The sequence below is a fragment of the Pseudophryne corroboree genome, chromosome 10, assembly GCF_028390025.1.
Source record: "Pseudophryne corroboree isolate aPseCor3 chromosome 10, aPseCor3.hap2, whole genome shotgun sequence".
Lineage (NCBI taxonomy): Eukaryota > Metazoa > Chordata > Amphibia > Anura > Myobatrachidae > Pseudophryne > Pseudophryne corroboree.
In genome coordinates, this window is record NC_086453.1 from 179,768,079 (window position 1) to 179,840,167 (window position 72,089).

The following is a 72,089-nucleotide window of genomic DNA, read 5'->3' on the forward strand; positions in this document are numbered from 1 at the left end:
TCTCAGTCCTTGTGTTAGACAGTGTCCCAAGTATTTTACCTTAGCTTGGCATAATTGCAACTTGTCTTTGGAGACCTTGTGACCTGTGTCTGAAAGATGAAACAGGAGCTGTTTCGTATCCTTCAGGGATGCCTCCAATGAATCAGAACACAGTAGTAGATCATCCACGTACTGTATCAACACTGATCCACTTTCCGGTTGGAAAGACTGTAAACAATCATGCAAAGCCTGAGAAAATATACTTGGACTATCTATGAAACCTTGGGGTAACCGAGTCCACGTGTATTGGACTCCTCTGTATGTGAATGCAAACAAATATTGGCTGTCAGGGTGCAGAGGTACCGAAAAGAAAGCGGAGCAGAGGTCAATAACAGTGAAAAATTTGGCAGTGGGAGGAATTTGCATTAGGATGACAGCTGGATTAGGCACTACGGGGAACTGACTCTCAACTATTTTGTTAATCCCCCTTAGATCCTGCACTAGCCTGTAACCCCTCCCCCCACTCTTTTTAACAGGGAAGATGGGACTATTTGCTGTGCTGGACGTTCTTACTAGAATGCCCTGTTGTAGCAAGCGCTCTATTACGGGAAAAACTCCTAACTCCACCTCTGGCTTCAGAGGATACTGTGGGATTTTTGGAGCTATCCTACCATCTTTTACTTGCACAACTACTGGAGCTACATTTGCCATTAATCCAGTGTCCTGTCCATCTTTTGTCCAAAGCGACTCTGGTATCTGAGATGTCATCTCTTCTACTTGGGATGGATTCCTATTTGTCATAATGGAGTGTGACATTAATTTTGATGGGGAGTCTAACATGTCTCGTACTTCCTGAGCGTGATTCTCAGGAATGTCCAAGAATACACCTTCAGGAGTACAATAAATGACGCAACCCATTTTACATAGTAAGTCTCTACCCAGGAGATTAGTTGGTGCCGATGCAGCCAGCAAAAAGGAATGCTTGGTATGCAAAGGCCCTATTGTAATCTCGGCTGGTTTGCTAACAGGGTAGTGCTGGACTACTCCTGTTACTCCCATGGCTGGAATTGTCCTACCAGTGGTTCTCATGCCCACTGTCGAATTTATCACTGACTTGGCCGCCCCTGTGTCTACAAGAAAGTTTAAAGTTTTACCAGCTACATTGATTGCAATCTCTGGTTCGCTTCCAAGACTGGCAATCAACTTAACTGGGTGTAGATTACAGGTATGGCCACACCCCTATTGGGTATGCTGACCTCCCTGAATCCCGTTGGCAGCAACTACTTGTGGGGGAGTTAGCTGGGAACTACCAGAGGCATGCCAATCTCTGTTCGGGGGGTATCTTTTTGTTTCCCCTGTATGTGGCTCAAAACTCCGCCTCTGTGGACCCTGCTCCCAATATCGTGTGTTGTGTTGTTGTCTAGGGGGTTGAACAGATCTTTGTACATTCTTTGTTCTACATTCTCGTGCAAAGTGTCCCGGTCTGTTACAAGAAAAACATGTTATTACACTTGCCTTACCCACAGGATTCGGTGGTACATACGCAGGCTGCCTTGTGGTCAGCGCCTGTATACTTACGGACATCAACTTATCACTTTGCGACTCCCTGTGCCTAGTGATATTTCTGTCGTGATCAATAGCAGCCTCTCTCAATGTGGACACTGACAGACCTCGCCAACATGGCTGCGTGGTCTGAACCCTAGCTTTTAATGTTTCTTTCAAACCATCCATCAGTACAGATACTGCTACTTCTCGATGGTTTGGGTTGGTCTTAATGTCTTCTATACCAGTGTACTTTGCCATTTCTAATAGTGCCCGGTGAAAATATTCTGTTGCCGTTTCGGACTCCTTTTGCTTAATGGAAAATATTTTATTCCATTTAACAACGGCTGGGAAATACTCTTTTAGCTGTAAATTTATCCTTTTTACATTATCCTCGTTGTACACGTCTGTAAGCGGTACATCTTTATCCAATGCACAATCAGCTAAAAACTGAGTTGCATCAACATTGGAAGGTAAACAAGCTCTTAGCAGTATCTGCCAATCCTTGTTGTTGGGTTCTACAGTGTTACCTAGATCCCTGATGTATTTTTGGCTAGCAACTAAATCCTTCCTGGGGTCAGGAAATTCGGACACTATTGTTCTTAATTCCATTCGGGAAAATGGAGTGTACATGGCAATGTTCCTTATGGGAGTGGCTCCAGACACATCTGTTTTTCCATTGGGAACTGCTATTACCCTTACAGGAGCAATTCTAACAGCCTCTTCCTGTGTAGATTCTACTGCTTGTTGTGGTACAATTGTTTCAGTGTAGTGCATGGTGCCGTACTTACCCGTTGACACGACCTCACCTATCCCTCCGCTAGGGGCTTTCACTAATCTCGTGGGTGTTGCTGTGCCTACTGTGGTCTCTGCTATGGTGGCCGCAAGAGAGAGAGCTGAAATTGTTGCTGAATCGTCTTCTTGATCACACTCCTGAGGAAGGTTCACAACAGGGTACAACTTGCACGGGTTAATACTTGCATGAGTTATTTGGTTAACATCATTAACATTTACAGTGTTACTAAGAGTTTGTGTTTTACAACCCAGTGCGTTTCTCTCCGCAGTCAACTTCTCTCCTGCAATGTATGGTGGGGGAGGAGCTGTGGCAATCAACTTCCTGACTGCCCCAGATCCTGCCGCCAGAGCCAACCCTCTCTGTATCTCACCTTCCTGGTGCCATAACTGTAAACAATCATGATGCTGAATTCGTCTCTTTGTTGATTTTACGAGACATATCCTCCTCCTTAAATTTTGTAACACTTCTGGACTGAAGCTACCTATTCTTGGGAATTTGTCCCTGTCTTGTACAGTCATTCTCTCCCATTCATCACATAAAACCTCTGTGTGACTACCGTATTTTTCACACATTACATATCGTGCCGACCCAACTGGTCGGTTCACAGAATCAACTTGAACCAGGGTTGATCGCCCCCTACCTGAGCAACTGGCCCCCATAGTCTGCAGGTGTTGCTTAGTCCTCCTTGGATCTCTGTATCAAGGTTTTCAGCAAGCCTTTTCAGACAACCAAATTACTCCACAGTAGGCCGGCGGTGGCGGTTTACCGAGTACCCCACTCACTCGCCCACCTCGACCAATACGACCTGATCACACCGACGTGGTGCTGGCGTACTCGATACAGGGCCCCTATGGAACCTTCAGTTTACTGGAACATATGAGGGTTACCCGCAGGACACTTACTCTTTCCAGTAAAGGTGGGGTTGTTAGATAGTTCCTGAGTGACCAGCGAACTTCTCTTCCAAAAATAAAAAATTACACAAATCACGTCAGAATGTACAAATAGCGTTTGTGACCACTTTACTCTAATGGTATTAGGTCAGATTACTAACTACTGCACACAATTACGTGCGGTCCAATCGTTCAGTACACGAGCACTACTTGTCATGTACTGAAAGACCAATGGAATCGATGTTTCCGGCCGCGATTCCTTCAGCAAGAGCTTATGGCCTATATGGGTTCTGCACCAACACCCCAGGCGTTGTGCCACTGGACTTTTATAGCGGACCTTTTACCTTACGACCTCCTGGTCTTGTTCCTTATGACCTCCTGGTCTTGTTACCTTATGACCTCCTGGTCTTGTTCCTTATGGTCCGCTATACTCTAATGCTCAAATATTATTTAACCAGGGATGCCTCCCTAGCCACCGTATATGTCACTTACACGTATGTCCCTTGACGAGTACCCGGCTTTCCTTTTGGTTCCACCTTAAAGTTATATAAACTTTTGTATACAAAACACACTCACTCAACACATGTACACTTTTGTTTCTATATCTATTTCTGCGCAGAAATTGTCTTTAGGCCAAAAGTGTTACCAATTAGGAGCAGGATCTGTTAAACTAAATTTCAGATTTTTCCAAAAATAGATTTGTGTTATTTACCGCTGTGCGTTAATTATCGCCTTTGCGTTACTTCACTTTGCGCTAATTCAACTTTTCGTGACGAGCTACGTGGGCGTAACCAGACGCTACGTTGCGTAATGAACGCTGCGTGCGTCTGCCTTAGGATTGCGTACGCAAGTCTTTGTTAGTGACACGTGTACGCAATGCAAAGATCCACCGTAACACAATATATTTTTATCAATGTAAATGATCCCTGATCATCTACCGCAATCCACACTGACTGCCTTGTATCTCAGACAAACCGTGTGTTTTTCTATACTTTAACTATTACCTTTACTATGAAATAACAGCAAATCTCTTTTTAGCACTTTCTATCAACTATAAAAATTGGCAAACAGGAATAGTGATATACGAAATTGAAAAAGAAATGCAGATATATGCGTGCGTACGCAAGACAAAAGAAAAATAAACACAGCTTTAAAAGACACAAGCGTTTTGTTCTTACTTCCGGTTACCGGGTTCCTTCAGCACTCTTTATCTAAGCGAAGCAGACGCTTATCCCGTCAGCACTATGAGACAATCTCCCACCCTTTGCTGGGGGATAATGTCTGCTGATCTACCTAGTGTAGATGTGAGAAGTATAGGATGAGCCCCCAATTGACAATGCTAGATTCCTTGTCGTATAAACAACCCTTTATGAAGCTAAGAACACTGTACGCTGTTTACTTAAGAAGTACCGTAATGGTACGCTATTGGCGTAGCGATCGCTCAGCCGTAGGCGAGACGCTCAAGCGTCACGTTCGCTCACGGCCCAGTGATCACAGGACACGTTATTGGCTATGTCTAGGGGAATGATTCGCTGTAGCGTAGCGTACGCTCGAGACCACGAGGAGGTCACCAGCGATGCAGACGCTCACAACACTATACCTTTATGTTAAAACCTTATACCAATGAAATACACTGAATACCTTGATGTGAGTACAGGGTGTAAGTGCAACCTTGTGTAACCTGACTAACTACAAAGCTGCTTGAGCGTCACCGACGCTCAAGTGAACACTTAACACTATAGAAAATGCACAGATACTGGATTAGGTTCCAAAGCCTATTAACTGTATTATATCTAATATACTTGTAAAAGGGGATAACAGTACAAATGATACACTACAATATAACAGAGACTTCCTAACCACAGAACTAAACAATAAATACAAAAAGACAATACTACACTGACCTAAATGCAATACAGTACAATACTATAATAGTATGAGAGATATAAGAGAAAAGAGGAGAGAGAGAGAGAGAGAGAGAGAGAGAGAGATGGAGAGAAATTGGCTCACAGAAAGACAATGATTACGGAGAGAAACTTACGCACAAAGGGTATGATCGCCTGCGCCTCGATATCCAGCTCCCGGCTATCAGCAGATAACCGTTGATGAGAGAGTGAGAGCTGGATGTGGTCGGCCTGCCTATTTATGCCCCACACACAATGCAATCTCCTGGTCCTACAATCCCATTGTCCATTGGCCGAAGGAATTCGGCCCTGCATCATAACAAAAGGTCATAGGGTGATTCATACAGGTGGGCTGTGACGATTTCCAACAGCTCAGGTGGGTGGGAAACTGGGTTTCCCGCCGCATACCTGAGTATGGGTAAATAATAGAAATGGACATAAACTTCTTATGTCCATAACTATTCGCACGAGCGATTAATACGCTCCAAACCAACACCGGAATATTGCTAATTAAATACTCTTCCGATGGGTACCAAACACTGCTGTATGATTCCTGTTAGACCCTTCGTACGATATAAAGAGGGATTCCTCAGCTCTGGGACATTGTATTTTAACCAAACTTTCAGAATCTATCAAAGGGACCATGATCTATAAACTACATTAATTGTGAAAATATGTAACGAATGAGTCGCACGCTACGACCACATAAACTCTACCGTAAATACGCATACCGCGCCTGCGTGTGCACGCTATTGCGGGTATGCGCTTCCACGGGAGAGCGTACGCACGCGCAGCGCGGACCAGTGTGCGGTGCAAATATGGCAACGTGCATTGAGACATTTTTCTGACTTTGACAATTGTAAGCTCCACTGGGGCAGGGACTGATGTCAATGGGCAAATATTCTCTGTACAGCGCTGCGGAATATGTGTGCGCTATATAAATAACTGGTAATAAATAAATAATAGTATGTGTATCTGGCACTGTGGGGGCATATGTGTATCTGACACTATTGGGGTCATATGTGTATATCTGGCCCCCCATATGTGTATCACGCCACCATTTTCATTGGCCGCACCCCATGTGGCATTTGGTCACACCCATTTTTGGCGCATTCACACGGTACCACTAAGACATTTTTTCTACCCCAAGTTTGCAGAAGAAACCAAAGACGGACTCTCCAGTCGTATCACCCCTTCAGGGCTTGCAGGCCAGAGGCAGGCATCTCCATTGCCTCTGGGAGTTCTGCCCCTACTTAACCTGCAGATCCTTAGTGTTGGATGACTACTGTTTTTGCTACTCATAATCTGGTATGAAATACCAGGGCCGTAACTACGTGTGTGCCAGGTGTGCCTGGCACACAGCGCAGTCTCCCTGAGGGTGCAACTGACCGCATCACCGTTCCAAGGGGACATTAGTCAGTGGCATTGTAATGAGTTAAACTGACTCATTACAAGCCGTCTGAGCGAGGAGAGGAGCAGCAGCTCGGGGACAGTGGAGAAGGAGGAGGAGTGAGGGGGACTCGGGAACTGCAACAGTGCAGTGTAATTGGTGGTGGCGCTACTGCAGCTGTCCCTCTCCTTCAACGTAGGCTGGCTGCCGCCGCTGTGAATGCTGGGATGAGGGAAGTGAATCCCAGCATTCACAGCGGCGGCGGCCAGTCTATGTGGAAGGAAAGGGATAGCTGCAGCAGCGCCGCCACCAATTACAGTGCGCTGCTGCGGCTCTCGAGTCCCCCTCCCTCCTCCTCCTCCTCCCCTGCCCGGGATCTGCCTGACTGCCTGCACAAGGAGCCTGACTGTCTGCCATAATGTATAAAAAGGGGCACAGTCTGCCATAATGTGTAAAAAGGGGGACTGTCTGCCGTAATGTGTAAAAAGGGGGATTGTTGCCATAATGCGTAAAAAGGGGGATGCTGTCTGTCGTAATGTGTAAAAAGGGGGACTGTCTGCCATAATGTGTAAAAAGGGGGACTGCCTGCCGTAATGTGTAAAAAGGGGGACTGTCTGCCATAATGTGTAAAAAGGGGGACTGTCTGCCATAATGTGTAAAAAGGGGGACTGTCTGCCGTAATGTGTAAAAAGGGGGACTGTCTGCCGTAATGTGTAAAAAGGGGACTCTGTCTGCTGTAATGTATAAAAAGGGGGACTCTGTCTGCTTTAATGTGTAAAAAGGGGGACTCTGCTGTAATGTGTAAAAAGGGGACGCTATCACTAGCGCACGCAGGGGGTGTTTCTGAGTACCTAGAAACCCTCCCTGCCGCTTCATCGCCGTAGGAGACTGTTTTTTTATTTTAGGGGAGACGAAGCAGCGGAATGGGGGTAGAGCTTGACAGTAGATGGGTGTGATATCTCTGCTGCTCTCCTCCTAGAGATCTGTGGAGCTCGGGCGAGGGGAGAGCAGCCGGCAGGTAGGCAGAACTCACGATCAGAGAGAGCAAGGAATGAGCCGCTGCTTCAGTTCTCAGTGATCCCAGTAGTGACAGGTAACGCTGCAGCTGCCTCCTCCAGCTGCAGCGGTAGCACACAGCTCCTCCCGGGGACTGTCGTTCCTATGGGGCTGGATAACTAGAAAGAGTGACACTGTGTTCCTGTTCTGAGTCCTGACCATCCCGCCAGCAGGAGGTAAAGACTGCATTATGCTACAGTGTGTGTGCGGCATGTGGAGGAGGGGGGCACTGAGGAAGGGGAGCAGAAAGTTGTTAGATAATCCAGTTCCTTGGATAGCTGTCTGAGCATAGGGACTCACAACACAATGGCACTCTGTCACAACAATGGGGAGCCAGGGACAATGAGAGTAATCCTGCAACATAATCACCTACAATATATACAGTAACACATAACACGTCAAAAGTGCAGCACTAAACATAATAAAGACATAACACAGGTAGATTCTGTCAACGTGTCAGTGTTGCCATTATCGTCAGGGATGATAGTGGCAACACTGAAACGTTGACAAAAACTACCTGTGTACTGTCTTTATTATGATGGGTTTTGCACCTTTGACGTGTTATATTTTTGGACTTTGCGGGCACTGGCCATAGCTGTACTCATTATCTGAGTGCCGGACTGTGGTGGGAATATATATTAGAGATGTGCACCGGACATTTTTCGGGTTTTGTGTTTTGGTTTTGGATTCGGTTCCGCGGCCGTGTTTTGGATTCGGACGCGTTTTGGCAAAACCTCCCTGAAATTTTTTTGTCGGATTCGGGTGTTTTTTTTCAAAACCCCCTCAAAAACAGCTTAAATCATAGAATTTTGGGGGTAATTTTGATCCTATAGTATTATTAACCTCAATAACCACAATTTCCACTCATTTCCAGTCTATTCTGAAAACCTCACACCTCACAATACAGTTTTTTAGTCCTAAAATTTGCACCGAGGTCGCTGGATGACTAAGCAAAGCGACCCAAGAGGGCGGAACAAACACCTGGCCCATCTAGGAGTGGCACTGCAGTGTCAGACAGGTTGGCACTTCAAAAAATAGTCCCCAAACAGCACATGATGCAAAGAAAAGAGAAAAATAGGTGCACTGTGGTCGCTGGACGGCTAAGCTAAGCGACACAAACACCTCAATATCACAGGAATTATTCATTCTAATCAATGGTATTATTGGTCCAAATCACTGGAAGAAAATGACAAAATCACTGGAATTATTCGTTCTAATCAATGGTATTATTGGTCCAAATCACTGGAAGAAAATGACAAAATCACTGGAATTATTTGTTCTAATCAATGGTATTATTAGTCCAAATCACTGGAAGAAAATGACAAAATCACTGTAATTATTTGTTCTAATCAATGGTATTATTGGTCCAAATCACTGGAAGAAAATGGAATGGATGGATACTTGCAGTGACACAGAGCTGCCAGATACAGCAATGGCCTACTGTACAACGATATACTGTTAGTCACCAAAATGCTGCACTGTAATACTAGAAGCTATAGAAAAGTATATATATTATTGTATATATCAGTACAGACAGCGGTGTAACTGTGACTCATGTGTCCTGACAAGCAGTATAGAAGCTATAGAAAAGTATATATAATATTACTGTATATCAATACAGAGCGGTGTAACTGTGACACATGTGTGTCCTGACAAGCAGTATAGAAGCTATAGAAAATAACAAAAGTATATATATTATTGTATATATTAGTACAGACAGAGCGGTGTAACTGTGACCCATGTGTCCTGACAAGCAGTATAGAAGCTATAGAAAAGTATATATAATATTACTGTATATCAGTACAGAGCGGTGTAACTGTGACACGTGTTCTGACAAGCAGTATAGAAGCTATAGAAAAGTATATATATTATTGTATATATCAGTACAGAGTGGTGTAACTGTGACCCATGTGTCCTGACAAGCAGTATAGAAACTATAGAAAATAACAAAAGTATATATATTATTGTATATATCAGTAGAGACAGAGCGGTGTAACTGTGACCCATGTGTCCTGACAAGCAGTATAAAAGCTATAGAAAAGTATATATATTATTGTATATATCAGTACAGAGCAGTGTAACTGTGACCCATGTGTCCTGACAAGCAGTATAGAAGCTATAGAAAATAAGAAAAGTATATATATTATTGTATATATCAGTGCAGACAGAGCGTTGTAACTGTGACCCATGTGTCCTGACAAGCAGTATAGAAGCTATAGAAAATATATATAATATTACTGTATATCAGTACAGAGCAGTGTAACTGTGACCCATGTGTCCTGACAAGCAGTATAGAAGCTATAGAAAAGTATATATAATATTACTGTATATCAATACAGAGCGGTGTAACTGTGACACATGTGTCCTGACAAGCAGTATAGAAGCTATAGAAAATAAGAAAAGTATATATATTATTGTATATATTAGTACAGACAGAGCGGTTTAACTGTGACCCATGTGTCCTGACAAGCATTATAGAAGCTATAGAAAAGTATATATAATATTACTGTATATCAGTACAGAGCGGTGTAACTGTGACCCATGTGTCCTGACAAGCAGTATAGAAGCTATAGAAAAGTATATATATTACTGTATATCAGTAGTAGTACAGAGCGGTGTAACTGTGACACATGTGTGTCCTGACAAGCAGTATAGAAGCTATAGAAAAGTATATATAATATTACTGTATATCAGTACAGAGCGGTGTAACTGTGACACGTGTTCTGACAAGCAGTATAGAAGCTATAGAAAAGTATATATATTATTGTATATATCAGTACAGAGTGGTGTAACTGTGACCCATGTGTCCTGACAAGCAGCATAGAAGCTATAGAAAATAACAAAAGTATATATATTATTGTATATATCAGTAGAGACAGAGCGGTGTAACTGTGACCCATGTGTCCTGACAAGCAGTATAAAAGCTATAGAAAAGTATATATATTATTGTATATATCAGTACAGAGCAGTGTAACTGTGACCCATGTGTCCTGACAAGCAGTATAAAAGCTATAGAAAAGTATTTATATTATTGTATATATCAGTACAGACAGAGCGGTGTAACTGTGACCCATGTGTCCTGACAAGCAGTATAGAAGCTATAGAAAATAAGAAAAGTATATATATTATTGTATATATCAGTACAGACAGAGCGGTGTAACTGTGACCCATGAGTCCTGACAAGCAGTATTGAAGCTATAGAAAAGTATATATAATATTACTGTATATCAGTACAGAGCGGTGTAACTGTGACACATGTGTCCTGACAAGCAGTATAGAAGCTATAGAAAAGTATATATATTATTGTATATATCAGTACAGAGCGGTGTAACTGTGACCCATGTGTCCTGACAAGCAGTATAGAAGCTATAGAAAAGTATATATAATATTACTGTATATCAGTACAGAGCGGTGTAACTGTGACACGTGTCCTGACAAGCAGTATAGAAGCTATAGAAAAGTATATATATTATTGTATATATCAGTACAGAGCGGTGTAACTGTGGTCCATGTGTCCTGACAAGCAGTATAAAAGTTATAGAAAAGTATATATAATATACTGGTGGTCCCCAATCCCCACAATGCAGCACACTGATCAGATATTTGCAGCACACTGAGCACAGATATGGAGCGTTTTCAGGCAGAGAACGTAGATATTTTCAGCACACTGAGCACAGATAATTTGCAGCACACTGAGCACAGATATTTTCAGCACACTGAACACAGAGTACGGAGCTTTTCAGGGAGAGAACGCTGCCACATCCTCTCCGTCCAATCTCCAAAGCACGAGTGAAAATGGCGGCGACGCGCAGCTCCTCATATAGAATACAAATCTCGCGAGAATCCGACAGCGGGATGATGACGTTCAGGCGCGTTCTGGTTAACCGAGCAAGGCGGGAAGAACCGAGGCTGCCTCGGAACCATGTAAAATGGGTGAAGTTCGGGGGGGTTCGGATCCCGAGGAACCAAACCCGCTCATCTCTAATATATATATATACATACACACACACACACACACAGTATAGAAATGGTGACTCTCACAGACTCTTCGTCACCCAGAAATGAAGGCCCACAGATGCCCGCAGGCTACTACAATATTTTCCTTTATAATAACGTTTCTCAGGGATACCCTGACGAAGGTGATTGTAAAACAAACCATTGGTCTAGCCTGCTAGTGCCTGTGGGTCTTCATTTCTGGGTGACGAAGAGTCTGTGAGTGCCAACATTTCTATACAGCATATTGCATTACTGTTGGAAGGCACGGCAGCAGGATACAGAGCTCATACTACCTCAGTCTCCGACCCTTTATGCTTGGCCCCACCCCCTTTGGAAACACCCCTTCACAAATCCTGCGTTTGCCCCTGGCTGTTTGTCGTAATGTGTAAAAAGGGGACGCTGTCTGCCATAATGTGTAAAAAGTAGAGATGAGCGGGTTCGGTTTGTCGAGATCCGAACCCCCCCCCCCGAACTTCATGTGGTTTATACGGGTCCGAGGCAGCCTCGGTTCTTCCCGCCTAACACGCAAAACCTGAACGGGGGAAAGCGTCATCATCCCGCTTTCAGATTCTCGCGAGATTCAGATTCCATATAAAGAGCTGCGCGTCGCCGCCATTTTCACTCGATTGAGCAGAGAGGACGTGGCTACGTTCTCTGCCTGAAAAGCTCAATATCTGTGCTCAGTGTGCTGCGTTGTAGGGACCAGTATATAGTAGTACAGTGCTGCTTTGTGGTGACCACCAGTATATAGTAGTACAGTACAGTAGGCCATAGCGTTATCTTGCAGCTCCGTGTCAGACTCAGTTCTATTCTCCGGGATCAGTGCTCAATATCTGTGCTGCATTGTGGGGACCAGTATATAGTAGTACAGTACTGCATTGTGGTGACCACCAGTATATAGTAGTACAGTACAGCTGTCCATTGCTGTATCTTGCAGCTCCGTGTCAGACTCAGTTCTTTTCTCCGGATCAGTGCTCAATATCTGTGCTGCATTGTGGGGACCATTATATAGTAGTACAGTGCTGCATTGTGGTGACAACCAGTATATAGTAGTACAGTACAGTAGGCCATAGCGTTATCTTGCAGCTCTGTGTCAGACTCCGTTTTATTCTCCGGATCAGTGCTCAAAATCTGTGCTGTATTGTGGGGACCAGTATATAGTAGTACAGTGTTGCATTGTGGTGACCACCAGTATATAGTAGTACAGTACAGTTGTCCATTGCTGTATCTTGCAGCTCTGTGTCAGACTCAGTTCTATTCTCTGGATCAGTGTTCAATATCTATGCTGCATTGTGGGGACCAGTATATAGTAGTACAGTGCTGCATTGTGGTGACCACCAGTATATAGTAGTACAGTACAGTAGGCCATAGCATTATCTTGTAGCTCCGTGTCAGACTCAGTTTTATTCTCCGTATCAGCGCTTAATATTTGTGCTGCATTGTGGGGACCATTATATAGTAGTACAGTGCTGCATTGTGGTGACAACCAGTATATAGTAGTACAGTACAGTAGGCCATAGCGTTATCTTGCAGCTCCGTGTCAGACTCAGTTCTATTCTCCGGATCAGTGCTCAATATCTGTGCTGTATTGTGGGGACCAGTATATAGTAGTACAGTGTTGCATTGTGGTGACCACCAGTATATAGTAGTACAGTACAGTTGTCCATTGCTGTATCTTGCAGCTCTGTATCAGACTCAGTTCTATTCTCTGGATCAGTGTTCAATATCTGTGCTGCATTGTGGGGACCAGTATATAGTAGTACAGTGCTGCATTGTGGTGACCACCAGTATATAGTAGTACAGTAGGCCATAGCATTATCCTGTAGCTCCGTGTCAGACTCAGTTTTATTCTCCGTGTCAGCGCTCAATATTTGTGCTGCATTGTGGGGACCAGTATATAATAGTACAGTGCTGCATTGTGGTGACCATCAGTATATAGTAGTACAGTACAGTAGGCCATAGCATTATCTTGCAGCTCCGTGTCAGACTCAGTTCTATTCTCTGGATCAGTGCTCAATATCTGTGCTGCATTGTGGGGACCAGTATACTACAGTACAATAGTCCAGTGCTGTTCTCACTGCTCAGTGTCAGTTCTCCGTAGTATCATCAGTGATCAGTATAATCAGTTCTCAGTATAATCAGTGCCCGTTTTCTGCCATTTGTGCATTGGGATTTAGACAATTGATGAAGTTATTGTGTCCCTGGTACAAAATCCCATCTAGATTCCACTTCACTAGGCAGGCGATAGCGAGATTTTACCAATTAATATCAGTGATTTATAATTATTAATTCCAGTGATCTTGCCAAATAATTCCAGTGATTTTGTCATTTTCTTCCAGTGCTTTGGACCAATAATACCATTGATTAGAAAAAATAATTCCTGTGATTTAGTCATTTTCTTCCAGTGATTTGGACTAATAATACCATTGATTAGAACAAATAATTCCTGTGATTTTGTCATTGTGGTGTGCAGAATAGACTGGAAATGAGTGGAAATTATGGTTATTGAGGTTAATAATACTATGGGATCAAAATTACCCCCAAATTCTATGATTTAAGCTGTTTTTGAGGGGTTTTTGAAAATAAACACCCGAATCCGCCAAAAAAATTTAAGGGAGGTTTTGCCAAAACGTGTCCGAATCCAAAACATGGCCGCGGAACCGAATCCAAAACCAAAACCCGAAAAATTTCCGGTGCACATCACTAATAAAAAGGGGACTCTACCTACCGTAATGTGTAAAAGGGGCTCTACCTGGTGTAGTGGCGCTACTGTGCAGCGTAATTTAAATAATGGAGACTACTGTTCATTGTAATATGAATTGGTATTATTTGGTGGCCACACCCCTTTCCCATGAAGCCACGCCCCCATATTTTTGATGCGTACACTACCCCTATTTTATATAAGGGGGGGGGCGCTAATGTCGTTTTATGCACACAGCTCTAAAATGTCTAGTCATGTCACTGTGAAATACACTATAAATATAATTTACCTTATGTCTTGTCAATGTGGACTTTACTACATGGGAAAATGGAGTGGCAATTTAAGGCGAGCATTAGAAACAGGCCACAGTGAACAACCTGTGGCTAGACATTGCCATTTGGATAAGCACTGGGTGGCACATATTCAATCAAAAATAACTGATACGCCAGGCCATATTAGGGGAGATAGCAGAGCACAAAAAAAAGTAAGGAAGGAGCGAAGGTTGGTTGGTTTAATCAAATGGGACGGTAGTGATCGAGCATTCTTCTTTTATCGCCTTTTCTCTTATGAGTTACTGTAAAAGAAAGAAAAATTAGCTTAGAATTTGACTGCAGTTAAGAACCACTTGGCCCATCTAATGCACACTAACACTTATGCTGGGTACACACTGGCAGATATATTGGCCAATCAGTTGTTCGGCCAATGCTGCAACGGGCATGGGATGCTGCAGGTTGTCCCGCTTATCGGGGATTTTTTTTCGCCTGCCTCAGGTTGCCGAAACCAAATCCCCAGAAACAGACCCATTTCCGTGTGAAAAAGGTCTTACGGAACCTGTGTGTTTTCGGGAGAAAGGGCATTTTTTTCACAGGCGATCAATCTGGATAGCCTGTAAAAAAAATTGGTGAAAAAAAATCGTGGAAAATCGCGAAAAAAAATACGTTTTTCGCACCCAATGTTTTACCGGCCCTAATAGGATATCCCCCTTAGCATATATTCGTCGAGATGCGATCGCATCTCAGTAGCCAGCCATGCTGAATATGGTCCAAAGACTGATGTTCATAAAAAGGAAATACAAATTCTATGAGGAAGACCTTTTTCCTGCCCAATGCAAGTACAAAGACTTCCATATTGGTGGATTCCAGTGATGGCAATTTTATATTTTTCAGCAGTAAACTTTCTATTTATTAAAGGTGATGTTTGCCTATGCAAAATAGACCATCCCCAATGCCCCCCCAAAATACAGCCCACTATTAAAAGAAAAGTGGTGCAAGATGGAATTGTCCTCGTGCCTTCCCACCCACTTTTCTGCTGGGTAAAAAAAACTAGGACATGCACACAGGGGCACCAGAATGATTTCACATTGGTGGGGGCAAAGTTGGAATTTCATTCTGGCACCCCTGTTGGGGTGCTGGCCTCCTCTCCTTCTACACCCTCCCCCCCCCCACACACACACTGTCAGTGCAAGGGAGCACTTACTTCAGCATCCCCATGAACGTCTTCAACTTTAAAAGTAGACAGCTATCACAGGGTTTGGTGTCCCTTCTTCTGTAATAGCCGGCTGTCTATTCACTGATGCTGCTGCTGCATTACTGGGAGGAGGCATGGCCATGCTGAGCCTGTTGGGACATTCCAAGGCCACAGACATACCTCCTCCCAGTAATGCAGCAGCAACAGCATCAGTGTAGAGACAGCCGGCTCGTACAGAAGAAGGAACATGGCACCCTGCCTGCGACAGCCGATTACTTTCAAAGTTGAAGCCGCCCACGGGGATGCGGAAGTAAGCACTCCCCTGCACCCGCGCCCTTATTATGTTTGGGGGGCTCAAGCTGCTCCCTTGCCCCCCACCCCCACTCCGATCCGATGCCTCTGCATGCACAGCTTACTAACCAAAACCCTTCAGCGACAAGAACCGCCACTTTTGTAAAGTGCTTGGTTTGGTTGGGCCCCCACAAGCCAATTTTTTGTAAGGACTACCTTCAATCACTAATATGATGAAGGTGTAAATTACATTATAATCTTGTAAAATAAATGTTATGAACTCGCCGCAAATGAGGTACCATGAAAGAGGTGCCTAGATGGTTAACCCTAGGCAAGAAAATCACTTACTTTTTATCACAAGCAAGAACTGCAGCCATTGGTTGCTGATTTACACAAACAAAATCATCATACCCTCATCCTCCTCATTAGTATCGGACAGTAGTAGTACAAAATTATCCCCCTCATCCTGTTCCACTTCCACACAAGCATCCTCAATTTCTATTATGTCCTCATCACCATCTTTACTTGTTCAGCACACCACATATGCAACTGGTGTAGAAATGGTGGATGGAAGCTTCTTTACGAGGACAGTGTGAGAAATGTCAAACTCAGTCATAGCTTATGTGGACACCCCTAGACTCTCCTCAGGGATGTGTTACAGTTCTGAATGCACAGTTTACTCTACTGCCTTAGTGGATAGTTTTAAGCACCTGGTTTTCATTGCTTAGTGAGAAGGACTTGTTTCACCATGAGATACAGAAGAAGATGCCTCACGGAAAAAATTACCACTCATAAATAAAGGTCAAGGCCTGAGCATTTCCTTGCCACTGCGTGTGATAAATAGCATGTTGGCAATTTTATGTTTTTCTGCAGTAAACTTTCCCTTTCTTAGAGGTTTTTTTCTTTACCACTGTAAAATACAGTTTTTTTTTATTTCAGATGCCCTGACTTAAACCCTGTATGCCCTTGGGCATTGGCTTGAGTAGATGGCGTTGAAGAACTAATATAATGACTTGTGGCAGCAGCTGCATTGCTAGTATTTGGTTTCTGCGCCTTCTTTACTCTCGACTGACCATTATCAATATCAATGAACTCTACACAGACAAACTGTACAATAAAAAAGAGCAATTCTTTTTTACTTTTCCACAAATGGCAACTTACACAGATGGGAGTCACACTGCTTATATTTATGTCAATAAAAGCACAGTGGCATACAGCTTGTGTAAAAAAAAAAAAATCTGCTTACTTTTAAAAACATGACAACTGACAGAAGCAAATCACACCACTTATATTTATTTTGTCAACAAAAGGGCAGTGGAGTACAGTGCACACAGCTTGTATAATCTTTTTTATTTTTTATTTTTTTAAATGACAATTTACAGTGATGAATCACACCACTTATATTTATTATGTTAACAAAGGCACAGTGGCATCTAGCACACACAACTTGTATAAAGAAACAATTATTTTTTTGAAAATGACAACACAAAGCAGTGAGTCAAACCGCTTATATTTATTATTGTGTAAACAAAGGTGCAGTGGGCTAAAGCACACACAGCTTGTATAAAAAAGCACATTTTTTGACAACACAAAGCTGTAAGTCAAACTGCTTATATTTGTTATTATAGGTTAGGATTTTCTCGATTCTTAATGGCAAAATTAACGCGATTTCAAATTTATACCTATTTTTCTTATTGGCAATCCAAAACACGTGACAATAAGATGCCGTTTTGAGATCCACATAAATCCATGTAAATCCAAACCCCCACATCTCTAATTATTATGTCAATACAGGTGCAGTGGCATACAGCGCACACAGTGAGATTACATATATATATATATATCACCACCAAATGAATCAGAGGGTGCTTAATTGCTTTCTAATAGACCAGCAATCGATACAGATAGTCAATATGTCTCAATAGAAAAAACATTTTTTTTAATAAGACTATGCTCATTTCAACATTGATAGATCAGCAAACCCTTTTTACATACACATAATATTGAACATAATTATATGTCAGCAGATAGTAACAGTGGGGTATTGCTCTTCACAACCCTGATGCATTTCGTCCTGAAAGGACTTCTTCAGAGGGGTGATCTGTACAGTCAAAATGTAAATTAAATGGTATCATTCATGCTGTGAATGGGTCCATTCGCAAAAGAATATCCCACAATAGAGTACTCAACTTTAGGTGAACATCTAACATACACTAATTTAAGTGTTTATACTCCTGTGTAGTGATGTGTCTGACTCCCAAAGTTTGATTTGTCTGACTTTGGGAGTCAGACACATCACTACACAGGAGTGTAAACACTTAAATTAGTGTATGTTAGATGTTCATCTAAAGTTGAGTACTCTATTGTGGGATATTCATTTGCGAATGGACCCGTTCACAGCATGAATGATACCATTTCATTTCAATTTTGACTGTACAGATCACCCCTCTGATGAAACGCGTCATGGTTGTGAACAGCAATACCCTACTGTTACTATCTGCTGACATATAATTATGTTCAATATTATGTGTATGTGAAAAGGGGTTTGCTGATCTATCAATGTTGAATTGAGCATATTCTTATAAAAAAAAAATGTTTTTCTATTGAGACATATTGACTATCTGTATGGATTGCTGGTCTATTAGAAAGCAATTAAGCGCCCTCTGATTCATTTGGTGGTGATACGTGGTTTGGATCCTCACTAACAGGAGGATTGCTTTGGAGGTGCTGCTGCTCGAATAGCGCAAGATAAGGGCAAATTTGGGATTGTTCATATATATATATATATATATATAAATGATGACTACTTTGTCATTTACAAGCCATTCCACAAAACCTTCTTACTTATATACAGTATGTCTGTTATATAAGTTACCCTTGTTAAGATGTTAAACTACACTGTTAAACTCTGGACTTTTCCTTCTATCCAGAGGTTACCTACCAATCAAATGTAGATGATTACATATAATGCTTGCTGGTTTAATGATGATAAAATCACTGTTTAAATAGTTCTCAGAATTCTGGTTTAAGGAAACACAGAATCACTTCAAAACAGGGCCATTCAGTGCAAATATTACTGTGACACAAATAAGGGTAACTTGACAGTGGAGGTAAACAATGTTAACCAGCTTACTGACAGCTTGTTTTAATCCTTACACAAAAAAAGAAGGGTTTTTGATCCTGCACCGACCTAGATTCAATGTACGTGGGTAATCGTATAGGAGCCAGAAATGGACAATCATGCTAACTATTAGTAATCGCTTTCTGTCCGTATGGCGGTGCGCCATACTTGCCTACTTTTGAAAAAGCATTTCAGGGAGATGTGAAAGTAACACCTATCAGCGCGGGCGTGTACTGCTACATCTGAGAGGCGTGTCATAAAAATGACTGACATCCAAATGTAAATGAGCCCCAAAGTTTGTAAGATCTACTTGTTGAAGAAAAGACTGATTTTTTTCAGGAATTGTTCGTGTATTGTGTTTTAGAAGAGGTTCCATATACTGTAAGTGGCCAAGAGAAACCTTATTTAAAATACATGTAGCCATAGTGATCATTGTGCCTTATAACAATGCAGGGAAATGGCACTGATGAACTCATTTGAATGTATGTATCTATGATTTCTTTTTTTACCCCAAGAATGTAAAGTAAAATCAGGGAGATTGCTGGTCTATTCAGGGAGTGAGGGAGATTGCTACTATTTCAGGGAGTCTCCTGCAGAATAAGGGAGGGTAGGCAACTCTGCGGTGCGCCCAGAGTCAAAAAATGAAGGGGGGGGGGGGTCTACGTGCGAAAAGAGAAAAGTATGACTCTTGTTTAGGCGCACTCTTGTGTTAACTAAATGTTAATTCATTATTAATGTATCTAAAAATTAATGATGAAATCTTTATTTCTACTCTTTAAAATGCACAGGGACTAAACAAAACAAGTTAAACATAAAGCAAATGTGGATATGCCAGCTGGAGAAATAGGTCTCCCAAAATTAAAAATGTCCAGATCTTAATTATACCTGGACAAATGCATATCCGAAGATAGCTACATACTATGCTGCTTCCGTCTGCCCAAGATCTGTACAAACTGTGTTTGTATAAATGCAGCCCTATGTTGGGTTACAATCGTGAGTGGGAGAGCCCACACACTAGGTAACAGTTCTAACAAATAACCACTGTAATGGGTGAAAAAAATAAATAAAGGAAGTAGAGAAATAAGGTATGAGTGGTGATACTGCTGTTGGTGTATTTCTACGGGGAAGAGAATCTTCCTACTTCACTGGGTATTCCCTAGTGGTCGCCCGTCTAGGTACTGACCCAGCCCACCTACGTTTAGCTTCCAAGATCGGACGAGATTGGGTGTGAACGTGCGGGTATGGTCGTAGGAAGGTTTGACCCTATAGCACCAATGAGAGTGTACCGAAATGGGAGGATTGATTCCTCCTCCGAAAAAGAATACTGAGGATACGTGAAGAAAAGAATGACGTTGGATAAATAAGTGTGAATCTGCTGTCCACGTTAGACTGAGGAGACGTGTCTCCTGAGGGGACACGCTCCCCTGAATCGTGGATGAGAGTTCACAGAAGGAAGAACAGTAGGAAAACCGTTACAAGGATAGAAAAAAGTGGTTACAAATGGATTGTTATATAAAGTTACAGTAGGTCCCTTTGGGTTACCTCAAATATTTAAATATTAACAAATCCTGGTTCAAAAATAGATCACAGTGACAGGTGTCAAGACAAATTTCCAAAAGAAATAAAGGTAATAACAATTTCTTATAAGTGGTGCCAGATCACAGGGTATGTATAACGTTACTTGTACATAACAAATTTCAGTAGCAATTAGTGATTAATGAATTTGTGCAGTGCACCAAGGCCTTGAATGTCACTGGTGATATTACCAGAGTGTTCTTTATCAAAGCTAATGTTGGTTTCTACCATAACCCATTATATGAGGCAAAAAGAATTAACACCTATACAATTCTCTCTTTGGTGAAAGATCTCAAAGGAACAAAAATGTAAAATACACAGTTTGAGAATACCTGGGCAGAGTACATGCAGGATCACACCATACCTGTCCTAATTACACTTGAATACGAGGGAAGAATATTACACACTGTACTTAAGCAAGGAATGAACATGGATATGCCATGCTCATTGTCTGAAAATACAAGCAGTGTCAGCAGCAGAGATTCCCTCTGTAAAGAGACAGGCTTAAGTGAGTAAGGTAGATGAATATGCAATAACACCCATTCAGTTGGTGGGCAGGCGGGGTGCCTGCAGGGGATGTGGGGCCACCAATGACCTGCCCCTATCACAAAGTTATCCCACAAAATACCTTAATGAAATAGTACACGTGTGTGCAATGCAGCAAAGCTGGAAACTCCAGCAATATAAATAAGAGTAATTTTTTTGCAATGGCAAAGAAATATGCCATTCTAGCATTAGGTATGTTGCAATAGAGTAAATAAGCATTAAATATCACCACTTCAAGTGCCAGACAGGTAAGGTGCCCGCAAGGAAAACGTGTTTCACCCGGTCACGGTCTTGTTCACTTCCATTCTGAGCAGCTCCTAATAGTCAGATACCTGAGTGTTTAACAACCCTTTAATGATTCCTGTCAGCCAATAGCTAACCATGTGGGCGGGAGTACAATAAACATGTGGTCCAATCGCGGGCCTTCTAAGCATGCATCATGTGGGCGGACTAAATTAGAGAAATGAGATGGACAGAAAAGTGCGGAAGTTCGACTCCCCACTTCCGCCCTGACTGTATCGTCGTGGCGAGAATAAGGACAGTGTTATAAAGACAAAATCACATTGGGCGGGCTGCAGCAGGCTGGGGAGGGCGGGGATTACTGCCCTGGATGGAATCGTCCTTATCAAAGCGGCCGCGAAGGGCGGCATGACGCCGGGTAATTGTGGGCGGAAGTTGTCATCTGGACTTCCGCCCACATGAGTATACCGGGTTGTTAAGATACCCGCGTCAGGGTAGACGTAACCACAGGCTGCGAGGGGCCAGCATAAGGTTGCTAGGATACCAATAATACATAGGAGGACACACGGAGAGGGGCCAGTATACCTCACCCATCCAGCGTAGTATAAAAAATGTAGATACTGAAATAGTTACAAGTGTGTGAGAAAAATAATAATAAAAATATACATAAAAAATGAAATATGATAAAAGGTAATAATAGATAAATTAAATATAATAAGTATGAAAGTAATAATGGTGAGATGGGTAAAAATATAGCAATATATATGTGTGTATACAAATAGGTATACTTAACTTGCAGCAAAATAGGAAATAAAGTAAAAATATAATGAAAAGGACTAACAGAATAGAAGGAAAGAATGAAAATGAAGAATAATAGGGGTGAGGGGACGTAAATGGGCAGCAGCCATTGGTGAATAGTGACCTACTCGGGTAGTAATTTGGAGGGAAGCGTGAGGGAAAGTTACTTGTTGTGTATATGTGTATGCAAGTGAATGGATGTTGAGATATGAATAAGTTTGTATGGATTACTAGGGGGAAACCATGATGGGAGAATAATTAGATGAATAACAAGTGACGAGTGGAGATGATATTGGTACCAGATTGCCAGAGATGGTACAACTGGGTATGTCTGGTGTGGGAGTGTGCAGTGTAAGCTGCTGAAGGGCAAAGTGTTAGTCTATATGACATGGCCCTGGAGTGTTCTGTGACTGCCCAAGGTGCAATGGGCTTGCACCTTGGGTCAAGTGTGTATCAAGTAGGAATATGCTGAAGGTGTGAGAACAAACTGGGAGGAAAAAAGTGAAAGTGAATAGGGAGTGTAGGGAGAGGGTCATAAGAGTGAATGTGATGGGATGGTAGTGCAGGAGTGATGTGTACCTAGTGTGAGTATCCTGAGTGCTGTAGATGCTGTATTCAAGGTCAAAAAGAGAGGATAAAGACAGCTGTGAGAAGATGTAAAGAAGTGTCCTGGTTGACAGAGTAACGGGTATGCTAGTAGGATTTGAGTGGAAAGGCAACGGATAAGGGGAGGCAATATAAGATGCGTGAATGAATATTAATAATGCTTGAGATAGGAGAAAAAATAATTATTATATAATAAAAAATAGATAATACAGATAAGAAAAAATAAGAATAAAAAAAAATAAAAAAATAAAATAAAATAAAAGTCTATATACAATGTCTATATATGCGTAATGATGAGAATATTAAGGAATCCTAAACATCCACCATGATGATGTGCCTAAAGAGTGTGCAGGTTGTAGAAATAAGGAAATGTATACTGAGGAATGTATAAGTCATATGCAAGAATTATAAAGTATTATTATAAGAATACACTGAAATTAATGTTCTCATTGAGGCCATTAGGTCGAAGTCCACCCAACCTGAAAGTCCACTTGCTTTCTTTTTTCAAGAGTTCTTTGGTGATGTCGCCGCCCCTAATTCCCAGATGAATTTGCTCCAGACCAAAAATCTTGAGGTCCTTCTGATAATCCTTGTGCCGGGTGAAAAAGTGTCTGGCAACTGTGGTTATCTGCTTCATCCGGGCAAGGTCCATGGCGGCATTGCGACAGGTGCCAAGATGTTCCAAAGCTCTTTCCTTAAGTTTATGGGTTGTCATTCCTATGTACCTGACGTTGCAACTGCATGTGATGCAGTAAACAAGTGCTTGTGTGTCGCAATTGAAAAATTGTTTGATCCTTATGGTTTTGCCATATCTGTCCACCACTGAGTTGGTTTTCAAGATATGGGGGCAAGCTTTGCATTTGCCACACGGAAAATAACCCGTCACTGTTGTGTGTGCTGGTATTCCACTGGCCATGAAGTCCGTTATCTGACTTTGTATTGGTGTTTTTTTAACGAAATTGCTTCTGACCAGGTGGTCCTTAATATTTTTGGACCGGCGCCAACTCATGTTGATTTTTGAGTCTATGTAAGGTGATAAATCCGCATCCGACTGTAAAATGGGAAGATGTTTTTCAATTGCCTGCTTTAGGAGTTTCCATTCAGGACAGAAAGTTCCAACGAACCTAATTTTGGTCTCATCCGTCTTAGTCTTGAGCTGGCGTTGTGAGATTAAAGTGTCTCTATTGGTATAGAGTGCCTCTTTCTGAGCCCGCTTGAGCGAGCGCTTGCTGTATCCCCTCTCTGAGAGCCGGTTGATCAGTTCGTGACTTTTCACCTTATAGATCCCTACCTCCGAGCCGTTTCGCCTCAGTCTCAAAAATCCCCCCTTCGGAATGTTCTCTATGGTGGGCGGGAAGTGTGCGCTGGTTTGGAGGAGGATGCTGTTTATGGCGGTTTCTTTCCGATAGAGTTCCGTTGCTATCACGCCGTCTGGAGACTTGTAGACCCGTAGGTCCAGGAAGGCAACCATGTCTTTGCTGATTGTGTGTGTTAATTTTATGTTCAGGTTACTGGTGTTAAGAAGATGAATGAAAGATAACAGGAGTTCCTCTGTGCCATCCCAGATGATAAAAATATCATCTATATACCTAAGCCAGATTAACACATGTTATGTGTACAAGTCATTCCATTCATTGAAAACATGAGTTTGCTCCCATCTTCCCAGAAATAGGTTGGCGTAGGTCGGTGCACAAGCCGCGCCCATAGCGGTACCTCTGACTTGCAGGGCAAACCGATCCTGGAAAGTGAAATGATTCTTCTCCAGTACAAATTTCAACAGATTGAAAAGTAGAGAATTGAAGTCATCATTCCCGTTGGAGTCCAAGAAGTGTTTGACTGCCTCGAGGCCCATCTGATGGTCGATACTGGTGTACTAGGCTTCTATGTCCAACGTAGCTAATAGGAAATGCTCCTCAAAGTTGATATCTTGAATCTTATGGAGCAGGTCCGATGTGTCCTGTAGATAGGATGGCAACTGCAATACGTACTCTCGAAGATGTAAGTCCAGGAAACGACTTGGTTGTTCCAGCATCCCTCCATTCCCAGACATGATAGGTCTTCCAGGTGGTCTATGGATGTTCTTGTGGACCTTGGGAAGGAGGTAGAAGGTGGGTGTCCTGGGATTAGTGACTGAGAGGTATTTTTATTCCTGTTTGGTTATGGTACCAGTTGCTACTGCTTTGTTAATCAGCTGGGAATATTCTCTCAAAAACTGTGGGAACGGATTGTGGGAAAGTTTTTGATAACAGGTTGTCTGGTTCAGTTGGCGGAGTGCCTCAATCGTATACATCTCTGTCGGCCACAGGACGATATTACCGCCCTTATCGGACCGTTTTATAACCACATCTTTCCAAGAATGTAGTTCCTTAAGTGCTAGTTTTTCTTCATTCTTCAGATTGTCCGGGAATGTATGCCGCTTATTGATATTTCTCATGTGGATATTATCAAATTCCTTGGCAACCAAATTTAGGAATACTCGCACTTCGGTGCTATTGTCATCTGAAGGGAAAAAGGTGGATTTGCCTTTACACATTGGACGTCGGTCAATTGGTAGGTCCATGTTGGATTCCGCGTGTAATTCTTCCAGGATGCTGAGTGTTTTACTGTCTTCCTCCGTTAATGGGACTTCCAATATGTCCTCCTTTTGTTGGCTCCTCAAAGCAAAAAAATGTTTTAACAAGAGTTTGTGACCGAATAGCCTTAAATCTTTTTCCCACAAGAACCTATCAAAGGACTGAGTGGGGGAGAAGGAGAGGCCTTTACTGAGAACATTTGATTGTGCAGGGGTAAGGGTTCTATGAGATAGATTGATTATTGTTATACGTTGAGATATAGTCGGGTCTACCGTATTTTCCGCCTCTGGCGTTCCGGATACCTTAATGTTCGTGGCGGGTCCCAATGGGGGTCTTGTCCCGTGTCTCTTCTCCCCCCCTTGTCTCGTCTTTCTTGTGGTCTGTACCTTCCTCTTGGTTTCTGTCCTCGTTCTAAAAAATAAGGGGAACCTTCTCTGCTGGAATTAGGGGTGAGTCGTGCCGTGTCGTGTTCCTCACTCAGAGAATCCTCACTATTGGACGACTCAAATTCTGAGAACGTGTACTCCTCTTGTTGTCTTCTACCTCTGTGTCTGGAGGGCTGTGAGTTCCACTTGAAGATGTCTCCTTGGGAGAAGTCTCGCTTGTTTCTTTGTAACTTACTGCGTTTCCTGTCAATGATGGTTTTTTCATAGCTATCGAGATCCTTCTTGTATTTTTCGAAGGTTGTCTGGAAAGATAGATCTTTTTTCCCAGTTTTCTAGGTCTTTTCCCAGATCCTCTATTTCTTTTCAACCTGATCCACCACCAAGGTATCATGTTTAATCAGGATATGCAATAGGTCACTAGAACATTTCAGGAGAGCTGATTCCCATTCACTCTTAAGGTTCTCTGTAGCGAGGGGAAAAGAGGGGAAAATCTTGGGCCTAAGACCCCTTGGTACTTTTTTATACTTAATATAATTGTCTAAGGTAGTGATATCCCAGGTTAGGCGGATGCGTCTCTGGAGAGTTTTTTGTAATTTGGAGAAAGATGGTCTCCAATCTGTGGACGTTTTCTCAATGCTCAGAGTTTCGGAGAAGAGATCTTCAAATTGTCCTCCATTCCTCCATTTTGACAACTCATTTTTGAGAGAGAAGGAGGACATAATGTGGTATGGGTATTACGAATGCCAAAATGCCAAAGACTCTTATAACATGGGTTATAGCACTCACCGATCTTGGTTGAAAGCGTTAACTAAAGTTGATACATGTAGGGCCGTAGTCAAATTAGGACATGTTTAACCAAATAAAAGAGAGAAAAAAGAGAAAAAGGGGAATTAAGGGGCGATAAAGACTGTCTGCCCTGAAAAAAGATTATATAGCGTGGACGTGCAATGGATCAGAAGCTGAGCATTGCTCAGCATAAAACAATGCTTACACAAAAAAAGAAGGGTTTTTGATCCTGCACCGACCTAGATTCAATGTACGTGGGTAATCGTATAGGAGCCAGAAATGGACAATCATGCTAACTATTAGTAATCGCTTTCTGTCCGCATGGCGGTGCGCCCAGAGTCAAAAAACAGGGGGGTATACGTGCGAAAAGAGAAAAGTATGACTCTTGTTTGGGTGCATTCTTGTGTTAACTAAATGTTAATTAATTATTAATGTATCTAAAAATTAATGATGAAATCTTTATTTCTACTCTTTAAAATGCACAGGGACTAAACAAAACAAGTTAAACATAAAGCAAATGTGGATATGCCAGCTGGAGAAATAGGTCTCCCAAAATTAAAAATGTCCAGATCTTAATTATACCTGGATAAATGCATATCGGAAGATAGCTACATACTATGCTGCTTCCGTCTGCCCAAGATCTGTACAAACTGTGTTTGTATTAATGCAGCCCTATGTTGGGTTACAATCGTGAGTGGGAGAGCCCACACACTAGGTAACAGTTCTAACAAATAACCACTGTAATGGGTGAAAAAAAAAAAGTAAAGGAAGTAGAGAAATAAGGTATGAGTGGTGATACTGCTGTTGGTGTATTTCTACGGGGAAGAGAATCTTCCTACTTCACTGGGTATTCCCTAGTGGTCGCCCGTCTAGGTACTGACCCAGCCCACCTACGTTTAGCTTCCAAGATCGGACGAGATTGGGCGTGAATGTGGGGGTATGGTCGTAGGAAGGTTTGACCCTATAGCACCAATGAGAGTGTACCGAAATGGGAGGATTGATTCCTCCTCCGAAAAAGAATACTGAGGATGCGTGAAGAAAAGAATGACGTTGGATAAATAAGTGTGAATCTGCTGTCCACGTTAGACTGAGGAGACGTGTCTCCTGAGGGGACACGCTCCCCTGAATCGTGGATGAGAGTTCACAGAAGGAAGAACAGTTGGAAAACCGTTACAAGGATAGAAAAAAGTGGTTACAAATGAATTGTTATATAAAGTTACAGTAGGTCCCTTTGGGTTACCTCAAATATTTAAATATTAACAAATCCTGGTTCAAAAATAGATCACTGTGACAGGTGTCAAGACAAATTTCCAAAAGAAATAAAGGTAATAACAATTTCTTATAAGTGGTGCCAGATCACAGGTCCACAAGAACATCCATAGACCACCTGGAAGACCTATCATGTCTGGGAATGGAGGGATGCTGGAACAACCAAGTCGTTTCCTGGACTTACATCTTCGAGAGTACGTATTGCAGTTGCCATCCTATCTATAGGACACATCGGACCTGCTCCATAAGATTCAAGATATCAACTTTGAGGAGCATTTCCTATTAGCTACGTTGGACGTAGAAGCCTTGTACACCAGTATCGACCATCAGATAGGCCTCGAGGCAGTCAAACACTTCTTGGACTCCAACGGGAATGATGACTTCAATTCTCTACTTTTCAATCTGTTGAAATTTGTACTGGAGAAGAATCATTTCACTTTCCAGGATCGGTTTGCCCTGCAAGTCAGGGGTACTGCTATGGGCGCGGCTTGCGCACCGACCTACGCCAACCTATTTCTGGGAAGATGGGAGCAAACTCATGTTTTCAATGAATGAAATGACTTGTACACAGAACATGTGTTAATCTGGCTTAGGTATATAGATGATATTTTTATCATCTGGGATGGCATAGAGGAACTCCTGTTATCTTTCATTCATCTTCTTAACACCAATAACCTGAACATAAAATTAACACACACAATCAGCAAAGACATGGTTGCCTTCCTGGACCTACGGGTCTACAAGTCTCCAGACGGCGTGATAGCAACGGAACTCTATCGGAAAGAAACCGCCAAAAACAGCATCCTCCTCCAAACCAGCGCACACCTCCCGCCCACCATAGAGAACATTCCGAAGGGGGAATTTTTGAGACTGAGGCGAAACTGCTTGGAGGTAGGGATCTATAAGGTGAAAAGTCACGAACTGATCAACCGGCTCTCAGAGAGGGGATACAGCAAGCGCTCGCTCAAGCGGGCTCAGAAAGAGGCACTCTATACCAATAGAGACACTTTAATCTCACAACGCCAGCTCAAGACTAAGAAGGATGAGACCAAAATTAGGTTCATTGGAACTTTCTGTCCTGAATGGAAACTCCTAAAGCAGGCAATTGAAAAACATCTTCCCATTTTACAGTCAGATGCGGATTTATCACCTTACATAGACTCAAAAATCAACATGAGTTGGCGCCGGTCCAAAAATATTAAGGACCACCTGGTCAGAAGCAATTTCGTTAAAAAAACACCAATACAAAGTCAGATAACGGACTTCATGGCCAGTGGAATACCAGCACACACAACAGTGACGGGTTATTTTCCGTGTGGCAAATGCAAAGCTTGCCCCCATATCTTGAAAACCAACTCAGTGGTGGACAGATATGGCAAAACCATAAGGATCAAACAATTTTTCAATTGCAACACACAAGCACTTGTTTACTGCATCAGATGCAGTTGCAACGTCAGGTACATAGGAATGACAACCCGTAAACTTAAGGAAAGAGCTTTGGAACATCTTGGCACCTGTCGCAATGCCGCCATGGACCTTGCCCGGATGAAGCAGATAACCACAGTTGCCAGACACTTTTTCACCCGGCACAAGGATTATCAGAAGGACCTCAAGATTTTTGGTCTGGAGCAAATTCATCTGGGAATTAGGGGCGGCGACATCACCAAAGAACTCTTGAAAAAAGAAAGCGAGTGGACTTTCAGGTTGGGAGGACTTCGACCTAATGGCCTCAATGAGAACATTAATTTCAGTGTATTCTTATAATAATACTTTATAATTCTTGCATATGACTTATACATTCCTCAGTGTACATTTCTTATTTCTACAACCTGCACACTCTTTAGGCACATCATCATGGTGGATGTTTAGGATTCCTTAATATTCTCATCATTACACATATATATTTTTATATTGATTTTTATTTTTATATTGATTTTTATTTTTTTATTTTTATTTTCATTCTTATTTTTTCTTATCTGTATTATCTATTTTTTATTATATAATGATTATTTTTTCTCCTTTCTCAAGCATTATTAATATTCATTCACGCATCTTTTATTGCCTCCCCTTATCCGTTGCCCTTCCACTCAATTCCTACTAGCATACCCGTTACTCTGTCAACCAGAACACTTCTTTACATCTTCTCACAGCTGTCTTTATCCTCTCTTTTTGACCTTGCATACAGCATCTACAGCACTCAGGATACTCACACTAGGTACACATCACTCCTGCACTACCATCCCATCACATTCACTCTTATGACCCTCTCCCTACACTCCCTATTCACTTTCACTTTTTTCCTCCCAGTTTGTTCTCACACCTTCAGCATATTCCTACTTGATACACACTTGACCCAAGGTGCAAGCCCATTGCACCTTGGGCAGTCACAGAACACTCCAGGGCCATGTCATATAGACTAACACTTTGCCCTTCAGCAGCTTACACTGCACACTCCCACACCAGACATACCCAGTTGTACCATCTCCACTCGTCACTTGTTATTCATCTAATTATTCTCCCATCATGGTTTCCCCCTAGTAATCCATACAAACTTATTCATATCTCAACATCCATTCACTTGCATACACATATACACAACAAGTAACTTTCCCTCACGCTTCCCTCCAAATTACTACCCGAGTAGGTCACTATTCACCAATGGCTGCTGCCCATTTACGTCCCCTCACCCCTATTATTCTTCATTTTCATTCTTTCCTTCTATTCTGTTAGTCCTTTTCATTATATTTTTACTTTATTTCCTTTTTTGCTGCCAGTTAAGTATACCTATTTGTATACACACATATATATTGCTATATTCTTACCCATCTCACCATTATTACTTTCATACTTATTATATTTAATTTATCTATTATTACCTTTTATCATATTTAATTTTTTATGTATATTTTTATTATTATTATATATTTGTAATATATAATTATTATTATTATTATTTATTATTCTCACACACTTGTAACTATTTCAGTATCTACATTTTTTATACTACGGGGGATGGGTGAGGTATACTGGCCCCTCTCCGTGTGTCCTCCTATGTATTATTGGTATCCTAGCAACCTTATGCTGGCCCCTCGCAGCCTGTGGTTACGTCTACCCTGACGCGGGTATCCTAACAACCCGGTATACTCATGTGGGCGGAAGTCCAGATGACAACTTCCGCCCACAATTACCCGGCGTCATGCCACCCTTCGCGGCCGCTTTGATAAGGACGATTCCGTCCAGGGCAGTAATCCCCGCCCTCCCCAGCCTGCTGCAGCCCGCCCAACGTGATTTTGTCGTTATAACACTGTCCTTATTCTCGCCACGACGATACAGTCAGGGCGGAAGTGGGGAGTCGAATTTCCGCCCTCTACTGTCCATCTTATTTCTCTAATTTAGTCCGCCCACATGATTCATGCTTAGAAGGCTCGCGATTGGACCACATGTTTATTGTACTCCCGCCCACATGGTCAGCTATTGGCTGACAGGAATCATTAAAGGGTTGTTAAACACTCAGGTATCTGACTATTAGGAGCTGCTCAGAATGGAAGTGAACAAGCTCGTGACCGGGTGAAACGCGTTTTCCTTGCGGGCACCTTACCTGTCTGACACTTGAAGTGGTGATATTTGATGCTTATTTACTCTATTGCAACATACCTAATGCTAGAATAGCATATTTCTTTGCCATTGCAAAAAAATTACTCTTATTTATATTGCTGGAGTTTCCAGCTTTGCTGCATTGCACACACGTGTACTATTTCATTTAGGTACTTTGTGGGATAACTTTGTGATAGGGGCAGGTCATTGGTGGCCCCACATCCCCTGCAGGCACCCCGCCTGCCCACCAACTGAATGGGTGTTATTGCATATTCATCTACCTTACTCACTTAAGCCTGTCTCTTTACAGAGAGAATCTCTGCTGCTGACACTGCTTGTGTTTTCAGACAATGAGCATGGCATATCCATGTTCATTCCTTGCTTAAGTACAGTGTGTAATATTCTTCCCTCGTATTCAAGTGTAATTAGGACAGGTATGGTGTGATCCTGCATGTACTCTGCCCAGGTATTCTCAAACTGTGTATTTTACATTTTTGTTCCTTTGAGGTCTTTCACCAAAGAGAGAATTGTATAGGTATTAATTCTTTTTGCCTCAGATAATGGGTTATGGTAGAAACCAACATTAGCTTTGATAAAGAACACTCTGGTAATATCACCAGTGACATTCAAGGCCTTGGTGCACTGCACAAATTCATTACATTAATCACTAATTGCTACTGAAATTTGTTATGTACAAGTAACGTTATACATACCCTGTGATCTGGCACCACTTATAAGAAATTGTTATTACCTTTATTTCTTTTGGAAATTTGTCTTGACACCTGTCACTGTGATCTATTTTTGAACCAGGATTTGTTAATATTTAAATATTTGAGGTAACCCAAAGGGACCTACTGTAACTTTATATAACAATCCATTTGTAACCACTTTTTTCTATCCTTGTAACGGTTTTCCTACTGTTCTTCCTTCTGTGAACTCTCATCCACGATTCAGGGGAGTGTGTCCCCTCAGGAGACACGTCTCCTCAGTCTAACGTGGACAGCAAATTCACACTTATTTATCCAACGTCATTCTTTTCTTCACGTATCCTCAGTATTCTTTTTCGGAGGAGGAATCAATCCTCCCATTCCGGTGCACTCTCATTGGTGCTATAGGGTCAAACTTCCTACGACCATACCCCCACGTTCACGCCCAATCTTGTCCGATCTTGGAAGTTAAACGTAGGTGGGCTGGGTCAGTACCTAGACGGGCGACCACTAGGGAATACCCAGTGAAGTAGGAAGATTCTCTTCCCCGTAGAAACACACCAACAGCAGTATCACCACTCATACCTTATTTCTCTACTTCCTTTATTTTTTTCCCCACCCATTACAGTGGTTATTTGTTAGAACTGTTACCTAGTGTGTGGGCTCTCCCACTCACGATTGTAACCCAACATAGGGCTGCATTAATACAAACACAGTTTGTACAGATCTTGGGCAGACGGAAGCAGCATAGTATGTAGCTATCTTCCGATATGCATTTATCCAGGTATAATTAAGATCTGGACATTTTTAATTTTGGGAGACCTATTTCTCCAGCTGGCATATCCACATTTGCTTTATGTTTAACTTGTTTTGTTTAGTCCCTGTGCATTTTAAAGAGTAGAAATAAAGATTTCATCATTAATTTTTAGATACATTAATAATGAATTAACATTTAGTTAACACAAGAGTGCGCCCAAACAAGAGTCATACTTTTCTCTTTTCGCACGTATAGCTTGTTTTAATCCATCAGCACAATACTAATGTTGTGATAAAGGGAAAACACTCTGACATATGGACCACCATATACTGTAGTTACAGCATGCAGGAAAGATCAACATAGCTATTGAATCACTTATGATTGTTATAGCTATCAGAGCTACATTATATTAATTTACAGCCTTAAAATGTGGATGTACCTTCATTTTCTATAGCAGAAAGTGGGGACGTATATTTGACACCGCCACTACAATTGTCAGCTCTTCCTTTACAGGAGCGCTTCACATTGTAGAAACTGTTATGACCCCTATGTAAAATATGTGTATGTGCAGAATGTGTTCTGCGAGAATGGGTCCTTATTTGTGGCATTTAGGTGCCAGAGACCGATTCCATTTTACTAAACATGGGTGCACCCCATGTACAAATCAGTAATAGGCCATATGTTAAGAATGCTATTTCTCTTTACTTCTGCCTGTGGAAAACTTTTGCCCCTCCTCAAACACCACCATCTTACGCTGTAAAAACCATGCAGTCATGCACCATAGCAAAAAAACTAAGTACACTTGAGCAGATTAAGGAGTACAGTAACACAGAGCTGTACTTGCAGTGTGCAACAGACTATAAATTACCCTCTTAAGGCCTAATTCAGTTCTGATCGCTGGGCTGTGTTTTTTGCTGCCCTGCGATCAGATAGTCGCCACCTACAGGGGGAGTGTATTTTTGATGTGCAAGTGTGTGATCGCATGTGTAGCAGAGCTGCACAAAATAAGTTTGTGCGGTCTCTGTGCAGTCCAGGACTTACTCCTCCAGTGCAATTGAATCCTGCTGATCAGGGCCGGACACCAGACACCCTCTCTGAAAACGCTTTAGCCCGCCTGTGTTTTTCCAGACGCTCCCTGAAAACGGTCAGTTGCCACCCACAAATGTCCTCTTACGGTCAATCACCTTGCGAACGCCCGTGTGAATAGATCTTTCACACCATCACGTCACTAATCGGTGAAGCCCATTGTAGCCGTCCAACGCGCCTGCGCATTGCAGTGCATACGCATGCGCAGTTCGGATCTGATTGCACAATGTGCGAAAAAGCACAGCAGCGATCAGATCTGAATTACCCCCTTAGGTAGCTGTGCACATTATGTACAGATAGCATAATGAAAAACATGCATTTATTGTGACATGACAGTGTGCTATGGTAAAAGGTTGTATTTTTTTATGGGAAAACATAAAAATAATATGAATGGTATACAAGCATAAGTACATTTTAAACAACTGTTCCGTCATACTGTATGCCAGTATATAGTCTCATATGCCATCTTATAACTTTGTATGCACCTATATAAATCTAAGTGCCTTCCCATGACCTTCCCTATGTGCCCACACAGCCATACAAAATCTCACCAAGTAAATAAAAAACTTCCCAGAACCACCACTACTATTAGGTGAGCACATAAAAAATGGAGTAACTTAATTTCTTTCATCCAGTGTTTTTAATGCACAGAGAACACATGAAGATGCTTATACTGTACTCCATGCCAATGTTACCCTGGTAGAGTGGTACTTGGTTATGGGTGTAGATTATTAGATCTACACTAAAAAGGTCTACAGTCAATAGGTCTACCACTAATGGTAGACATACATTAGGTCGGAAGGGTCAAAAAATCAACATAGAATAGGTAAACAGTAGGAAAGGTTGACATGGTCAAAAGGTCGACAGGGTCAGAAGGTCGACATGGAAAAGGTTGACAAATAAAGTAGACAATTTTTTTTTTTTTTGGGGGGTATTTTGTTACTTTTCTGCCACAAACAAGCCCCATTAGTGTACCGCTTCACTCGCCATGATTCAAACAACGTTACTATTTCCAATCGTAGTCCACCTGGAAGATAAAGTATGAAAAAGTTTTGGGGAAAAAACTTGTCTACCATGTGTGTTGACCTTTGTCATGTCGACCTTTTGACCCTGTCAAACTGTTGAACTGTCTACCTTTTGCTTGTCAACCTTTAGACCCTGTCGACCTTTTGACCTGGGCGACCTAATGCATGTCTACTATTAGTGGTAGACCTATTGACTGTAGACATTTTTAGTGTAGATCTATAGTCCGTATACCCTTAGTTATAATATCACCTGGTGCATTTCTAGAGGGGTCCCCACTCTGCTCTTCTGAAGGTGGATTGGACCACCTCCAAATTTTGATAATTGCTTAAGAGTGGAGGGGGCTCTTGTACAGTATATGTGCAGGCTCCATCCTCTCTTGCATGTGATTTTCCCTAATTTGAAAGAATCAAATCCACTCTCTCTATCTAGGTACCCCAATAAAAGCAGTGTAATTGCAAGACATTTACCTGGAGGATGGGGAAAGATCTCCACAAACCTGGCTTCTGATATTGAATGGGCACATATAATAGAAGGAGCGGGACCCCTGTTTTAAATCATGGTCCCTTCAGTACTTATTGTCTATGATCATCAGACAATGTTACCATGAGCTTTGGAAAACATTTTCTGTATATGTGCGGGAGGCATTGGGTATGAAATGCCAGAATTTGGGATGCCTGTAGTTAGAATACCGACGTGGCATCCCGATGGTGGAAATCCCATTGCCCCCCTAATCCTAACCCTCCCTACCCACAGACTAAACCTAACCCCCTGCCCCCTGCAGGCTATCCCTAACTCTCCCCAGTGGTGCCTTAAACTAACCCTGCTTCCCACAGCCTATACCTAACCTTCCCTCCCACACAGCCTAACCCTAACCCTCCCCGGGGGTGCCTACCCCTAACACCACCTCCCCGCAGCCTAAACCTAAGCACTCCCCACCCCCGGTCTGCAGCCTAACCCTAATTCTCCCCCTGTAGCCTAAACCTTACTTCCCCCACAGCTGACCACTCTGGTGGCCCAGCATAAGCTTATTCAAGATTCAGACGGTAGGTCTGTGAACCTTGTTGGGATGCCGGCATCGGCATTCCGAGCAGAGTCGGGATTCCGGTGTTAGCATTATGACTGCCATGATACTGACCAGATCCCCATGTGAGGACACAATCAGTAGCAGTTCTTGCGGCGGGCAAGCAAAATTCTTGCCCAGGGTGCCGCATCCTGAATGGCAACGCTGTGCTGCCTACCCTCCCAAGTCCAGGCTCCCACATACTGCTGCGCGGTGCGCCTGACGTCATCGAGGACCACACGGCATTGTGGGAGCGGCCTCAGACACTAGAGATCCTAACTGACCTCTAGTATCTGTGCTATGGGAGAGACGTCATGACGTCTCTCCTATAGATCCAAGTAGCGGCGGCAGAGACAAGTGCAGCTGCGGTTGGGAAGCAGGAGCGGGGCTGATGAGTATTTATTTTTTATTTTTATTTTTGATAAGCATTGGTATTAGGGGCATTACTACAGGAGCAAACTGGCCCTGGGTGCCACAAGGTCTAGAACCGGCCCTGGACACTTTGTACCCTATCACACCCATAATTGCCCATTAAGTTATGATGTGAACATGGGAGACCCCTCTTTCATGTTTTGTTTTGGTTCTGGTTCCATGCTCGTTTTGGATCTGGATTGGTTTTGCCAAAACCACCCTTCGTGTTTTGGATTTGGATCTGTTTGATTTTTGGGGAAAAAAACATAAAAACAGCTAAAATCACATAATTTGGGGGTAATTTTGATCCTATGATATTATTAACCTCAATAACATTCATTTCGACTCATTTCCAGTCTATTCTGAACACCTCACACCTCACAATATTGTTTTTAGGCCAAGAGGTTGCACCGAGGTGGCTGGATGACTAAGCTAAGTGACACAAGTGTGCGGCACAAACACCTGACCCATCTGAGAGTGGCACTGCAATGGCAGACAGGATAGCACTTAAAAACACTAGGCCCCAAACAGCACATCATGCAAAGAAGAAAAAGAGGTGCAATAAGGTACAGATGGGTCCACATTTATCTTGACCTTTAATAGGATTAATTGAGACTGGCCAGTCAGACTTAATCCCCTGCTGCAATGACTTAATGACTTAATCCACTGCAGTAGAGAGAGCACCACTTTCCGTCAAACTCAATCTGACAGGTCGACACGCCCCCAATTATGCAAATCAAGCCCTAACCATGCCTCTAATTATGCAAATCACACCCTAACCACGCCCCTAACCAATCCTCTGACACTCCCACTTTTCCTCCCCTTCTGATATTGTTTTACAAAAGGAGATATAAGCGTCGTTTAACCATTGAAAAGCCTCCTGCGTATTAACTCTTAGCTGTTACATCATCGTATATAATTTCCATTTGATTTGTGTGTTGTTAACGCTTAGTTGCACCAGTAAATGTTATATCCAGTTGATTTATAAAATAAGCGTATGAGCTATGAATGCCGTTTATTGGTTTCAGAGTTCTATCTATTAAATTGTATAAACTTATAGCTTTAGTTCACCTTCTGTGACCGATAGTTGAACTCGATCCTTAAGCTTTGTTACAGATAGGTGAACTATTAATGCACACAGACGGATGTGTGCATTTAGAGTTCACTATATGTGTATTTTAAGCTATGGTGTTTGTGACAGATTAGTAAACTAATGACCACTACACGTAGACGTGTCATTTGTTTTAATTAGTAGTTGACATAGAAAGCTAATTGTTCCTTACGATGTTTACGTTGTTACAGACAGATTGGTTAACTAATGACCAGTACACCTAGACGTGTAATTTGTTTTAATTACAGAGAAGTAATATATTATTGATCAGTACACATAGACAAACCTGTTTGCTTTAATTAGGAGTTGACATTGAGAACTAGGTAGTCCTTATATTTGTTTATAGTTACAGTTATTTGACTGAGCCACGCAAACAGACAAGAAAGCTGCAGGGTAACTAAGTTATGTTACAGCTAATTGTAATGCAAATAGTACACATAGACAAACCTGTTTGCTTTAATTAGGAGTTGACATTGAGAACTAGGTAGTCCTTATGTTTGTTTATATTTACAGCTATTTGAGCCACGCAAACAGACAAGAAAGTTGCAGGGTAATTAAGTTCTGTTACTAGGGATATGATAATTTGTAAGGCTGGGGAATTTGCTAGTGACCGAAGGTTGAACTAATAGGGCAAGCAGACATGACCAGACTTGTCTGGTCATTAATTAAGGTCTATCAAGACTGCTATGAGAACACGAGTTTGTAATTGACTGGTTGTCGGATGTAAAATGGCATACACGCTATGGATAATGATATATTATCAATTAGCAGCGGTTAGTGGTTAAGAGGGGTGTGGTATGTAAAATCGGAAGCATGATCATCGACAATCATTTTATCGGCAACGGTACTTCGGCATAGCTTTTAGATCGGCACATTTTACATCGTCAGTAACTGAAGGTAGACATTATGAATGTCGAACAATGCACTATGTAGACATGAACTATATCGAATTATTAATATAGACAGGTATATAATGTCGACATAATAAAACAAGACATGGTTTTTGTTCGGCAATATAAACATCGAATGTTATTATACATCTACATGTTAATGGATCGACTAACAACATGTCCGGCACACCTTTACATCGAAACAGAATAGGTCGACAATAAGAACATCGACTAACAACATGTCCGGCACACCTTTAATCGAAACAGAATAGGTCGACAATAAGAACATCGACTAACAACATGTCCTGCACACCTTTAATCGATACAGAATAGGTCGACAATAAGAACATCGACTAACAACATGTCCTGCACACCTTTAATCGATACAGAATAGGTCGACAATAAGAACATCGACTAACAACATGTCCGGCACACCTTTCATCGAAACAGAATAGGTCGACAATAATAAAATAAGAACATAAGTCCCCGTCTAAATGTCTAAACCTTGGCACTACAGCTCCCAGCCTGCCCTTCAACCCCTCACAGCGTTCCTTAAAATGCCCGGCCCAACGTCCACCCTGCAGTCACATACCTGAAGGCATGGGTACCCCAAGTCTCAGCTCTGCACCCCTTCTCCTGCCTGCCCCCCTACCCGCTAATTCCAGACGGCCAGACCCAGGCGCGCCTCGTCATGCCGTCTATACATACAGGTCTTTATTAAGACGGTCCCCGTCTAAACCTCAACCCCCACCGCTACTGCAAGCCGTGGCACTACAGCTCCCAGCCTGCCCTTCAACCCCTCACAGCGTTCCTTAAAATGCCCGGCCCAACGTCCACCCTGCAGTCACATACCTGAAGGCATGGGTACCCCCAGTCTCAGCTCTGCACCCCTTCTCCTGCCTGCCCCCCTACCCGCTAATTCCAGACGGCCAGACCCAGGCGCGCCTCGTCATGCCGTCTATACATACAGGTCTTTATTAAGACGGTCCCCGTCTAAACCTCAACCCCCACCGCTACTGCAAGCCATGGCACTACAGCTCCCAGCCTGCCCTTCAACCCCTCACAGCGTTCCTTAAAATGCCCGGCCCAACGTCCACCCTGCAGTCACATACCTGAAGGCATGGGTACCCCCAGTCTCAGCTCTGCACCCCTACCCGCTAATTCCAGACGGCCAGACCCAGGCGCGCCTCGTCATGCCGTCTATACATACAGGTCTTTTTTAAGACGGTCCCCGTCTAAACCTCAACCCCCATCCGCTACTTCAAGCTGTGGCACTACAGCTCCCAGCCTGCCCTTCAACCCCTCACAGCGTTCCTTGAAATGCCAGGCCCAACGTCCACCCTGTAGTCACATACCTGAAGGCATGGGCATCCCCAGTCTCAGCTCTGCACCCCTTCTCCTGCCTGCCCCCCTACCCGCTTATTCCAGACGGCCAGACCCAGGCGCGCCTCATCATGCCGTCTATACATACAGGTCTTTTTTAAGACGGTCCCCGTCTAAACCTCAACCCCCACCGCTACTGCAAGCCGTGGCACTACAGCTCCCAGCCTGCCCTTCAACCCCTCACAGCGTTCCTTAAAATGCCAGGCCCAACGTCCACCCTGCAGTCACATACCTGAAGGCATCGGTACCCCAAGTCTCAGCTCTGCACCCCTTCTCCTGCCTGCCCCCCTACCCGCTAATTCCAGACGGCCAGACCCAGGCGCGCCTCGTCATGCCGTCTATACATACAGGTCTTTATTAAGACGGTCCCCGTCTAAACCTCAACCCCCACCGCTACTGCAAGCCGTGGCACTACAGCTCCCAGCCTGCCCCTCAACCCCTCACAGCGTTCCTTAAAATGCCCGGCCCAACATCCACCCTGCAGTCACATACCTGAAGGCATGGGTACCCCCAGTCTCAGCTCTGCACCCCTTCTCCTGCCTGCCCCCCTACCCGCTAATTCCAGACGGCCAGACCCAGGCGCGCCTCGTCATGCCGTCTATATATACAGGTCTTTTTTAAGACGGTCCCCGTCTAAACCTCAACCCCCATCCGCTACTTCAAGCCGTGGCACTACAGCTCCCAGCCTGCCCTTCAACCCCTCACAGCGTTCCTTCAAATTCCATGCCCAACGTCCACTCTGCAGTCACATACCTGAAGGCATGGTCACCCCCAGTCCCAGCTCAGCACCCCCACTCCTGCCTGACCTCATCCCTTTTTATTTCCCCCTAAGTATGTCTCAACCTACCTTTGAACATATTCTGCACAGCAATGTACCGCAATATTCATTTTTCTAGTCCCATTTTTTTTAACTAATTATGACCAATGTCGTAATTCTCCCTCCTCCTCCTCCTCCTCCTCCTCCTCCGCCACAAACACACTATACACTATCGATATATAATCTTCCTAGAACTCATTTCTTAAATATCCCCACCACCACACTGGCGTCAGTCTACAAATTTTCCTTTACAAGTAAAATAATTCAATTAACTACCACAGTAACAAAAACATTGTTAAAGCTATTATCTTGTCCAGGCTCCACTTGTCTTCTCTCTAAACCCATGACTCATCAAACCACATACAAGTCTGCTATTATCGCAGTGTCCTTTCAGCATACTATTCTCACAAATGATTTATGTCCTCTATCATATCTTCCCCGTATTACTTTGTTATATACCCGTTAAATCAACAATCTTATATCAGCAAAATATTCCCCTGTAAAATCTCAACCCCCTATGATACTCTAACCATGGTTACATACATCTAGTGCCACTTAATGAATCCAACAGTTACATATAGGTTCAATCTTGTCATCTCTATTTTCAAAGTTATCCTCCACCCAAAATTACCAGCCCCACCCAAAATTATCCACCGCCAGTATTAGCAGTACACCCTTATTTTTCCAACTACTCCAATTCCACTCCTCTCCCCTTTTATTTATTTATGTTTAATTTTTTGCACAATGTTAACACACTATTTAAAAAATAGTACTCTTGAAAGATGCATCCTGTTAATAGTGCTTACCTCGATGCCACAGCAACCCTTGGAACAGCAGGTTAATAATTGAACCTTATTCCATGGTAGTGCTCATGGCAATTCAAGACCCTACAGCCAGCTTGCAGACATCTAGCTTAATGGAATGGCACCCCCAGTCCCAGCTCTGCATCCCATTTACACCGGGACCCAGTAGCCGCAAATTCTAGCCTCCCAGACCTAGGTTCGTCTCTTCCTCTCATCGATACATACCGTTCTTTTTTAAGACGGTCCCCGTCTAAACCTCAACCCCCATCCGCTACTTGAAGGCGTAGCACTACAGCTCCCAGCCTGCCCTTCAACCCCTCACAGCGTTCCTTAAAATGCCAGGCCCAACGTCCACCCTGCAGTCACATACCTAAAGGGATGGGCACCCCCAGTCTCAGCTCTGCACCCCTTCTCCTGCCTGACCCCCTACCCGCTATTTCCAGACGGCCAGACCCAGGCGCGCCTCGTCATGCCGTCTATACATACAGGTCTTTTTTAAGACGGTCCCCGTCTAAACCTCAACCCCCATCCGCTACTTCAAGCCGTGGCACTACAGCTCCCAGCCTGCCCTTCAACCCCTCACAGCGTTCCTTAAAATGCCAGGCCCAACGTCCACTCTGCAGTCACATACCTGAAGGCATGTTCACCCCCAGTCCCAGCTCAGCACCCCCACTCCTGCCTGACCCCCTACCCGCTAATTTTAGCCTTCCAGACCTAGGTGCGTCTCTTCATATCATCCATACATACAGGTTTACTTTAAGACGGTCCCCGTCTAAACCCAAAACCCTACCTCGACTTTTATCCGTGGCACTACAGCTTACAGCCTCGTGCATTCATCAACCGTAATGGATGTGCACCCACTTAACTTTCTGTGCACCCCAAACCCCTTCTAAATCGCAACACGTTTGTTTCTGTAAATAATATTATTTGAAGAAATGTGAAAAAACACTATATTTCGTTTAGATTCAACAAACAAAAGAGTTCCTTTTTTTAAATTTTAATATTATTAGTCCTCCCTTTTTTTTAAATACTACATTTCCATTGGTCCAGTAAGCCAAACGTTATTATTAATAACTCCTCCTTCTTTCTAAGCAATAAATATGAATGTGAAAACACAGAGCGATATATAGTTACATCCATTACTCGTATTCAAGTATTCTGTGGTTTATCCATATCCTACCGATTTTTCTTCAACAATGGCCGAAGAAGCATCTTTTCGTTTTGTTCCTTCCCGTAAAGGAATGCTACTGAACATCGATGGCTACCTTCTTGCAAAGAACAAGCAGCGCGGCGATGTTGTGTATTGGCACTGCACGGAGCGTCAGACGGGACCTTGCGCTTGCTTTGCTAAGACCACCATAGTGGCTGGACAGCATCAGCTGAACACTCATGGCGAACATAACCATGCCCCTAAACCAGAGAAAACTGATGTGGCTTTAGCTCAGGCAGCTATCAAACAACGTGCTCGGGATACCAATGATCCCCCATCTCTCATCATTCAATCTGTAACTGCAGATATGCCATCAACAAGTTCTCCCTGTAAGCCCAACAGGGAATGTCTACGACAACTAGTAAAGAGAGCCAGAAGAGAAGATTGCCCTCCAGAACCGACCTCCCTGGATCAAATTGATATCCCACAACATTTGTCCCACATTGATGACATTCAATTTTTGGCAAAGGACACCACTTTCCATAATGAACGAATACTTTTATTTACTACTGAATTCAACTTAAGAAAACTTCATGAAGCAGCTTGTTGGGTTATGGATGGCACATTTAAAACTTGCCCAACCTTATTCCGTCAGATTTATTCCATTCATGCTATGATCGGAACAGACGAATCAACACAAAGATTTGTTCCACTTGTGTATGGATTGCTGAGTAGCAATACCCAAGATTGCTATACTAGATTTCTTGAAGATCTACAGGATTATGCTTTACAATTTGACATTCAGTTTGCTCCCCAGTTTATTTTAACTGACTTTGAAAATGCAGCAATACAAGCTGCAAAGGATGTATTTCCAGACAGCACACATAAGTGTTGTCTGTTTCACCTTGGACAAAACATTTGGAGAAAAATCCAATCCTTTGGCCTTTCAACACAATATGGACATGACCATTCATTTTGTTTGAAAAAGGCATCTTCAAGCACTTGCTTTTCTCCCACCGACGAAATTCCTGCTGCCTTTGAAGAAGTAAAAAAAATAATGCCACCCAATGTGTCCCCTTTAATGAACTATTTCGAGGAGACTTACGTTTTGGGACGTTTTAGAACCAGTGGCAGAAGTCAAACAAGATCTCCCCCACTTTTCCCACCTCACATTTGGTCTGTCTATGATAATATGCTTGGTGGTATTCCAAGAACCCAAAACAAGTTGGAGGGCTGGCAGAGAAGGTGGAACATAGTCCTTGCCGAAAAAAAACTTGGGCTCTACAAAGTAGTAATGGCATTTCACAAGGAGCAAAAGGTAACAAAGAGCCTTCTTGAAAAAGTGACATTGAATATTCTCAAAACCCCCCCAAAGCGTGAACAAAAAACTCGGGAGGAAGCTCTCCAGAAATGCATATCTCAGCATGGGAATGTGGATTTGGTTGAATTTCTCCGTTCCATTGCCTTCTATCTTAAATATGACTAAGTCCCTAGTCACTATCACTTTCTAATTTTTTAATCAAGTTTCAAGTTCATAACACTGTTAATTTTTGGTTTACTTTAAAGAGAAAAAAAAAATGGTTATTGTTTTAGTATGAAAATCCTATGGATCATACAATGACAGATTATAATATTCTCAGGTAAGTTGAAAAGCAACTAAGTGATATGTAATATGTAACTTTATAAAATATTATGCATTTTTAACTTATTTATCTGTAAAATAATGTTACTTAAGATATGTTATAATGTTACATTTATTTTTTAGGTTTTTTAGGAAGAATACAGAAAGTAATGTTCAACAGGATCAAACAGGGAATACTATGAACAATCTTCAATCAATACTCCTCATTTATTGATATAATGCTTATTATTTCTAAACATTTTTTTTCTTAAAGTAAATGCTATATCTCATATAAATGTTTGTTTGATTCAAATAAAAAAAAAATTGATAGTTTTTTTTTTTAATTCAACATCATATAATATAACCACATCCTCCTCTTTGTAGAATAAGTTAATCACGCAATTTCTAGGTAATTCTTGCGCATGTATGTATTCACAATCTCCATGGGACATTATGATAGTGTCTTTTGCCAAGTTAGTTGTTTCTATCAAATAGCCTAATACATGCTTATCTGAACCCATAACCTATTTAATTCACTTGTATTGTAAACTTTAATATTTACTCTGTTCCATGAATCACTAATACATAGTAATAATTCCTAAAATTTTCACAAAGACACACTCACACACACATATATATACAGTATATATATATATATATAGAAACCAAGAATATGGGCACAAGCGACCAATGGTGTCTGTAGTAAAGGAATGTAAAAAAGATTTTTTATATAAAAAGAAAGAGCATATTTATTTTACATGAGTAAAAAACACTGATATACTTTGATTTAAAAAAATGCTTAAGCATGAGAATTCATAAAAAATGCATAAAAAATACAGGAACAGGGTCCCTTGATGAAGTCCTGAAGGACGAAACGCGTTGGGCATTCCATGCTCTTTCCCAGATCAACCTCCTGAACCTAAGATAAGCACTTTCTACACATTTACTACAAATCGATGTGTACCTTGTACTTTTAGATTTTTTCTTCTCTTTTAATCACATGTTCCTGTATTTTTTATGCATTTTTTATGAATTCTCATGCTTAAGCATTTTTTTAAATCAAAGTATATCAGTGTTTTTTACTCATGTAAAATAAATATGCTCTTTCTTTTTATATAAAAAAATCTTTTTTACGTTCCTTTACTACAGACACCATTGGTCGCTTGTGCCCATATTCTTGGTTTCTATAACATTTTTTCACAGCAGCTTACCACTGCTGTTTTTATTTAGGGGCCTGCTGACACCCTTTGTACCAAGGGAGTGTATTTTTGGACATATATTATACATAATTGTGAAGGTTTACATACCACAAGTGGCGCTATTTTTTTCCTCTTTTGCATATATATATATATATATATATATATATATTTATATATATAAATATTAAAAGCACTTAAAAATTAAATAAATCATAATTTTATTATTGATATATGTTTTCAGTTAAAGCAATTGTAACAACAGATATCACATATTTAGTAAAAATATCATTACGTAAATAGAATTATTTTAATCATTTAGTAAAAAAAAAAAAAAAATATTATTAATATTTCCAACATCTTTATTAATGTGTTAACTGTCAAAATGTTAATTCAATGAAAATATCAAATCATTTTTGTATTTATTTATCTTTGTAGAGTATATCTCTATGTATTTTTCAACGGTTTAGGCTTCCAGATGTTCCTTAAAAAAAGAAAAAAAAGGTTAAAGGTCAAACGTTAATGAAACTCGGACACCCACGTTCAGCCCAATTCTATGTACCTGTATGTCTCCATGTCTGCGTATACACAGGCACTCACCCTAAAGCTACAAAGTTAATATCAAAACAGAACACCATCCCACCCATAGAATCAAACACTATTATGCCCCACAAGTTTACCAGTTATTACTTTACTTTAAAGCTGTATGCAAGGCTATTGTAAATTTAATGTTGGTCATCTGTATGTTTGTCTTGCTGTCCTTGATGTGATAATTGCTGCTCTTACACTACATACATCTCTTGCTGTGTTACTTGTTCTTCCCCACCTTCATTTAATTGATGCTCCTCTGTTGTTATTCCCTGATTCGGTAGTGCATATGTCCCAAAAGCCAAATGTGTTGATTGAAGGTGATATTGCCTTGCCATGTTCTCATCTGTAGTGTTAGTTGTTTGTGGTTCTGTATTTTGTCTTCTTTGTTGATGTGGTGTTTCAATGTTGGTTTCCCCACGTGTTTGTGTGCTTGTTCCCGATGTCTGTGGTATTGAGGTGTAAATTTCTCTTCCTTGATTGATCATGAGCTGAAGGAGGTTGGCTATCATCCTGGAGTTGGTAACAGAATCATACTGCCATACCACCATATGTTGTATACTCTGTTGAATTTGCTGTGACTGACAATTAAATATTTGCTGATTTTCATTCATATGGCTTAATAACGAGGTAATCGAAGAAAGTGCATTTCCTTGTGACTGCTGTGTGGTTGTTATTTCATCTAACCGTTGCTGCATTTTTGCCAATGTCTGTTGCATGTTATCCAAATGGTTTTCTATTCTCTGTATATCTTCATTCATTTTTTGCTCCATGCACCCCATTCTTTCACTGATGGTATCATGGTTTCCATCTGCATGTAAAAAAAAAAATATATAGTTTTTTTTTTTAATATGTTAAAATTTTACTGTAGGAAGTTTTTAAAAATAATACCTGTCCCATGCAATGTTTCAGTGTTCTCTTGCTCTATTGTTGCGGTCGCCTGCAATGTTGGCAAAGTCTCATGCATTATTCCCTGTTGAACAGTTGACCTGATGTCCTGTACTATATTGTCCTGTTCTGTTATCACTGTTACATGCCTTGAATCCTCCTGTACGTTTTGCCTAGTCTCATGGACCGTGTCCTCATGTGGTGTTGTCCCTGGCAAATGCTGTGATTCCTCCTCTCTTGTTTTCATTGTTTCATGCACTGTGTCTTGATGCAGTCTTATGACATTTTCTTGAAGGGTTTCATGATGATATATTACCTTGCTTTTATGCAATCTGGCCTCCACAAAATTTGTTATGGGCTCATTCTCAATAGCCTCTTGCATTGTTGTTCCGTGCTCATGCACATTTTCTTCTGGAGCCGTTGTGCCTGTGACCTGCACAGTTGTCTCCTGCGTTGTGGTTCTTGCCTCCTTTTCAATGTTCTCCTCCAAAGTGTCCTGTTGTCTAAAGGACACTCTTCTACGTCGCTTGCTCATGGTATCTGTATCAAAAATTTTCATAACATTATCTTTATTAAAAACCATTCTTAAAACCATTAAGACCTTCAGGATTTTAGGTATCTAAGAGTATAACAAAACATTATGTATTCAATCAGAGTGGATTGCTGCAGCTAATATGTCAGCAGTTGTGAAAAACAATGTGCATTGCAGTAGTAGTAGATAAAAAATACCATAGAATTGTATTTGTGTCATAATTAATTTATGTACATAGAAAATACTGACTTCATTACTGTCAAATTGCAATTTATGTAGCATATTATACATACCACACACAAATCTAATTCTTTTTACACATGTTATATCCACTTCTCCCTGCTGTGCATATGGTTTTTTACAATTGATAAAAATTTTGCTGCACCAATCATGTCTGAAATCTGTATAAATTTAAACAACAAATATGAAATTTTGTACGTCAACTGTTTACACGTAAGGATTTATATATATTTTGCATAATAGTGTTTGATTATGGCCTAATTTTTTACATCTCTAATTTTTAGTATTTTTTAATTAAAAAGACATTTAATATATAACATAATAATTGTTTATTAATTTATTACCTTCGGTATCTGACAAAGCTGGTGAATGTTTCTTCTTGGATGAATCTGACTTTGTTGGAGTACCCTTCTTATTTTTTGAAACTGTTTTGCTACTCTTCTGTTGTTTTGCTGCACATGTAAAATATTAATAGTACAAATGAGTGAACATATATATATATATATATATATATATATATATATATATAGCAATATATATATATATTGCATAGACAGGCTGCACTCTCGGCATTTGAAATAAAGACAGACAGGCAAGTCTGTCTGTCTTTATTTCAAACGCAGACAGTTCTTCCTGTGTCTGCAATATATATCATTGGACACAGCATCTCTGTTACCATTGTGAGGACACCGGCAATACGATTTGATTTCATGTACCTTTGTTACTTGTGAGGTCTGTGGACTCTGTGCTTATATATATATATATATATATATATATATATATGTATTTTATTTTAAAATTATTATATCGAAAAAAAAATTTAATTCACCTGTACTGCTAGGTGCTGCACTTTCTTCATGGTGTACCAGCCCAAAATAATCCTTAAACTTTTGCTCCCATGTTTTCTGTAACTTATGTCCTGCTTGGATCTTATTGTTAGTTACCCTCCTGCAGTCTATGAGTCTTTTTTTGATGCTGGACACTGTTCGCTCTGTATTCCCTGCACAAGACACATTTCTTGATATTTTCTCCCATGTTGTAATGTTGAAGCGGTTATGTTCATCTCTAGATTTTGACCCAAATAGTTGTATGTTACATTTAATTACATCATCAATGAGAGTTTCAGTCTCATCATCTGTGAATTTAGGTGCCCTTGTGCTTGTTCCCTCCTCTGCAGATTCCTCTTCCTCCTGTGAATCTCTATTTACATGATGCTGCGTTCTTTTTTCAAGATCATCATCGCTCTGTGTCCTTGGTTGGTTGGTATTTTCTTCTTCTTCAGTTAAAGATAGGGAACAATGTATTCTTTGCTCCTCCTCCATTTGTTATAACTGTAAATTAAATTAAATATATTGATATTTAATAATACTTAATCTAAAGATTAGAATTATAGTAAATATAATATTTATATTGTAATAATAATATTTTATTTTCAGTAACACAATAGTAAAATTTATAAATAAAAATCTGAAATTATATAGGTTTTATAAATGTGAATACATATTTGGATGTGTATTTTAACCTTATAAGATCTAACATTATCCGTGTATATTGTTTTACCAATTATTTTTAAGGATATATTGACATGAATAATATTTAATATATAAAAAATAGAGCATATACAAAAAATATTAAATATTTATTTTATAATCATAATTACATCTTTATATTTTAGAAAACAATAACACTATATTAATTAATACACATGACAAACCTTCTATATATATATAAAATTTGTCAATTGGTCAACACTGAAATTCAAGAATGAAATGTTTCAGCTTTAATTAGAGCAATTATAATAAAAAATAGCAATATAGTAGATTTATTAAATTTTAATCCATGTTATATATGTATAATTTTTACACATGCACTAATGTATTACCACTGTAACATAATGCACATTTATATCTAACCAAATCTAACTAATCCACCACTGCAGTAGTATTCTTACATTCACAACCATAAAATAAATATATATATATATATATATATTTATATATATATATATATATATATATATATATATATATTTATATATATATATATATATATATATATAGAGCGTGGCACTATAGTGCCACATTAACATGATCCACCTTTATATATATATAATTTGCATAAATAGGCACCTGTATAGTATTTCACATATATAAATCTACATTATATGTATCAAAGTAACAAAATGGAGGATATATACACATATATATAGGATGCACCTCAATATATAGATAATACTTTATAAAAAATATATATTAGGATTATGCAATGCTTTAACAATAAATAATAGATTAATATCTAGTAGTATTTTTATATTACACACACAATAGGAATAAAGCTTGCAGTATTAGCACAACAAATATACATACTGCACCCAGCTGTGTTGCACCTTATACAATGTCAACTGTAGTGGTAGAACGCACATATATAGGGCCGCTTATATAGAGTCCATAGTATTTGTGCCACTTATGCAATGCACCCATTAGTAGTGCCTCTTATGTCCACAATAATGATAACACTTCAGAAGTAGCCCTTTTATAATGCCCTTATTAGTATTAAAACCATTATTTATTGCATTAAAGCCAATCACCTTGTATAGTATTGACCATAGCAGTAATGTTGCAGGTATTAATTCCCAGTCAGTTATCCTCAGTAGTTATGACTCTGTAGTTATTCAACCCAGTGGTAATGTCCCCAAGTTGTTTAGCATTACTGTGGTTTGCACAACTGTAGGTTTCTAAAAATTATTAATGCCCACAGTATAAATGTACCCTTTACTTTGGCCCCAGTATTTTTCTAACATTATTAATTCCAAACTGTATTTAGCAAAACATTAGTTTGACTTCTTGTACTCTGCCCTCTTGTAGTTTGCAGCACAGTAGTATGCCCCCATTATCTTAGATCCAATTTTTGGCAATATTACAAACATTATAATAAATTAATTTCAAAATCCTAAATAAAAACCACTCAGATCATATTCAACAAGCAACGCTACTGCATACGTCCGCTGCAGTCCTCATGGCGTCCTCTCCTCTTCACTATGGGAGAGACGTCATGACGTCTATCCCATAGCGCACACTGACAGAGCCTTGAGGCATACCTCACACCATTATCCTCTTCAGAAGGCAAACAAAGCTCTGCTTATGGACTTTTCTCTTAATATATGATTGCAGAAACCTTGCCTGAACAGGTTAATGGATAAGATCAGTGTTTCATCACAAGTTATTGGCGATCATACATTAAGAGTTAATTCCATGAGCTGAGCATTCTGTCCATTTTATAGAGTGTCCTGTTGTGAGGTATGCTCGAGGTGTATTGAGCTCTTTATGCTGGATTCCGCTATGGACGGAGAGATGTGCACATATTCGTAACACAATCTCAGCTGGCTCACATCATCTTTGTGTGCGTCACCTGGGAACCGACAGGTTAGGTGAGCAGGAAATGCATTCTTTCTCATACTGTAAGTGACGTGACGCATTCCCGCCGCGTTCCGTACCACTTGAAGCACATATAATTACCCCTTCAATTTATTAATACATACCTTAACTATACTGTCAGGCAGTGTCGCTGTAAAAGCGTAGAGTGTACAAAACAAATCCCTTTACCTCGACGACTCTATGTTGGACATGGGCACGCACTACAATTTAAATACTTGCAGTGTTTATTGAACACAGATGTAACAGTGTCCGTCCTCTTCACATAATTAAACCCAACATAAAGTTTTAATAATTACAAAATAAAATTATGGATATAGAGTAATGCATACTTACGTGTTGCAGGTGTTTAAATTCCAAGGAATGTTCGTTGGAAACTATTGTTTTCTGGATGAGTATTCACTGTAAAATAGCTGAAACAGTTGGTCAAGGTTAACGATAAGATAGCTGCCGGTCAGCAGCGTTGTGCTTTATCACAGATACCAGTTCTTCTCTGACAGAAGCCAATTCCAAAACTCTGTCACTCTCAATGTCAATGAAGGGAAAAAGGCGGCTAAACAAGGAAGTGAGCAATACTTATAAAGACTAAAAAAATGCGCCAAATTTATAAATGTGATAGATTTAAACAGTTTAGCATGTGATTGGTCCGAAAAAATACATCACATAAAGTGGGTAGGATACATTCATGTTGGGCGGGAAATGCTGTCGAACTACAAGGATCAGCATATGCACACTCTTCTGCAGTGTCCAAGTAATTGCACATAAAAAGATAGTGTCCTGACTGCAGACAGTACATTTAAAATGTGTGTAGCCCTGGTAGGCAGCACGGGTGTATCTGTCACCCGCCGCTGTGATGCGCCCAGGTGTAGACGTTACCCGCGGTCTGGATTTGGGCGGGAAATGCTGTCGAACTACAAGGATCAGCATATGCACACTCTTCTGCAGTGTCCTAGTAATTGCACATAAAAAGATAGTGTCCTGACTGCAGACAGTACATTTAAAATGTGTGTAGCCCTGGTAGTCAGCACGGGTGTATCTGTCACCCGCCGCTGTGATGCGCCCAGGTGTAGACGTTACCCGCGGTCTGGATTTGGGCGGGAAATGCTGTCGAACTACAAGGATCAGCATATGCACACTCTTCTGCAGTGTCCTAGTAATTGCACATAAAAAGATAGTGTCCTGACTGCAGACAGTACATTTAAAATGTGTGTAGCCCTGGTAGTCAGCACGGGTGTATCTGTCGCCCGCCGCTGTGATGCGCCCAGGTGTAGACGTTACCCGCGGTCTTGATTTGGGCGGGAAATACTGTCGAACTACAAGGATCAGCATATGCACACTCTTCTGCAGTGTCCTAGTAATTGCACATAAAAAGATAGTGTCCTGACTGCAGACAGTACATTTAAAATGTGTGTAGCCCTGGTAGTCAGCACGGGTGTATCTGTCACCCGCCGCTGTGATGCGCCCAGGTGTAGACGTTACCCGCGGTCTGGATTTGGGCGGGAAATGCTGTCGAACTACAAGGATCAGCATATGCACACTCTTCTGCAGTGTCCTAGTAATTGCACATAAAAAGATAGTGTCCTGACTGCAGACAGTACATTTAAAATGTGTGTAGCCCTGGTAGTCAGCACGGGTGTATCTGTCGCCCGCCGCTGTGATGCGCCCAGGTGTAGACGTTACCCGCGGTCTGGATTTGGGCGGGAAATGCTGTCGAACTACAAGGATCAGCATATGCACACTCTTCTGCAGTTTCCTAGTAATTGCACATAAAAAGATAGTGTCCTGACTGCAGACAGTACATTTAAAATGTGTGTAGCCCTGGTAGTCAGCACGGGTGTATCTGTCGCCCGCCGCTGTGATGCGCCCAGGTGTAGACGTTACCCACGGTCTGGATTTGGGCGGGAAATGCTGTCGAACTACAAGGATCAGCATATGCACACTCTTCTGCAGTGTCCTAGTAATTGCACATAAAAAGATAGTGTCCTGACTGCAGACAGTACATTTAAAATGTGTGTAGCCCTGGTAGGCAGCACGGGTGTATCTGTCACCCGCCGCTGTGATGCGCCCAGGTGTAGACGTTACCCGCGGTCTGGATTTGGGCGGGAAATGCTGTCGAACTACAAGGATCAGCTTATGCACACTCTTCTGCAGTGTCCTAGTAATTGCACATAAAAAGATAGTGTCCTGACTGCAGACAGTACATTTAAAATGTGTGTAGCCCTGGTAGTCAGCACGGGTGTATCTGTCGCCCGCCGCTGTGATGCGCCCAGGTGTAGACGTTACCCGCGGTCTGGATTTGGGCGGGAAATGCTGTCGAACTACAAGGATCAGCATATGCACACTCTTCTGCAGTGTCCTAGTAATTGCACATAAAAAGATAGTGTCCTGACTGCAGACAGTACATTTAAAATGTGTGTAGCCCTGGTAGTCAGCACGGGTGTATCTGTCACCCGCCGCTGTGATGCGCCCAGGTGTAGACGTTACCCGCGGTCTGGATTTGGGCGGGAAATGCTGTCGAACTACAAGGATCAGCATATGCACACTCTTCTGCAGAGTCCTAGTAATTGCACATAAAAAGATAGTGTCCTGACTGCAGACAGTACATTTAAAATGTGTGTAGCCCTGGTAGTCAGCACGGGTGTATCTGTCGCCCGCCGCTGTGATGCGCCCAGGTGTAGACGTTACCCGCGGTCTGGATTTGGGCGGGAAATGCTGTCGAACTACAAGGATCAGCATATGTACACTCTTCTGCAGTGTCCTAGTAATTGCACATAAAAAGATAGTGTCCTGACTGCAGACAGTACATTTAAAATGTGTGTAGCCCTGGTAGTCAGCACGGGTGTATCTGTCGCCCGCCGCTGTGATGCGCCCAGGTGTAGACGTTACCCGCGGTCTGGATTTGGGTGGGAAATGCTGTCGAACTACAAGGATCAGCATATGCACACTCTTCTGCAGTGTCCTAGTAATTGCACATAAAAAGATAGTGTCCTGACTGCAGACAGTACATTTAAAATGTGTGTAGCCCTGGTAGTCAGCACGGGTGTATCTGTCGCCCGCCGCTGTGATGCGCCCAGGTGTAGACGTTACCCGCGGTCTGGATTTGGGCGGGAAATGCTGTCGAACTACAAGGATCAGCATATGCACACTCTTCTGCAGTGTCCTAGTAATTGCACATAAAAAGATAGTGTCCTGACTGCAGACAGTACATTTAAAATGTGTGTAGCCCTGGTAGTCAGCACGGGTGTATCTGTCACCCGCCGCTGTGATGCGCCCAGGTGTAGACGTTACCCGCGGTCTGGATTTGGGCGGGAAATGCTGTCGAACTACAAGGATCAGCATATGCACACTCTTCTGCAGTGTCCTAGTAATTGCACATAAAAAGATAGTGTCCTGACTGCAGACAGTACATTTAAAATGTGTGTAGCCCTGGTAGTCAGCACGGGTGTATCTGTCACCCGCCGCTGTGATGCGCCCAGGTGTAGACGTTAACCGCGGTCTGCATTTGGGCGGGAAATGCTGTCGAACTACAAGGATCAGCATATGCACACTCTTCTGCAGTGTCCTAGTAATTGCACATAAAAAGATAGTGTCCTGACTGCAGACAGTGCATTTAAAATGTGTGTAGCCCTGGTAGTCAGCACGGGTGTATCTGTCGCCAGCCCCTGTGATGCGCCCAGGTGTAGACGTTACCCGCGGTCTGGATTTGGGCGGGAAATGCTGTCGAACTACAAGGATCGGCATATGCAAACTCTCCTGGATAAATTCTGATACAATTGTATGCTTCAAAATACATAACCAATCATGCTACATAATAGACATCATGTGATTTATGTTGTTTTCCCGCCTTTATAATACAGTATAAAAGTCCAGAGCAACTCTAGCTTATGTGCTATTTGTAAGTCAGTAATACTGACAGTGTTTGTGGATTAGCACTGTAGTTTGAAGGTAGTTTGTGTGGCAGAGACCTTGATCGTGATCCTGAACGTGCCATCGCATTTGTGCTGCAAGGATTTGACCTCTCCTGCGAAGAAGCTTTTCTACTGAGGCGTCAGACCGATTTAATCTGTTTTTCAAGGTAATATTGCCAAATGGTATTTTAAATTTGAAAACTAGATTTGTATTTCTAAACAGAATCTATCCTTTGAGTGACAATACAAAGATTGACAGCTTACTTTAGCAAACCGTAGCATTTAGCTCGCAGTTAACTTGATTGACCAATCAATGGTAGCGGCAATACTCCTTTTATTTTTAATATGGTTCCTTACGATATCTAATAATAGATCGCGAAAAGGCACCATTGAAAAAGGGATGGTTGACAGAACACGAACCTTAATTGTCTAACTTAACGGTGCCATATTTCAACTTAAACACTAGTGCGACCATCATCGATGCTTCTTTCATATAGCGGTCTAATCATTTTGCAGTGAAAACTGTGGTGAATTGAACCTGTGGAGAAGTTGACAATGGCAACCCTGCATCATTGTATAAAAATTTGCTATATGCATACTTTAAAATTGTACCGAGCAGCTGATTGTTTGCCATGGGCAACTTCTCCACTGGCTTACCTCTCCACACTATTCTCTTATTTGTGACTAGACCATTAAGTCACTGTAAACGTTCTCACTGCGCTGTACTACACTTTGGAAGAATACAGCAGCGGTAGCCATTATATATTGAAATGTGGGGAGGCATAGTTTTTGTGGCTTAATATTTGTATCTTGCACTGGTTTGTGCATTGTATCTTCCATTAGTGGGTGTGGGGGGGGGGGGGTGCATACTATCTGTCATTGGTTTGCATAGTATGTTCCATTTTTGGTTTGGCATTGTAACTGGCATTTTTTAAAGGGCATATTATCTGTCATTTGTTGGGGTGCATTGTATCTGGCATATGTGGTGGGTGCATTGTATATGGAACTCAAGTGTTCATTGTATATTGCACTGATTCTGGATATTATAGTGTATCTGTCAATTCAGGGGGGCATTACAAGTGAATCTAGCACTATGTGGGATGGCATTGTTTCTGATTCTTGCACTATGAATAGTAATTTTTTTTCAGTTGAGAGACCACAACCACTTTTGTGGTGGCGCAAGAACATTGTCATGATAACGTACACAATATGCATGTCTTATAATAATAGTATCGCTGTGCTGTGCAATTTCTATTTAATAACAATGTTAGCACATGTCATGTCCTTTTTTATTTGGATTGAAACAAACAGGTTATGAAAAAAGGACAGTAAATTATAATTACCTGGGAACTCGGTATCATAAAATAACCCTGCTTGTGCACATATATCATATTGTGTATACCATAATTATTCCATATTAATTAATCAAGTTAATATAAACCCGATAAAAGTTTTATTAGGATAATGAATACAACTTAAGAATGCCCTAATATACTTGGACTGTATTTTCAATTTTTTTTACATTTTAGTCCTCAAATAGAGTAGTGGATAATTCCTGTGGAAAAATTATTAAAAATTTTTTTTCATATCAAAGGCCTTCTGTCTTTATATTTCCATTTACTTTTAATAATATTTTTATTGTGATGCCTTGGTTATGTAATGTTTTTATATAGTCTAATTTCTTAATAATAGAAATTACGTAGAATTGTACTAAATGCTAAAAAATATGATTTATTTTTTAAGATGTCAAAGGAGAGAACAAGAAAACGTTCTCTTCAATTCTCAGAGGAAGAAGCTTCACAGCCACATACAAGCAAGAGTGTGTATGAACATGGACCATCACGTATTGAGCATGTGGCAGAATCAAATGATGAGGAGGAGGAGTCAGCAGAAGAAGGGGGGAGCACCCGTGCTCCGAAATTCAATGATGAAGAGACAGAAACCCTAATTGATGAAATAAATAAGTTTAGCTCTGAGCTTTTTGGATCAAAAGAAACTAATGTTCAACACAGGTTCAACACAAAAACATGGGATAAGATTGCAAACAATGTGTCTTCTGCTGGCACTACACAACGTAGTGTATTGAGCTGCAAAAAAAGGCTAAGAGACTGCAGGAGGCTCACAAACAATAAAATACAGGCAGGACAAAAGCTACATAAAGATTGGGAGAAGAAATTCATGGCGTACTTTCAGCTCATCAGAGATGATGAGGTTGCTGGCCCTCGTGGTAATTTTTTTATTTTTTTTATTAATTATGTTAGTGTATTCTTTTTCGTTGATTACTGTAGAATATCTTAATTAATTTTTTGTTTACAGGGAAAGAACATAAAAGCAGCAGAAGAGTAACACCAAATAAATATATTGGCACGCCAAAGAAGCATACTACCTCATTTAAGAAATATTCATCCTCATCTCCACAAACAGACGGTTAGTGATTATTTCACTCAATTGTGATTTGTTATATTTAGGTATCAAACATGTCCTTAAAAAATTCCTTCTTCTTACAGTATTGAAAGTGAAAAAAAGAAGAATAGATTTTGGGATATGCCAGTAAAACAGATTTCAGCTTCAACAATGTTAGAGGAGCCACTGGCTACTGTGGCGGAGCCGGTGTCGAGTGTGGCGGAGCCAGTGTGGAGTGTGGCGGAGCCGGTGTCGAGTGTGGCGGAGCCAGTGTGGAGTGTGGCGGAGCCGGTGTCTAGTTTGGCGGAGCCGGTGTCTAGTGTGGCGGAGCCGGTGTCCAGTGTGGCAGAGTCGGTGTCGATTGTTGTGGAGCCGGTGGCGACTGGTCCGGAGCCAGTGGCGACTCTTGAGGAGTCGGTGGCGTCTCTTGAGGAGACACTTCAAAATGATGATGAGACACAGCAAAATGATGAGGAAACAGAGCCTACAGGTGCGTAGAGATGTATTGTTAAACATTTAAATTTTGCTTAGAAAAAATTTACATGGGAAATTATTGTAGTTATAATTTACAATATATGTAAAATTTAATTTAAAATGAACAACGCCTTGACATAATCAGTAGCAGCAATTTGCAAACTTCATCTCTAATTATCTACAACAGTTCATGTTTGAAATGTTAAATACCTGTTTAACATGTATATTCATTAGTCAATGTCAAATAGTAAATTTAATAAGCTAAATTAAAACTATTAAGTTTTATACATGTGAGTATACAGGAAAATGTTACCTGTTACGGATAGTGGAGCAAAAAGGTGGTTAGTCACAACTGAAATGAAAGAGCATGAAAGTCAGCCTCATATTTCACAAACTTGCATGAATGTTGCATTGGCCTATGGAATTTACACAGTAATCAATGAAGTATTTAATATTACAATATTTAAAACTTTCTGTATACTATATTCCAGTCATGGAGATAAATATTAACTTAATTTATTATATTTTCATTTCATTTATAAAAACTTTTTTCTTTATTTAAATGAGATATTTAAAATTATTTATAATATTTTTTTTTACAGGACACCAAGATCACACTAGGGTATCCTATTCTAATTTGGAAATCATGATTGCAGTAATTGATCTTATGGAGCAAAGACGTTTAGAAGATTTCCAAAGGCTAGAGAATCGGCTAGAACATATACAACAGACCATGCAGCAAATACGGAAAACGCAAATAGCACAAAGCAATTCATTGGTTACTATTGCTTCCGTCTATGACCAGCTTGCAGCTAACCAAGCTGTTATTTCTTTGCATTGCCAACAAATCATGCAGACTCTGCACCATATGGGGGTATGGCAGTATGAGTCTGTGAACAACACTAGATTGATCTCAACCGCACTACAACTGCTTAGTGAAGGAGGAAGAAGAATGCAGAATACTGTAAATCCACAAAACAAGAAAATGCACCATACCAATACAGCCATGGAACAGAACACAATGAGTCTACATTTATTTACGGATCACAAGAAAGTTCTGCATACAATGAGATTTTGGAACTGCGTGCGCATCTTGCATATGCTAATTGGCAAATACAAAGATATGAGGAACAGGGTGAGCTAAGAACTGGACAACAAAGACAAGGTGAGGGCGAGACAAGACCTGTACAAGAGTATCCAAGACCTGGACAGGACGAGCCAAGATCTGGAATAGAGGATCCGAGACCTGGACAGGATGAACCGAGACCTGGATTAGAGGAGCAAAGACCTGTACAGGATGAGCCAAGACCAGGACAAGAGGATCAAACACATGGACTGGAGGAGTAGACAATAAAAAAGTAGGTTTAAAGTACTCAACAAAACATCTTAAATATAAATTGTTTATGTTGAATTGAAAAGAAAAAATGTTTAAATTATTTTTTAAATTATTTTTATATAAAAATTCATAATAGAGAGAGAGTTGAGATAGTTTGAGACATTTTTAATAATAGATGAAATCGAATATTTTATAACTTCTATGACGTCTTGATTTTTAGCTTTCATCCAACAACTAGACAGACGTGATCACATATAGAGGGACTGAGGGTCTTACATTGATGTCTCCATGGTCCTGCATTCCAAAGGGACAGGCACTAAAAATTACAGAGTATGGTATAGGTAGGGCTCGTCGGCATGCATAAAGTTATAAGCTAGAGATGAAAGCTATGTTTTAATTTATGTGTTTAGGATTTTATACTTAATAAGCGATATCCAGGGGAAAACCTGAGGCGAGTTATATTGTATAAAGACAGCCAGGGAAATTGATTGTGTTCAACCATTGTTAACTTGTTACTTTTTTCATTTCAGCAAAGACCTCAACACCCATTACCACATGTAGTAAGAAATAATGACTTACACTTATGTCTACAATGGTCCGGTATTCAAAATGGACAGCCTATATTAATTAAGGAGCCTGGCATAGGGATCATAGGTGTGCATCAAACGGTAAGCAGACACTGAAAGCTAGGTATAAAAAAATCACAAGTTAAATATAAATTATGGTTTATAGAAATGGATATGGTCACGTGATCTTAGAAAAGGATAATTAGATATTTTGGATAAGATGAAGTATAAAAAATAAATAGTTGACCAATGAAATGTGTAATGTCAAAAGTAAGAAGAGGGTAACACTATTTTATGTATACATACTAGTTTTGCTTGGTATAAGATAGTACAATATGTTGATGAAATTTAAATATATGTATTGTTATTTAGGGATAGTAGGGAGGAAATTGGTAAACCAATGATATAATGTGTGGATTACTTACATTTACATGTTATTTTATATATTTTTTTTCAGCACTATCATCATCTTTCATGGGAGGAACACTATACCTACGGATAATTCTTCAAGATTAATTATGTTCATAATGCAATTACATTTTCCCAATTTATAATATATATTAAAATAACAGTAAAGTGGCTAAATTTTTTTGTATTACTGTTCTTGTTTACTATTTTTATTTATAATATTTGTAACATTAAAATAATAAATAAAATAAATACTTTATTATTTAAATTCCTTTTTAGACTCTCTCCCGACCAGCAGCATTTACAGGTTTACATACAGTACTGAATTAAGGACTTCAGTACAGAATGCAGGACAACAATATTTCATTGTTATTCATTAAGCACATACATGCATGTACACTGACATACATACCGTAATATCTATCTATTTTTATTTATTAATGTCGGAAATCAAAGCTTTTAAGTGCAGTGATGGGAAATCAAATATGCTCACTGATGTAAATAAGCAATGATGAACTAACTGAGCACTTACAAAACTAAAATATAAGGTAAGCTATTGATAATAAAACTAGGCCACATTCTGGTTCAGGTCAACTATTGTCATGATGCCAGTAGTCAACAGATGGACACGGGTATCACAACTATCAATATGCAGACAGGGTATGGTGTAATTATTATTTATTTTGAACTTAAATGTCAAATAAGATATACGGGCTTTAATTCGACAATAGTTATGTTGACACAGTAACTAAAACGTTCTTCAATCGTGGGTAGGACAAAGTCAATGTGGGTGTTATGTGGTGTTAGGTTAGCTTAGCTCACACACTATTGAAATTTATATATTGACAATTCTTAAAGCTAGACATTAGATGAAATCATTATTTTTCTTATCTCACTGGCCAGCACATCATATTTTTTAAAAGTTTTTTTACTTACAGCGTCAGTCCATGTCTAAAGAACATTAGCAGAAGATCTCAACATTTCACTACTGATATTTAACATACTTAGTTCTCAAATGTACTCTGCATAGAGAAGATATGAAATTAAAGGTGATAATGCAAAAGACAAGAAGCGAATCGCTGTATTTTATAAAAGTAAGACTTTGAATTCACAATTAGGAGATGATTTACAGTGGCGTTATCTTACAGTTCAGCACTTCAACATTCTTATTTCATGTGGGACAAAGTAAACCATTTACTCATGTTAAAAAATGTTACAGTGTACCTGTCCCAAAAATCTGATACTGTCGAGGTGTGCTGCTACTGGCAATTGAAGTTTTACAGGACTACCTGCCTAAATCAATACAATTAGAACATATAGACATTTAAACTTTAAAAAGGAATGTGTTAGCTAAACTGGAGTTAAAGGGGTGCCGTAAAGGAAAACAAACATATGAACTGATAGCTGGAATAATTACTAGTAGTTGGGCTGATGTCAGGTCTACATAAAACAAACAGTGTGCCTGTGCATTGAAAGCGGGGCACTGGAAACTGGGACTGGGGGTGCCCATGCCTTCAGGTATGTGACTGCAGGGTGGACGTTGGGCCTGGCATTTTAAGGAACGCTGTGAGGGGTTGAAGGGCAGGCTGGGAGCTGTAGTGCCACGGCTTGCAGTAGCGGTGGGGGTTGAGGTTTAGACGGGGACCGTCTTAAAAAAGACCTGTATGTATAGACGGCATGACGAGGCGCGCCTGGGTCTGGCCGTCTGGAATTAGCGGGTAGGGGGGCAGGCAGGAGAAGGGGTGCAGAGCTGAGACTTGGGGTACCCATGCCTTCAGGTATGTGACTGCAGGGTGGACGTTGGGCCTGGCATTTTAAGGAACGCTGTGAGGGGTTGAAGGGCAGGCTGGGAGCTGTAGTGCCACGGCTTGCAGTAGCGGTGGGGGTTGAGGTTTAGACGGGGACCGTCTTAAAAAAGACCTGTATGTATAGACGGCATGACGAGGCGCGCCTGGGTCTGGCCGTCTGGAATTAGCGGGTAGGGGGGCAGGCAGGAGAAGGGGTGCAGAGCTGAGACTGGGGGTGCCCATGCCTTCAGGTATGTGACTGCAGGGTGGACGTTGGGCCTGGCATTTTAAGGAACGCTGTGAGGGGTTGAAGAGCAGGCTGGGAGCTGTAGTGCCACGGCTTGAAGTAGCGGATGGGGGTTGAGGTTTAGACGGGGACCGTCTTAAAAAAGACCTGTATGTATAGACGGCATGACGAGGCGCGCCTGGGTCTGGCCGTCTGGAATTAGCGGGTAGGGGGGCAGGCAGGAGAAGGGGTGCAGAGCTGAGACTGGGGGTGCCCATGCCTTCAGGTATGTGACTGCAGGGTGGACGTTGGGCCGGGCATTTTAAGGAACGCTGTGAGGGGTTGAAGGGCAGGCTGGGAGCTGTAGTGCCACGGCTTGCAGTAGCGGTGGGGGTTGAGGTTTAGACGGGGACCGTCTTAAAAAAGACCTGTATGTATAGACGGCATGACGAGGCGCGCCTGGGTCTGGCCGTCTGGAATTAGCGGGTAGGGGGGCAGGCAGGAGAAGGGGTGCAGAGCTGAGACTGGGGGTGCCCATGCCTTCAGGTATGTGACTCCAGGGTGGACGTTGGGCCTGGCATTTTAAGGAACGCTGTGAGGGGTTGAAGGGCAGGCTGGGAGCTGTAGTGCCACGGCTTGAAGTAGCGGATGGGGGTTGAGGTTTAGACGGGGACCGTCTTAAAAAAGACCTGTATGTATAGATGGCATGACGAGGCGCGCCTGGGTCTGGCCGTCTGGAATTAGCGGGTAGGGGGGCAGGCAGGAGAAGGGGTGCAGAGCTGAGACTGGAGGGTGCCCATGCCTTCAGGTATGTGACTGCAGGGTGGACGTTGGGCCTGGCATTTTAAGGAACGCTGTGAGGGGTTGAAGGGCAGGCTGGGAGCTGTAGTGCCACGGCTTGCAGTAGCGGTGGGGGTTGAGGTTTAGACGGGGACCGTCTTAAAAAAGACCTGTATGTATAGACGGCATGACGAGGCGCGCCTGGGTCTGGCCGTCTGGAATTAGCGGGTAGGGGGGCAGGCAGGAGAAGTGGTGCAGAGCTGAGACTTGGGGTACCCATGCCTTCAGGTTTGTGACTGCAGGGTGGACGTTGGGCCTGGCATTTTAAGGAACGCTGTGAGGGGTTGAAGGGCAGGCTGGGAGCTGTAGTGCCACGGCTTGCAGTAGCGGTGGGGGTTGAGGTTTAGACGGGGACCGTCTTAAAAAAGACCTGTATGTATAGACGGCATGACGAGGCGCGCCTGGGTCTGGCCGTCTGGAATTAGCGGGTAGGGGGGCAGGCAGGAGAAGGGGTGCAGAGCTGAGACTGGGGGTGCCCATGCCTTCAGGTATGTGACTGCAGGGTGGACGTTGGGCCTGGCATTTTAAGGAACGCTGTGAGGGGTTGAAGGGCAGGCTGGGAGCTGTAGTGCCACGGCTTGAAGTAGCGGATGGGGGTTGAGGTTTAGACGGGGACCGTCTTAAAAAAGACCTGTATGTATAGACGGCATGACGAGGCGCGCCTGGGTCTGGCCGTCTGGAATTAGCGGGTAGGGGGGCAGGCAGGAGAAGGGGTGCAGAGCTGAGACTGGGGGTGCCCATGCCTTCAGGTATGTGACTCCAGGGTGGACGTTGGGCCTGGCATTTTAAGGAACGCTGTGAGGGGTTGAAGGGCAGGCTGGGAGCTGTAGTGCCACGGCTTGAAGTAGCGGATGGGGGTTGAGGTTTAGACGGGGACCGTCTTAAAAAAGACCTGTATGTATAGATGGCATGACGAGGCGCGCCTGGGTCTGGCCGTCTGGAATTAGCGGGTAGGGGGGCAGGCAGGAGAAGGGGTGCAGAGCTGAGACTGGAGGGTGTCCATGCCTTCAGGTATGTGACTGCAGGGTGGACGTTGGGCCTGGCATTTTAAGGAACGCTGTGAGGGGTTGAAGGGCAGGCTGGGAGCTGTAGTGCCACGGCTTGCAGTAGCGGTGGGGGTTGAGGTTTAGACGGGGACCGTCTTAAAAAAGACCTGTATGTATAGACGGCATGACGAGGCGCGCCTGGGTCTGGCCGTCTGGAATTAGCGGGTAGGGGGGCAGGCAGGAGAAGGGGTGCAGAGCTGAGACTTGGGGTACCCATGCCTTCAGGTATGTGACTGCAGGCTGGACGTTGGGCCTGGCATTTTAAGGAACGCTGTGAGGGGTTGAAGGGCAGGCTGGGAGCTGTAGTGCCACGGCTTGCAGTAGCGGTGGGGGTTGAGGTTTAGACGGGGACCGTCTTAATAAAGACCTGTATGTATAGACGGCATGACGAGGCGCGCCTGGGTCTGGCCGTCTGGAATTAGCGGGTAGGGGGGCAGGCAGGAGAAGGGGTGCAGAGCTGAGACTGGGGGTACCCATGCCTTCAGGTATGTGACTGCAGGGTGGACGTTGGGCCTGGCATTTTAAGGAACGCTGTGAGGGGTTGAAGGGCAGGCTGGGAGCTGTAGTGCCACGGCTTGCAGTAGCGGTGGGGGTTGAGGTTTAGACGGGGACCGTCTTAAAAAAGACCTGTATGTATAGACGGCATGACGAGGCGCGCCTGGGTCTGGCCGTCTGGAATTAGCGGGTAGGGGGGCAGGCAGGAGAAGGGGTGCAGAGCTGAGACTGGGGGTGCCCATGCCTTCAGGTATGTGACTGCAGGGTGGACGTTGGGCCTGGCATTTTAAGGAACGCTGTGAGGGGTTGAAGGGCAGGCTGGGAGCTGTAGTGCCACGGCTTGCAGTAGCGGTGGGGGTTGAGGTTTAGACGGGGACCGTCTTAATAAAGACCTGTATGTATAGACGGCATGACGAGGCGCGCCTGGGTCTGGCCGTCTGGAATTAGCGGGTAGGGGGGCAGGCAGGAGAAGGGGTGCAAAGCTGAGACTTGGGGTACCCATGCCTTCAGGTATGTGACTGCAGGGTGGACGTTGGGCCGGGCATTTTAAGGAACGCTGTGAGGGGTTGAAGGGCAGGCTGGGAGCTGTAGTGCCACGGCTTGCAGTAGCGGTGGGGGTTGAGGTTTAGACGGGGACCGTCTTAATAAAGACCTGTATGTATAGACGGCATGACGAGGCGCGCCTGGGTCTGGCCGTCTGGAATTAGCGGGTAGGGGGGCAGGCAGGAGAAGGGGTGCAGAGCTGAGACTTGGGGTACCCATGCCTTCATGTATGTGACTGCAGGGTGGACGTTGGGCCGGGAATTTTAAGGAACGCTGTGAGGGGTTGAAGGGCAGGCTGGGAGCTGTAGTGCCACGGCTTGCAGTAGTGGTGGGGGTTGAGGTTTAGACGGGGACCGTCTTAATAAAGACCTGTATGTATAGACGGCATGACGAGGCGCGCCTGGGTCTGGCCGTCTGGAATTAGCGGGTAGGAGGGCAGGCAGGAGAAGGGGTGCAGAGCTGAGACTTGGGGTACCCATGCCTTCAGGTATGTGACTGCAGGGTGGACGTTGGGCCTGGCATTTTAAGGAACGCTGTGAGGGGTTGAAGGGCAGGCTGGGAGCTGTAGTGCCACGGCTTGCAGTAGCGGTGGGGGTTGAGGTTTAGACGGGGACCGTCTTAAAAATGACCTGTATGTATAGACGGCATGACGAGGCGCGCCTGGGTCTGGCCATCTGGAATTAGCTGGTAGGGGGGCAGGCAGGAGAAGGGGTGCAGAGCTGAGACTGGGGGTGCCCATGCCTTCAGGTATGTGACTGCAGGGTGGACGTTGGGCCTGGCATTTTAAGGAACGCTGTGAGGGGTTGAAGGGCAGGCTGGGAGCTGTAGTGCCACGGCTTGAAGTAGCGGTGGGGGTTGAGGTTTAGACGGGGACCGTCTCAATAAAGACCTGTATGTATAGACGGCATGACGAGGCGCGCCTGGGTCTGGCCGTCTGGAATTAGCGGGTAGGGGGGCAGGCAGGAGAAGGGGTGCAGAGCTGAGACTTGGGGTACCCATGCCTTCAGGTATGTGACTGCAGGGTGGACGTTGGGCCTGGCATTTTAAGGAACGCTGTGAGGGGTTGAAGGGCAGGCTGGGAGCTGTAGTGCCACGGCTTGAAGTAGCGGATGGGGGTTGAGGTTTAGACGGGGACCGTCTTAAAAAAGACCTGTATGTATAGACGGCATGACGAGGCGCGCCTGGGTCTGGCCGTCTGGAATTAGCGGGTAGGGGGGCAGGCAGGAGAAGGGGTGCAGAGCTGAGACTGGGGGTGCCCATGCCTTCAGGTATGTGACTGCAGGGTGGACGTTGGGCCGGGCATTTTAAGGAACGCTGTGAGGGGTTGAAGGGCAGGCTGGGAGCTGTAGTGCCACGGCTTGCAGTAGCGGTTGGGGTTGAGGTTTAGACGGGGACCGTCTTAAAAAAGACCTGTATGTATAGACGGCATGACGAGGCGCGCCTGGGTCTGGCCGTCTGGAATTAGCGGGTAGGGGGGCAGGCAGGAGAAGGGGTGCAGAGCTGAGACTGGGGGTGCCCATGCCTTCAGGTATGTGACTGCAGGGTGGACGTTGGGCCTGGCATTTTAAGGAACGCTGTGAGGGGTTGAAGGGCAGGCTGGGAGCTGTAGTGCCACGGCTTGAAGTAGCGGTGGGGGTTGAGGTTTAGACGGGGACCGTCTTAATAAAGACCTGTATGTATAGACGGCATGACGAGGCGCGCCTGGGTCTGGCCGTCTGGAATTAGCGGGTAGGGGGGCAGGCAGGAGAAGGGGTGCAGAGCTGAGACTTGGGGTGCCCATGCCTTCAGGTATGTGACTGCAGGGTTGACGTTGGGCCTGGCATTTTAAGGAACGCTGTGAGGGGTTGAAGGGCAGGCTGGGAGCTGTAGAGCCACGGCTTGAAGTAGCGGTTGGGGTTGAGGTTTAGACGGGGATCCACTTGTTGTCGATTATACTTATTGTCGATTATAATAAAGTCGATCATCTGTATTCGATTTTTATTTTGTCGTTAATACATTTTGCCTATTTTATTTTAGGTCGATCTTTCGGTTGTCGATCACATATAAATTTGATTTTCTAATTGTAGATCATTTGCTTTGTCGACCTTTCGGTTGTCGATTACATATACATTCGATTAATTTTATTGTCGACCATTTGCGTTGTCGACCTTACATACTGTCGAATACGTGATAGGTCGATAATATATGATGTCGAACATGGGGTGTTCGATTATAAATATTGTCGATCTATTGTTTGCCGATCGTCTTTCGGTCGACCTTATGTCTTTGTCGATGTTGCATTTGTCGATTAGAAGTATTGGTCGATGTATTCTGTGTCTACTAGAGTTGTCCGTCGATGTCCGTGTAGTCGATGTTCGGTTGTCGACTAAGACATTGCCGATGTTGGTGCGTCCGACTTAACGTCCGGATCCCGGTTAAGAGATATAGAGAGAGAACCATTTTAACTGCGCTGCAGTAACACGACTGGTAATAAGCATAATACTTAATTGCCGGTTTATAGATGCTAACCAGTATTGATAGAGCCTAATGGGTATATAAAATAATACATACAGTATAACAAGTAGTACAAATCAGTAAAATCATTCTGCGTCATATAGGAACTAAACTGTTTTTATCATTTGACGAGCGAGATATTTTAAACATATTAATGCCGTTTCACATTTGAAATGCTGTGGCTACATTAACAATACTTGACAGACATACGTATTAAACCTAAATGTTGCTAAAATATAGAAGCAATATGGCGCTAATCATCTATATATATCCTAATATCGTTTGTAAAAACATCTCGTGTTTATATTCAAAATGTTGGCAATGCTTTATGTAAGATAAAGTCGTATAAATTAGTTGTATAACATAATCAGATGTAAAATTGTGTTTATTAATAAATAAGCTGTTTTTTTAAACTCGATTTGTACATACCCCCTATAGCTCCACCCGAAGGGTCTGAGTTTTGCATGTGTCAACAATATTTCAGCTTTATAAGGAGAGTCCTGTAACCATACCATCACAGCGTTTAAATATCTCACACAGAAGATATCGAGCAAAGTATATGTAAGTATTATAAATATTTGACCTTTTTATTTCTATTTTATTTTTTATTTTATTATGTTTCTCCCTCTTAGACAATATTACCTATGACGTTATCAATTTTCTTATACGGCATACTTACTTTAATGACGGCCTATATAATTAGTGATAGTTTATCTATTGCTAACACGGGCTGTGAAAATAGTTTTTCTAAACGTTGATTTGTTGCTAATAACCGCCGGGTGCATGTCGTTACTTATTTTGAAGAATGTTGCATATGATGTGTATATATCGGGTTATATGATAATTTTTTATATATAGATGTGTATTGTATTTTAAAAATCAACCACGTCTATTACGTATGAATGAGTGAGGTTTATTTTGGCAATGCCTGTATTAGCGTATTAACATTTTCTGTTTTAATTTAAAAAGTATTTAAAAGATTATCACAATATTTTTGTGATTCATAAAAGTGTTGTGTAAATACGCTATTTAGCGTATATGTTTTATTCATGTATATTTAAAATACATTTATTATAATTTTTGTCTTACAGCATTAAGATTATTTCAAGACGAAGCGTCTGTTAAAATAATAATGGCGGTATGTATTCATGTACGGCTTATTTGATCGTAGAGTCGTTAAAATATCTTTACAAGCTGCATTATTATGTAAAAACAAAAGTTAATGATAAATATCAATAAAATCTACACTATATCTTTTTTAACAGTCAGCAAGTCGCAATGTATTTGAAATTTCTGACGATGACATGATCGCTAGTCTTTGGCAAATTGATGAGCATCTTTATCAACCGCTAACTCGTAAGTAGTCATACTATGTTTAACGGTTCATAAATAATGTTATTTTATAGATATATTAATGTTAAATCTTGTGATCGTAAGTTTATCGACTGCTGAATAACCTTTTTGAACCTTAATTCTTTGTAAGTTTATATATAGCTCTATACCAAGCGTGTTTAAAATGTTCTTCCATTTTAGCCCTTATCACGTCTTATGGTATGAAATGATTTTAAATTGCTCATTTGTATTTCGCAGATAGCCCTAACCTCCTATGCGTGGAAACAAGCTTTGAAAAGTATATGCGCGATGTGCAAATGCGCCCGCTGCCGTCACAGGATTCAGAACCGCAAGCGTAGTGTTCTATCTATAGTAAGTTAATTCAAAAATGCTATTTGTTTGTTACAAGCATTTAAAACGTTAATTTTTTAACAGAGAAAAAATGTCAATCATAGCCGTACATCTAACTAATTGTTATGTTTTCTATCGTTAGTAAGTTAATTAAACGTGGCTATACGATTGTTACACGTATTTAAAAAGCTAATGTTTTCACAGCGCAAAAATGTAAAATGCAACTAATTAATTGTTTTTGTTTTTTAGCATTCGACGAAACATTGTACAACATGGATCCTTCCGGATATTGTTCTATACTTACATCGGATGATGAAACGATCGAAGAAGTGGTGCCTCATACAAGCACACCCGATACAACGACGCATAGACCCGATGACAAAGAGAATCAATACATGCAGCCGCCGAACAGACATTTATGCCTATTTGGTTCTAAGCCGTTGATAATGAATCAGATGTACGGTAAAATTAATCCAAACAGTCGTGTGAGTGAAGTGCCGCGCACAACGCATTGGGTGAATTAAATACCTAAGCAAAGGGGTGTGAAGAGGAAGTTGGATTATACAGACAAAACTGAGTCTAAAAGAAGGCGGTTGACGGCGTTGCAAGATGCGCCAACTAGATGTAACAACGGCAACAAATTCAAGATGTTGCCCGATCATGATGATGATGATGATGAACAAACGAACTGTGTTAGTGATAAAACGGCTGACTCAGAGATTGCAAAAGGTAAGAGGGCCAATCGGCTCTCAAAAAAGTACAAGATCAAATATACAAAAGAAAATAGGGTTATAATAACATCAGTAACCCAGTATGATCCCATTATAATTCCAGATACACAGATTGAACCCATTATAATTCCAGACACACAGGTTGAACCCATTATAATTCCAGATACGCAGATTGAAACCTTTATAAATCCAGATGTCTGTTATGATTTACTTCAAGATGCACAGTCGTTTTATATATCCGACGTAGAAGCTGTGGATGGTCACGATTGTGTTGATATTTCAGAAGTGCCAAACAAAGGGGTTAGAGCGTCTGTGGTTGAGTCGCGTTCTGCGTCGACAGACGATGTTGTTGCTGGTCCATCTGGTATCGATGTTAGACAACAACAATGGCCGTCGCGTCAGAGCACAATGGCTGAGGCTGACGACGGTCCATCAGATGTAGGTTCAACAGGTGAGGGTGGTTGTCGACAAAACACTACAGGCAAACCCACGAGGGTAGAGCACGCAAGTAAAGCTGCAGAATTAAAATATAATGCGCTGTTAGGGGCTGTTTGGAGAGAGGTAACTTACACGAACCAGGTGTTCACAGGGATATTAACACGACTCGCAGAAATAATGCACAGCGGCAAACGAGATCAGCATGCGCTTAATAAATGTATTAAACACTATCTGGAACTCGCAATAGAACGGAACAACCTAGTTAGGGAGACTTGTGATTTCCTAGAGGTCAACTCATTCGGTAAAAAAACACTGACATGACTATTTATGACAGGTTACGGTTTGAACAACATTGCAATGCGTAGAACACAGGGCGTCAAAATACAAGCAGAAATGTAATAGTAAAATGGTCCATAAGAACGTTAAGTAACTTAAGAAAACAAAAGCGACTTAGACTGGCACAACGAGGCACACGTAGATTTAATGAACAGAATGACAACATACCGTCACAACACATAGATAGACGGCCATCACAGACGGACAGCGCTGAGCGCGTAGCATCACCCAGACCGGCTGGTCCGGAAACGCCTAGTAATAGCGAGTCGATGCACCCTGTTTTTTTAGAAACCATAGCCAGGTACGAACGAGATCACCCCAAATTCAGGGCATCTGAATTACACCATCATTTCCGTTTTATCAACTTGAATAGAATCACATCATTTGTAGAAGCTACGAGGGCAATACACGATGCAATACAGACTATGCTCGACAGCTACATGATTAATGTCGACCCTAACCATCGTATACAGTTAAGGTTGGAAGGTGGAGGGTTACACCACGCCATCTATTCGCACCGTAAGCCGAGCGAGTCATTAGATGCAGTCAGCTTTCTGAATCAGATAACAAACACGCTGCAAAGTAATGCTGAGGTTTTATTTGATACAGAGTTGAAATTTTTCAAGAATCGTGTAGGTGGTGTCCTGACGGGGAGGGACCTACGGAGAAATCCATATAGTCTAAAAAAGTGCAGTCGTGTGTTATATGATTTCAATAACAGCGGTAACAATCTGTGTCTGGCGGCTAGGTTCTGCAAACTTCTGGACAAAAATAATTCCACAGACCAAGTGATACACGAAAGGGCACTCGAGATTCATAAAGCATTGAATTTGCCCCTTGATAAAATGATCAACTTTAGCGATGTTGCTTGTTTTGAAAACCATTTAAAGTCATCAATTAAGATTCTCTATTACAGTAATGGTTGCTGGAATTGTTATAGCACAGATTGTCGATACAAAGACAACATACTGTTCATCCTATGGCACGATGATCATTACTATGGTATTTTGGACATTAAAGCTTTAGCTGGTGCCTGTTACTTCTGTAAATTTTGTAACAATGTGTACCACCACAGAAATAAGCATGACTGTCTTTTCTTTTGTAAGTCGTTTCTCAGGTAGGATTGCGTTGATACAGGTCAGGCAGCGCTAAGGTGTACGCAGTGTAGGGTGT

General features: G+C 42.0%; 3 pseudogenes; 1 reads left to right on the top strand and 2 right to left on the bottom strand.

Annotated features, from left to right (window-relative positions):
- Window positions 1-20,267: 20,267 nt before the first annotated feature.
- Window positions 20,268-20,386, bottom strand: LOC134968321 (5S ribosomal RNA; annotated as a pseudogene).
- Window positions 20,387-27,475: 7,089 nt separating this feature from the next.
- LOC134968355 (5S ribosomal RNA) lies at window positions 27,476-27,594 on the bottom strand (annotated as a pseudogene).
- Window positions 27,595-32,630: 5,036 nt separating this feature from the next.
- Window positions 32,631-32,749, top strand: LOC134968296 (5S ribosomal RNA; annotated as a pseudogene).
- The last annotated feature ends 39,340 nt before the right edge of the window (window positions 32,750-72,089 follow it).